Below are 72089 nucleotides of genomic sequence, written 5' to 3' on the forward strand. Positions count from 1 at the left end.
CCTCCAAATCTCCAACAGCCAGTGAAGCAGCCAGAGTTAGCTGGTATACCAGGAGAAATTGTGTCTTAATGAAGTATAGATGAACAAAGTTTCAAGACTAATGAAGCATTGCATAAATATCTATACAAGCAGACCATCTTTCTCCAAACATCATGTGTTCTCCAATAGGTCTTGTCTTAGCAAAACATCATATGAGTCTGCATCATCTAAGATATATAGAAACTTCGACTTCAGGGGGATTTATGAGCTGCATGCTCTTCTTATCAAGTTGCTTTCATAGCTTTTCCCCCCTTGGGTACTATAAAATGAAAATAAAAACTGGGTAATATAAGAACGTAAGCTTGTCATTGATGTTGCCTACCTTGGCTCTACTTGGGAGACACCCATTCTTTGGTACATTGAGGCTTTCCTGAAATACTATTTTACTTCTTTATTTATGGATACTACTATTACTAAGGATCAAATACTTATTTCTCTAAGTTGATCTTTAAGAGTCTTCATTAAAATATGTCAATAACATTTATTGCTTCTTGATATTTCTTTCTTGATTAATGGAATGCTAAACATTAGGCTGTGAAAAGTAAAAGAATGGTCACTATTTGTGCTAAAACTTATGTGAGATTTGACTAATAGTGTCAAGTATTGCATTTACTTAATTTTTGTTTCATTTCCCAACTTTTAATACAAATCAGAATGTACTTGACTCCATCAAACTTTAAAAACTTAGTCAGGGGTATTTTAAGGGTTAATTGAGCCATATTTTCCCTACTTTCTGTGGTTACTACCAGGTGTAATTCACGGTCTTATTATTGGTATAATAATAACAAATCATTCCTCAGCAGAAAGAAAACACCCATGTTAACAAGGCACTCAAGAGCCAAAATGCAAAATTGGCAGCTCTGATGTTGAGGCTGGAGCTAAGTTTAATCAGTGACCAACGATCTTTGATGATCTGCTCAAAAATCAACCACATCTATTTGAAAAACAAAGTGACACTTCTGTTACACACAAACTATCAATCACCTGTGTTTAAGGAATATTCATGAAGGGAATTTTTTTGAGGGAGGGTTGACGTAACATGTAAATACAAATTTGAGAAGTCTCTTTCATTGTTTTGACTTTCAAAGGTGCACAATTAGAGAAGAAATTTTATAATGAAGTCAATGGTGTGAAAAAATGAACCAGTTTTAAGATAGGAAGAGTGACTTTAATTTTCAATGGGTGTAGTGGAGGTGCATGGTAACTGTGGCAAAAGATATAATGGCAGAAAAGCAATCAACTCTCAAAGAAGTCTTTTTTCTTTCCCTGCCTTTTTAGACTCTGTTATTCATATGATAACAATCCCCCAGGTGGTTCTTATATCACTGCAGATTGAAGCATTGTGGGAAACATTTCCACTGGAAACTTGAGAACTTCATTTGGAAAGATAAACCACTAAGGCATTGTTCCTCATGTACTAATTGGGCATAATACAAGGTTTGTACTTATCTGAGATATAAGAGTGAGCTGATGGTGAAGATCTTCAAGTGCAAGTTGAAACTAACATAGAAGTTCACCACCAGTGTGCTGTTTCTAATGTATTATTCATGAGAGCAATTCGGTTCAATTTAACAAATGCTGAAACCCTCGCTGAGCTGGGAATGCATTGCATTTTAATAATAGGAACTGATTAATCAAGTGTAATGCCAAACAAAAGCTAACTGCATGAATAATAACTTGGGATAACAACAGAATTTTTATATTGTTGACAAACTGCAAATTATCAAATATTTATTGATTAGTTTGAACAGCAAGCAATCAGAAGAATGTTTCTTAAATAATATGACCAGGTAGGTTGAAATAAGAGTTTTATTATTTTACTATACAAGTCCATAATATATAAAACCCAAGACAGAAAGAATAACTACCCATATGTCTTCACAGCAGCTTACACAACTACAAAAAACAAATCAAATCAAAACAAACAAACACACAAGTTCTTCGGGTGGCTTTTGCATCTGTATGACCGAACATGTCAGAAAACCCAATCCGAGTGTGAATTCTTTGTTGGAAAATATTTCCTGTACGGCAGTTTCTCCTCATCTGACTCTGCTACTCTCTCATGAATCTGCTACTTTTGAAACCGCTAGAGACCTAAAGGCTAGGTGTCTGTCATATGTCTCAGCCTTTATAGTGGTAATGTAAAAGGATAAATTCTAATAGTAGGTACAACCTCACATACTGTGCACATATACAATGTCAAATACTCAGAGAGAGGATTGGCTGTGGGTTGCAATATTTGCCATCCCTCAAATGAAGCTTATTATACAGGTAGTCTTTGGTTAGAAAAATTGTTATAATTAATTGTAATGTTTTAAAACCTGTCTTCCTCTATTTTTGTATGATTTTTAAACACATATTTTTATTTTCAGCTAAGAAAACATTTAATCCATAATTCATTTCATCCATAATTATTATTACATTTGTCTGTCAATGTAGATTAATATTTCAAAGATTTGATTATAATTTACTCATTAGTAATTGCCATCTTTCTTCAAGAATAAAACTATAAAGTCCTTCTTTTAAACTTCATTAACAAAAATCTTAGATCTTTCACAATTTGAAAATAAATATTCATTTAAAATTAATTAAATGCTTTTACTTTGGCAAGTTACTAAATGTATTGGAATGGTGTTATCAAAAAACACTTAAAATATCTGATTGACATTTATTTCTTATTTAAACAGAGTTAGATAATATAAAAAAAAGGAATCCTTACCAGAATATATCTGCTAAAATTATCCAATCTTCTATATTCTCTCAATTAAGGAAATGCACCATTCATATTCTATCTTTAAGAGTAGAATGTAAAACACTAAACCAGATCTGTTTGTTATACAATGTTTTTTTACTACATTTATTTATTTATTTATTTATTTATTTATTTATTTATTTATTTATTTATTTATGTGTTTATGTATTGTATTGGGTTCCTATGTGCCATGGAGTGTGTGTGGACATCAAGAGACAACTTGTAAGGGTTGATTCTCTTTGTTCTGTATGTGGGCCCCAGGGATTAAGCTCAATTTGTGAGCTTGGAGGAAATTGGCTTTACTCACCGAGCTGTCTCAGGGGTTCCTTTACATACAAAATTCTTTAATTCTTTCATTCTAATACATATTTTTCAATTTTCAATATAAAAACGCAGTGTCAGGTTTAAATGCCTTTTAACTTGCCCTTGTATTTGTTGCCTTGGTTACTAGATTAGATGATCTGAATTAATAGTTGAGTCATATAATACCATATCACTGTGTACTAGTATATGGTCAGTTTTCATTGTTCTTGGTGTGTGTGTGTGTGTGTGTGTGTGTGTGTGTGTGTGTGTGTAATAGGTCAAAATTTGAAGTCATATGTCATCTTTGATCTTTCAACTCTATTCACTAATGGCTCTGGCTCCATGCAGAGCTCACTGATTTGGCTAGTTTGATCAGTCTACCTAGCCAGCTTGACTCTTATAGTCATAATTTTGGTTAAACAACTGGCCAAAGGGTGTCTTTGCTGTTTTAAGCTCAGTGAAACTGTGCTCATCATTTTCCTCAGACTCACCTCTTGCCTCTAATTCTACCCTCTGGGGAAGAGCTATTTTCCTAGCGAGCTGAGCCAGAAGCTTCACAGTAACTGTTGGAGTATCCTCCTTTCTCTCCCATCAACAAATTTCCACTCTCTTCACTGGAAGAGCTCTTCAGGATTGCAGATTGAGTCAATTTTCTACTGTTAGTCATATTCTAAATTAAGCCACCATTACGTCTACTTAGGGAACCTGCTACGTTTGTCCAGCAATTGGTCTCTCATCCGGTTTACACATGCCAGCCACTGCAATTTCTCTTCTTGTGGAAAGAGAACAAGGCAAATGTAAACTAAAAAGCAAACAAGACAAAAAGATTTCCAACATAAGATGTCGTCATACTGACAAACAAACAAACAACTGTATGCTTAGATTTTTCATAACCTATTTGAGTAAGGATACTTAAAGACTTCAAGGTCTCTTTTAGCCCAACCATCAAAGGTCAAGGAGAAGGAAGATAATAGGAAATGGGGGCTGTGGATGCGTTTAGAAGTAGTTCTTTGGAGTGAATTCAAACATGAGTCAGTAGAGCCAGTCCAGTGTAATAATAGGCAAACACCAAACACAATCAGGAAGACAAAGCAAGGCTTGGCTAAAAGGGCAGAAGGCTCCACCAAATCTGCAAGCTCTACCAAATTTGCAGGAGTCCAAAAAGGTAGCAAGAAGCATCCAGAATACCATGGGAATTTCTTTGGCATTTTTCTGTCTGTGAAGTCATGACACACAAAGATCAGCGAAGGCCAGCAAAGCTTTGCAAGACATACCAATGCAAGAGCATCATCAGTGAAGACCAACAAGGCATTGGAAGGCACAACAATGTGAGTGGACACTGTCCACTGTCTGCTGGGTTATAGTTATACTCTTTCCAAAGATCGCCCATCCTCTCAAGTGTCTGTCTCATCAAAACATTCTCTCATGTGTCTTCTTCAGCTAAACATCCTCTCATATGCCTGTTTCAGCAAAGCATCATCTCACATGCCTGCTTCAGCAAAGCATCCTGTATGTAGTAAGACAGCTTCCCCGTGATCAGTTCAATGGTTGGCTGAGAGAATCTGCCTCAATATGTGTCAGGATCTGGCAGAGCCTCTCAGGAGACAGTTATATCAGGCTTCTGTCAGCATCCACACTAGTGTCTGTGTTTGGTATTGTATATGGGATGGATCCCCAGGTAGGGCAGTTTTGTCTCCGTATTTGCTGCCATATTTTGTTACTCCTTCTAAGAAGGACTGAAGGACCCATACTTTGGTCTTCCTTCTCTTTGAGCTTCATAAGGAGTTAGAGAAAGGACTGAAGGAGCTGGAGGGGTTTGCAGCACCATAGGAAGAACAACAATATCAACCAACCAGAGCTCCAAGGGTCTAAACCGCTAAGACCCACAGCTCCAGCTGTATATGTAGCAGAGGATGGCCTTGTTGGGCATCAATGGGAGAAGAGGCTCTTGGTTCTGAGAAGACTCAATGCCCAATTTGAGGGTGGGAAAACAGGAGTTGGTGGGTAAGTGGAGACAGAAGCAGGAGGAAGGGGGGGATAGAATAGGGAGTTTCTGTGGGAGGGGGAATCGGAAAGGGGATAATATTTGAAATGTAAATAAAGTATCCAAAAAAAAAAAGAAAGAAAAAAGAAAACAGATAGTTTCCAGGAAAACATTACATGACACAACTGAGTCTCCAAAATACAAATTTTCATTTTAAACAAACAACTATTTATATTGATGCCCCATATTCTACATCATTTGGATCCAGTAAATCTGGCTTTGTATCACATGATTGAAGTACATTGTGTGCTCCATTTTAGGTTTAATCACCACAGCAGGGCTCATTGGTTACCTACTAAAGGACTTTGTTTTCTCCAAGATTCATCTTTTCTGGTTTCTGGAGTATGAGTCATGGTGTATTCATTTTCTTCTTGCAAAAAGCTAGCTTGGGGTCATTTATGTGACCTTATTGGGTCAATTCGAAATAAAGGAACTATGCTTTAATTTAAAAATGATTTCGCTACATGAGGAGGGGTGGAGGTTCCTAAGTATAAGCCTAATACGTCCTCCATTTTTCTGCTTGCTTTATTATGAGAGAAGTATTGAATACATTGATTCCATCCTGTAATGAGGCAACAGGAGATATGAAGTCCCCAGGCTAAGGAATAAGCAGTAGGAGGTGAAGATGCTGGCACTACCAAAACAACACTAGCATCATTCACCCCCAAGACCTGGTAAAACCCTGTAGAATCCCAGCATGGGTAGGTAAAGGCCTCATGAAGTTCCACCCCTAGCTGTGTAGCTATTGATAACTGATTTGGGAATGAGAACAAGATTGCTTAAGGAATGTGGCCCTTAAAATACTCCCTATGCTAAGTATATTGTTACATACCATTCTCATATGAACAGTACCAAGTGAACTCAGAAGTCTTAGAAACAACAACAAAGAGTACAGGACTTGGAGAGGGAAGTAGCGAAGGACTTGGGAGGGATGGCACAGTGGCACATTTGATTCAAATATATTATGCATGTATTAAAAGTCTCAAACAATAAAAAAGTAACGTGTTTTGAATACAAACAAGTTTAAATGCTTAGATATCTAATTATTTAAGTATAAACATATGTTTTATTTTCATCATGAAATGTGTCCTGCCTGTTCTGAAATGAGATGATTTATGTGGAACTTTAAGGCATCGCCTTCTTACTTCCATCACATTTGCTGATGCTTTTCTTCCATCTACTTTGTTCAATCTTATCAGTGAAACCTAGAACTGTTTTTTTTCCTGCTACATATCATCGAAACCTAAACCTTTCAGTGGCCAACAGAGCTATGTGACTTTTATATGCCTGTTCATTTCTCCTACAGCCTGATGGGTTACATTAAAGGAAGGAGTGTATGTGAGAGCCTTTGTTTTCCTTCAGATCATAGAGAGGAGTCTTTCAGTTTTTACTTAGTATCTCCTGACTTATTATAAAAAAAATTATCTTGAAGCCCATTCCTTTTAAACCTAACAAATGGTCTGTTTGTTTGTTTGTTTATTTATTTTCCTGGAAGGATGTGGAATTCAGAAGAAGATGCCATTTGATCCTTGCCTTTTCTTTGATAGTTATTTTATTTAATTTCAATATTTTTATTTATTGTTTTACAATTTCCTACAAGTAGTCAATGTATTTTGCTCATATTACTCACTACCTTTTTTATCCACTCCAACTCCTGCTCCATGCTGTCTTCCAAGCAGGTAATACGTCTTTTGTGCTTGTATTCTCTTTCTGTGGCTTACTAAGTTGACTATGGGAGCTGGAAATTGCATAAGGGAGTATTCACTGAATCATGGGCAACTAATTTCATTTCTTTTATAATTTTGCTTATGGTTTTGAAGTTAACGTTTTCATTCAGGTCAATGATTTTACAGATAGAAAATGCTAAACACTCCACAAAACTGACATGGAATCTAGCAATGTGCTCAGGAAAGTTTCAGGATTCAAAGCCAAGCAAAAATATCAGTGGCATTGGTATATTCCAGTAGTGGAGTATCTGAAAGGAAGATCAAAGATGAAATTTCATTCATCAAACTATGAAACAGTGGTGAGGGAAATTTTAGAAGAAACACACACAAGAATAAAAGAAAACCAGGAAAATGGAAAGATATCTCATTTTCATAAAATATTTATAATATTCAAGTTAAACTATAGATTTATTGAAATCCCTGTAAAAGTAGAAATGGAATTCTTGCAATAACTAGAAAAGAATATTAAAATTAATATGTAACTATAAAATGTTCTACATCACAAGGATAACTTGTCAAAATAATGAGTTGAATTGTATGTGTTAGCTGGCTTCAAGACATCCTGCAAGGTTGCAGTGATGCAGACTGGTTTTCATATAAATGCAGACACAGAGGAGTTGCAGCCTTTTCAGACATGTGAGGAACAGTGGACACCCATGCACAGAAGTGGAACCAGTCACCTATATATTACCATTTGCAAAAGTCATTTCAAAATAGATTAAAGTCTGAAATATAAGAATTAAAATTAAAAATACCTGCAAAAGCATAGGCGAAGTTTCAATGTTATTAGAATGGGCTTTTTATTTAGAAGACACCAAAAGCACAAATGTATATAGTAAATCAGATGAAAAGTATCACAACAAATCAAAAAGCTTTGTTAAAAGAACAACAACAAAGAGTCAGTGGGGAAATGAAACAACTACCAAATGGGATAAGACATCTGCAAACTGTGCATAAGACAAAAGTTTGATATTCAGGGCATGGAAAGAATCTGAGAGACTTAATAGCAAAAGTACCAATTAACTACTATAATTGTTCATTAGAACTAAATAGCCCTTAAAAGAAGACTTAGAAATGACTCTGAGATGTTTGCTAAGGCTCACATCAATTAATCATGTGAGAAATTTGAATTGAAAGTGTAATCAAAATCATTTGTTCTCTTACCTTTGTAACAAGTATCTATTAGATCCAGAAACTAAGTATATACATAGAAAGTCAGGAACTATTGTGCATTATTGATGAAAAATTAAGTGAGTACAATCAGTAGAAGAATCATTATGGAGCATCTTCAAACAATTAAAATAAATATATGCATATCGTCTAGTAATGCCTTTGCCAGGTATATAGACAAAGGCAATGCAATCAGTGTGTTGAAGAAGCACTGGCATCTATGTGCTCATTGCAACTTTATACACAAAAGCCAAGAAATACCAACAACCTAAGTGCACAGCCACAACTGATGAATGGATGAAGAATGCATGGTTTGTGTACACAATGGAAAGCAATATGCAATATCAAAAAAGTGCTTTAAATAGGTTATTGTATAATGAGATTAGTCAAAATAAGTGCAGCCTATGTCACAGAAGAATGTGTGCTTTGCATTTGTCTCAGGGACTGAGATTAACTCCTGGCACCGAATGCAAATGAATTAAACTGCAAAACACAAAACTAAACCAAATGAAATTTTAAAAAATCAAAACAGCTAAATATTGCAGAATTTGAATGAACAATCAGACTAAGTGTGCAACTGAAACATTAAGTAGAAGAGGTAGGACTCTCACTATAGTCTTAAAATAGGGTTAAATGTTTTAGTTCATAAGTTATAGTTTCAAAATAGAGTAGAGATGAATACAGGTAATTATCATCAGGAGGTTTGGATTAGGAGTTTGACTTCTCTGACTACCATTGAGTTTTGACAGCCTAAGGGCTAAGAAGGTCCATCTAATGCACAGCTGGAATGGAATGCCTGCTATGTTTGCTGCACCTACCTTGATGTATTAACGACTCACTGGTATATGAGGAATCACTTTGAGAGCACAGACTGGTTAATGAAATCGTTCCATCAGACAAGGCTGAAACAGGGAAGAAGGTATAGGAAGGAGAAGAGAAGTAAGAGGGTAGGAAGAAGGCAGGAGAAAAGAGAGATGTTATGTTTGTTGAAGTTTCTGTAGCTGACTAATTCATGGGCTGAGGCACAAGAAGGTCCTCACACCAGACTGCCACAGCCTGCTGTGAGTGGGGTGCATCCAGGTCACTGTCAAATTTAGAGGAAGAGACAATATTCTTTCTGTCACAGAAGGCAGGCTTAAAGTGCTAAATTGACAGTGGAGATTAAAACACTTGCTTTTGCTGGAGTTTTGACTAAGTTATCTTTATAATAAAAAGGAAGAAAATGGCTTGAAGTATTGTAAAGAGACATCTCTAGTGATCCAGAGGGTGATGTGAACAAGGATAAGGAAGGAGAAGGCAGACAGAAGAGGCATGAGTGCCCATCCATCCCTCTGCTGAAGCTTTCAGAGCAAATGATGAAATCTGTATCTCACACCAAGTACACCAGGCTAAGTGAGTCCTCTTTATTCTGTGCTTACCACACATCAAAAAATATGTTTTCATTGTTCATCAAGATATGAATACGTTAGATAATGTACCTTATTCATTGACTATTCAACAACAATTTGTTTTAGTGTCTTAGTGTTTTTTAAATAAATCAAGAATCCATCTGATTAGTATAGGAAATAGAGGATGTCAAATACTGTCGCCCAACCCTCGGGAATTGATTATATTAAATTTGTAATATAGTCAATTAAATTATATTAAATTTCTAAGAATATTTACATTTTATATTTACCTTTAACTTGCCATTAGCATAAGACTTTTGTATGTTATATAAAGATTAACCTCTGATATTCTTGTCACTATAAATCTGATCAGAAGCCAGGTCTGGGTTCAGTCAGTGATATATGTGTGTGTGTGTGTGTGTGTGTGTGTGTGTGTGTGTGTGTGTGTGTGTGTGTTGCTCTTAGTTTAGGTTAGAGAAGCTTCTATTTACATAGGGCAATGACTAATCAGCGACATAAAGAGGTCAAAGTGCTGAATGTAAGTGACTCTGAGTGTTCAGTCTTAAACTGGATACTTACCCCACCTCAAGGTTATGAGGCCTTATTGAAGATATAATGGAAAGAATGTAAGGGTGAAAGGATGACTAGGAGCGCTGTGGTATGCTGTTGTCTTTGCATAGAAGCTATTATATGCATTAACTCACAGCGACTGTGGTTACAAATACTATAGCTGCACGACATTCAGCCAGTTAAAACTTCAGACTCCTCCCTTAGCTTCTGTGCCTACCTCACCTCCTCTGTTCAGTTTCCTGTCTTTTTTAAAAATGACCACTAACTCGGATTTGTGTTGCCCACATATATTCATATGCAGCTGTTCACTGAATATGGTAGACATACGAGGGAACGAACATTAAGGAAAATTGCTTTTTTTTCTGTAGAAGCAACCAACTTTCTCCTTGGTTACTGGTAGGTGTTTGTGAATCTCTCTGAGGTCTACCTTGGAATTTTAGCTGGCTTGATTTTGTGAAGGTCTTAGGCAGGCAACCACAGCTGGTGCTAACTTATGAATGAGCACAGTAGTCCTTTCATACACAGAAGATGCTGTTTCACTTCAGTCCTTCTTACAATTCCTCATTTCCTCCTTCTCTTCTGCCCAGTGTCCTCATTCCTTTCCCCACTTATCACCCTCTGTTATTTCCCTTTCCACAGTCACATTCTCTGTGTTGAACTATATGGTCATACTCCACATTCTGTAGAACTATAGTTCTCTATCCTTTTAAGGTTTTCCTTTTCTGCTAAAACATCCCCCTTTGGATTTCTTGATTCTATAGGTATTTGTATATTTAATTCAATTCTTTTTTGTCATTGCTGTTTTTAAATCATTTATTTATTTATTTATTTAAAACTCCAAATTTTATTCCCCTCTTGGTCCACCCTCCGACTATTCCACATCCCATACCCCGACACTGTCTCTACGAGGATGTCCCCACCACACCACACCCCACCCTACCAGACCTCTAAACACCCTGGGGCCTCCAGTCTCTTGAGGGTTAGGTGCATCTTCACTGACTGAACCCAGACCTGGCAGTCCTCTGTTGTATATGTGTTGGGGGCCTCATATCAGCTGGTGTATTCTGCTTGTTGCTGATACAGTGTCTGAGAAATCTCAGGGGTTCAGGTTAATTTGGACTTCTGGTCCTCCTATAGGGTTACCATCCTCCTCAACTTCTTCCAGACTTTCTCTAACTCAACCACAGGGGTCAACAACTTCTGTCCATTGGTTAGGAGCAAATATCTGCATCTGACTCTTTCAACTGCTTGTTAGGTCTTTTGGAAGGCAGTCATGATAGGTTCCTTTTTGTGAGAGCTCTATAGCTTTAGTAATAGAGTCAGGTCTTGGGGCCTCACCTTGAGCTGGATCCCACTTTGGGCCTGTTGCTGGACCTTCTTTTTCTCAGGCTCCTCTCCATTTCCATCCCTGCAGTTCTTTCAGATGGGAACAATTATGGGTCATAGTTTTGACTGTAGGATGTAAACCCCATCCCTCACTTGATGCCCTGTTGTTTTGCTGAAGGTGGTCTCCATGAGTTCCCTCTTCCCAATGTAGGGCATTTCATCTAAGGTCCCTCCCTTTGAGTTCTGAGAGTCTCTCATCTCCCACGTCTCTGGTGCATTCTGGAGGGTTTCCCCAACCTCCTACCTCCCAAGGTTGCCTATTTCCATTCTTTCTGGTGGCCCTCAGGGCTTCAGTCCTTTTCCCCCACCCAATACCAGATCATGTTCCCCTCTTCCCACAAGTCCATCCCCTTTTTCTCCTAAGTCCTTCTCTCCCTCCCTTCTTATTTCTCTCAAGTGGGAATAAGGCATCCTCTCTTGGGCCCTTCAGTTTGTTGACCTTTTTGAGTTCTGTGGACTGTATCTTGGGTATTGACAAAGAAGCCAAACATATACAATGGAAAAATGAAAGCATCTTCAATAAATGGTGCTGGTTTAACTGGCTGTTGATATGTAGAAAAATGAAAATAGACCCATATTTGTCACCTTGCACAAAGCTCAAGTCCAAATGGATCAAGAACCTCAACATAAAATCAGATACACTGAATCTAATAGAAGAGAAAGTGAGAAAGAGCCTTGAACTCATTGACTCTAAGATCAAGAAATGATAAATGGGACCCTGTGAAACTGGAAAGCTTCTGTAAGGCAAAAGACATAGTCAATAAGATGAATCAGCAACCTATAGATTGGGAAAATTTTTTTTTCACTAACCCCACATTTGATAGAGGGATAATATCTTAAATATATAAAGAACTCAAGAAGCTAACCACCAAAAGAAAAGACAAAAAAAAAAAAAAACAAACAAACAACCCAATCAAAAAATGGGTTATAGAACTAAACTGAGAATTCACAACAGAGGAATCTCGAATGGCTGAGAAACACCTAAAGAAATGTTCAAAGTCCTTAGTGATCAGAGAAACACAAATCAAAACAACTCTGAGATTCCACCTTACACCAATCAGAATGGCTAAGATCAAAACTTCAGGCAACAACACATGTTGGAGAGGATGTGGAGACAGAGGAACACTCCTCCATTACTGGTGGGATTGCAAACTGGTACAACTACTCTGGAAATCAATCTGGAGGTTCCTCAGAAAATTGGAAATAGATCTACTTGAAGACCCAGCAATAGCAATCTTGGGAATATACCCAAAAGATGCCCCACCATGCCACATGTTCCACTATGTTCACAGTGGCCTTTTTTGTGATAGCCAGAAGCTGGAAACAACCCAGATGTCCCATGACAAAAGAATGGATACAAAAAATGTGGTTCATTTACACAATGGAACACTACTCACCTCTTAAGAACGAGGACATCCTGAGATTAGCAGGCAAAAGGATGGAACTAGGAAATATCATCCTGAGTTAGATATTTTAGACCCAAAAGGACATGCATGTTATGTACTCACTAATAAGTGGATATTAACAAAAAAATACAGAATATCCAAGATACAGTCCACAGAACTCAAAAAGGTTAACTCAATCTTAAAGAACCAAAACCCCCACTTTTTAAAAGCTAAAACCATTCTTCAAATAAAATAGTTTATTATGTTATATATATTATTAGGATATTTTCCTAAAATCATTTAAAATTGTAATTTAAAATTTGTTACAATCATCCCAATGTTCAGCAATGTATTCAATAAGTGTTTTATTGTGGACAATCTCCATTGCATCCTATTTGCCATTTACATGCAAAGTATTGCAGTCTTTATTTGTATTTATTTACAAATACTATGTTTATATTTATTTATATGATATTTACATTTTTATAAAATACTTTCTTTCCACATATTATCTTTTAGTGTTTCTATATAGTGATTTTCCATAATTTTTTTAAAAACTAAATTTGTTTTAACCCTTTTAAACTTTATTTTTACTTTTATTTATAAACATGTCTCTATGCCACATGTATGCTGGTACTCTGGTGGGCCAAAAGAGGACATTGGAGCCCCTGGAGATAGAGTTGCAAGTAATTGTAGTCAGTACAACATGGGTCATGGGAGCGAGTCACCAGTCTTCTTGAAGAACAGAAAAACTCTTCACCACTGAGCCACCCTCCTCCCTCCAAACTCACAATTTGAAAACTGGATTCTTATAATTAACATGCTTTCTATTGTAATTACCATTTGGTGTAGCTACCATGTAGAAGTCAAGTGAATATTTTTATATTTGTATGTAATGATTTTTCTGAATATAAATTAAGTAGATATAACTGCCATCAGACTTTTAGGATCAGAAAAAACTTGTGAAGGTGTTCACATTTTTTTTCACATATACTTTTCACATTTTCTAAGTTGGATTGTGAGATTTACCTCAGCAAAAAAGTAGACTACACCAGAGGATAGAAAATAGTTACCCCAGCTAAAGAGCACAAGTTGTTTACAAGTCTTACCTCTTTTTTCTGTGATCATGTATATCTCCTTTAATAGTATGAGTAATTAACAGGTATCACATTTATTTTTGTGCTAAAGAGCAATGGTAAATGTCTTTTTCTATGAAAATAACCTCAGCTCTAAAAGAAGAAAAGCAATGTATTTGTCCAAAGTTGCTTCTGCTAAGCAGAGCTCAGGGTTGAATGCAAGACAGATCCTGAAAGGACAGTTGATGGCTCAGTTAAAATGTTTCAGCAAATAAAACAAGTCTATCCTTTCCAAGGACACCGTCTGAACCTTTATAGTTACTGTAGACAGTTACGTAACTAAACACATACCTTTGGAGCCACTGCATTGGTTCACAGTTTCCTAAACTCAAAATATTTGGGGTGGTTTGTGCAAAATTCTAATGTTAAAATAAAATGCCTAATTTGCACAAAGGCAGCAGGAAATTTCCTGTTTTCCCCATTAGTTTTGTGCCACTGGACATTGTAGTATTGCTAACAATTTGATGAGGGCAATGGAGTGAATTAGTCCTCCAGACTTTAAAGGCTTGTGGAGTTAACGCCCGTTTGGAAGCATTTGGGTTTTTTTGTCTGAGGAATGTCAACGCTGGCAATTTTGTGATGGCAATTTGCTTTTCCATCTGTCCCATACATTTAGACTGTTGTAAAGCAAGAAGATTATACTGTGCAGGCAGACACAATATAATATGTGTTGCCAATGTGATTTTTTTCCATCCAAGGAGAATCCACCTGTATGCTGGACTTCTGTGATTGCCCACATGGAACCACTAAATCCTGTGAGAAATCAGAAAGAAGTTCAAAAGTGACAAGAACAAATATTAGCTCAAGCCTGAAGGCTGTGTTAGGGTAGATTACACAGTTCTTTGGTAACAAACACAACTCTCACATACAGTGACATCACACAGGCAAGCATACATTTGTACAGTCATAAAGCTCCACTGAGCATTCAAAAGCAGGAAAGCAAAAGTTGATAGAACAACCAAATCTTGGTGAGCATGGGAGATCTCCACTCTAGCTGCCAACTTGTCTGTGTTTAAACTCTTGTTCTTTCAGTATCTGATGCTTGTTGAAATTGCATAATCTGATTTATCACTCAGATGAGTAATGGAGATTTGGGTTGTTTTGTAACTTACTTTGAAATAGGAACAAGATTTGCAGCTTTTGGGGGAATTCACTTGTCCAAATCTTTGCCTGTTGTGCTCAGAAAATTTATTAATGTGATATTGTAATCTGAAGAATTAACGTTGCATCATTTTCTCAATCAAGATAGAAGGGAGTTTTAGAGAAAATTAGGAGATTTGAGACAAAAGTAGAAAAATCATTTCTAATTCTTTCTTTTTTTAATGGTTATTTTATTTATTTACATTTCAAATGCTGTCTCCCTTCCTGGTTTCCCCTCCACAAACCTCCTATCCCCTTCCCTTCCCCCCTGCTTCTATGAGGGTGCTCCATGACCCACCCACCCACTCTCACTTCACCACCCTAGTATTCCCCTACACTGGGGCATCAAGACTCCACAAGATCAAAGGTCCCCTCTCATTGATAACAGACAATACCATCCTCTGCTACATATGCAGCTTGAGCCATGGCTCCCTCCATGTGTACTCTCTGGTTGGTGGCTTAGTCCTTGGAAGCTCTGGGGCATCTGGTTGGTTGATGTTGTTCTTCCTATGGGGTTGCAAACCACTTCAGCTCCTTCAGTCCTCACCCTAACTTCTCCATTGTGATTCCTCTGGTTAATCTGTTGGCTGTGAGCATTCATATCTGTATTGGTCAGGCTCTGAGAGAGCCTAAAGCAATGTTAACTCTATCATTTGATAATATTTTGGTTTTATGGACCACCAACTAAACTGTGTGGCTTTACTAAGCTATTCAACTAAGGGATTCAATCAATCCTCACTGCCTCAGTGTCATTGTTTGCAGAATGGTTTTAAGAAAGAAAATCTATTCAAAGGTGGAGAACTCAAGTGTTATGATGACCAATGAAAAAGTAGTGGTCACATGTACATCCTATTTAAGCATGTCCAAGGCTTTCATTATTATTGCATGCCATTTCTTACAGTCTGGAATGTAATTAAAGGTTTTCTATAAGCTAATATTAATAAGCCACTGGAAACCATTAAATGTAAACTAACATTAAGATACTTTATCTGAGGAGTTTGTTTTCGAAGTTTGTGTTCCTTTTCTATAGTGCTAGTATTTAACATTCTTTCTGTGCATTTAATATTTTTACACACATATATACAAAACTCTAAATTACAGTATACTATTAGCAAGGTCTATGCTCATTATAAATTACTAAGCATTTCAACTAAATACAGTTTATATGTGCCTACTAATTTTGTAGTAATAATGGTTACAACATTTTTAAGATTAATTTATTTTACTTTATGGTTGTATTTTTATTGAATGTGTGTATATGTGAAATGTGTAGGTGTGATGCTTTCAGAGGTCAGAAGAAGGCACTGGATCTACGGAACTGGATTATTGATGATTGTAAGCTGGTATATGGGAGTTTGGATTCAAATATGGGTTTTTTTAAACATGTGGAATTATGCCTTCCACAGCCATACCTCAAATCAATATATTGAAGTCCTATCTTTTAGTATGTCAGACTATAATCTGCACTGCTTATCTCATTGTGGTAGTTAGTTAATTAGTCCAGATGGGAATAATGTGGAATACTACTCAAACGTAAATGGGATTCTCATAAGAAAAGGAAATTAAAACAGAAGAATGTGCAGGCAGAAAGGATGATGTCATATACATATTTAAGCCTCATTAAATTAGTATTTATTCACCTCTCTAGTAATTTAGGAAAAATTGTGCAGCATTATGTTTAAGGCATAGTATTATGTCTTGAATATAAGAAGATAATAGATAATTTAAATAGAAAACATTAAGCAGATAATAATTTTTTAAACTTTTATTGCATAATGATGAAAAAAGTTACATGATTTCAATTTATCTGAATTTGTTAACATTTAAAAACATATTTTAAGCAAATAGAATTAAATCACATTCTTATTTCCCTTTTGTACCCCTACTCATCCCAGAGACTCCCCTTCAATACCCCCAATACTTTTTTTGTCATATTCCTTAAAATTTATAAAGTATCATAACAATAAAAATAAGTATTATAAAAATTGTTTGATATAAAACTACAATCAATTTAACAGTCTTATGTAGATGCTCATCTATAGCAATAGTGAAAATACATTTTTCTCAATATAAATTTTAAATAACCCCAAACATATTAACTGTATACTTCAAAATAATGGTATTTTCACTACTAGTATTTTCTTAAATGAACATAAACATATAAAGTCTTTTTGTTTGTTTTGTATTTAGTAGAGTTTAAAATCTTGGCTCTTACTGTGATACAAGCCCAAAATAAGAACAATTTTTAGACATTGGATTTCATTGTAATAAGGCTGTACTTCAATGACCCTCACATCACCAAAGGATTTTACCTCCATTGTAGCTAAGCTGAGAGTTGATAGTTCTGCTGCACCAAGAAATGAATTGTAGGCTCCACTTTTGGATACAGACTTCCTGCTATGGTCAAAGCTATTTGGCTTGAGTGAGTGACTTCATTCTCAGCCCACCGAGAACAGGTTACAGTCACTTAAGAAATGGTGTAGGTATTAAGATGGTCTATCCATAAAGTCATTCACCAACTGTTTCAATTAAGCAGATAATATTAAAATGTGTATTTCATAAGAAAACTTAAGTGACTTGAATATAAAAGTATAGAAGAGTTTCTTATCTCTGAATGCATAAAACATGTTTTACAAACCAGTCTATGCAATGTTATTCTTAATGTATTCATGTGGAGATCTGCATATCTTTGTGCTCTTGGATTATATGTTAATTGCTCACCCTCAAAGCAGTTGGAAATGTCATGGATAAAATGAATTTTGTAAAATGAATAGATATTCACACAATTGTATTTGGTAAGTCTGAGAACTAAATCTAGGATTAATATAAGGGGAAAAGACACTGCGATTGGAAATTTATTTTCTTGGAAATATAATAATAATTGAGACCCTTGAATATCAGTATCCACAACCATGGTATAGAAGACTTTTCTTCTCATTTTACAGAAGTGACTCATGTTAACTAGAAATAACTCAATTTTTGCAAATTGTGGGATTTTCATGTCAAGTCCTCTAGTTATTCTCCTAACAAAAGCATCATTTTTTTTAAAAAAAAAATTAGATATTAAGTCTCTACACTTGAACTTTAAACATAAACAAAATTCTCCTTTTAGTTTGTTTCTTCCTTCACACTTCCCTTTTCTCCCACTTACATTGCTGCAGTACATTCTTGATGTCATATAATACCCTCACAGGAACAATTGAGTAAGCATCTAATGGGAAGGAGAATGTGTGGACGCTAAATCAAGGTCTGTTATTGTACCCAAGAGATGCTACTGAAATGTCTGCAAGGCCAGAGTACACAGAGCAGGGATCAAGTGTGAGAGCAGACCTTGAAGCCTCAGCTTTGCAGCAGCCAGTTTGCATCTCTTGCTTTCTCTTTGAGGCTGGACATTAATTCTCCCAGTTTTGTAACCTTAGGTGGAAACCTATGAATATAAAATTTCTTCTATTTATACAGCGCACAGCTATAAAACAAAAGCTGGATGATACTTATTGTGCCTGACAGCAAGACCAGTAACCTTTGACATTTCTTGCCAGTCAGTTAATGTCTTCGGTATTATGTCCTAAAAACAATTACCTATTCAGTCTAGTGATTAATTAAAAGTCACATCTTATTTAATTTATGATATCTTAGTTGACTTTTGACATCAAGAATAGAATTGATTCTATCATGTTTCTTTAATGCGTTGGAGCTTTGATGAGTGAACTGGCAATGTTTTAAATTAATAGCTCTTCTCCTTTGTTGCTAAAGTGTGAAGAGACACTTCTGCACGATGGTTGTGTATTGAGGTTGACCAGGTACCCATTCAATCTAAACAATTGTAATTCTACCTTCTTTTGTGATTATTAAACCTTAAGAAAAGATTGATTTTTATGTTTATTTTATAAGCCCATTTTAGCTCATGATCAGGGAAATCATAGCCATGATGGCTACTTTCTAACATAATTCTATACTTAAAAAACAAACAAACAAACAAACAAACAAACAAAAACCATGGAAAACCCTGTCAGATTTTAGACAGTGGAGCCTGGCTTTGAATTCTGATATAGTCTCCTAGCCACAGCATAACTGATATTTTGTTTCCCACATTTGCTAGAGGTGGGATTACTCTGTTATTAAATACGTTCCATAGACTAGTTATCACAACTGTGTGTATTCAGACTACACTTTCGGAGTCCTGTCTGAAAGAACTGCAGGGATGGCAATGAGGAGTAGCCTGAAGAAAAGAAGGTCCAGCAACAGGCCCAAAGTGGAATCCTGATCAAGGGGGAGGTCCAAGGCCTGACACTATTACTGATGCTATGAAGAACTCACAAAAAGGGACCTATCGTGACCACCCTCCCGAAGACCCAACAAGCAGTTGAAAGAGTCAGATTCAGATATTTTCACCCAATCAATGGACAGAAGTTGAATTATGGAAAGGCTGGAGGAGGGCAACCCTGTAGGAGGACCAGCAGTCTTAGTTAACTTGAACCCCTGAGATCTCTCAGACATTGGATCACCAACCAGGCAGCATACACTAGCTGATATGAGGCTCCCAACACATGTACTGCCAGGACTGTGTTCAGTCAGAGAAGATACACCTTACCCTCAAGAGATTGGAGGACCCAGGGAATTTTGAGGTCCTGTAGTGTGTGTGTGTGTGTGTGTGTGTGTGTGTGTGTGTGCGTGTGCGTGTGCGTGTGCGTGTGTGTGTGTGTGTGTGTGTGTGTGTGTGTGTGTGGTGGGGACATCCTCATGGAGATAGAGATGTGGGGAGAAGGCATGGGTTGTGGAAGAGTTGGAGGGTAGACTGGGAAGGTAATAAAATCTGGAGTGTAAAAAAGTAAATTAAAAAAAGATAAAAAAGAACAAATAGAGCACATATGAATATTTATAAGTTTAAAAATTGATAAATTTATGTGTTTATTAATAATTTGGCCAAATATAAATAAGATATTCTACATACTTAAAGATAGATTTCTTAGCATATAATCTGATTAAAGTTTTATCATTGTTCTCTTTTGCACTTCAGATATCTAAATTATTAAAGCATACAAAGAAATGAAATTTGTACTTAACAATCAAGCATACATTATTCTCCTTAATTTTATAACTGAGTTTTTCTTTCATCCAACTAATTAAAACAAAGCTAATACATTTTAAACATCCAGTTTGCTATTTCTACTATTCTTTCTATTTTAGGTTATTGGTGCAGAATCTGCATTGAGTGACATCATCACATATGAGATACCTAAGCCTTTTCATGCCATTCACTTTGTTTTCATTAATTAATTAGTTAATTAATTAATTTACATCTCAATCGGAGTTTCCCCTCCCTCCTCTCTTCCCAGTCCTTTCCTCTCACCTCACTTCTCCCTATACCCCAACCCTTTCTCCTCAGAGAAGGGGAGACCCTTCACGGCTATAACCCCGCCTTGGCATATCAAGTTGTAGAACTTCGTACCTTCTTCTTTTATTGAAGCTAAACAAGGCAGCCCAGTTAGGGGAAAGGAATCCAAAGACAGCCAACAGAGAGACAGCCCCTAATCCTGCTGTTAGATGTCTAACATGAGGACTAAGCTGTATGTACACCTGTTACATACTGGTTCACAGAGACTGAAACATCACCCAGAGAGCATCTGGTTGCTCTAGGATGGATCATGCCATTCATTTTAAACAAATAATCCCATAAACTTATTGTTATAATTTTCATATGGGAATGAGGACATATAGCATGCAGAGTCTTTTTGGTTTTGTTTTTGTTTTATTATTCTCCAGATTTTATTCCCCCAACCCAGTCCACCCTCTAACTATTCCACATCCCATATCACTTCCCTAAACCCCTGTCTCCATGAAGATGTCTCCACCACACACCACCCATCCAATCAGACCTCTAAACTCCCTGGGACCTTCAGTCTCTTGAGATTTAGGTGCATCTTCTCTGACTGAATCCAGACCCCACAGCTCTCTGTTGTATATGTGTTGGGGGCCTCATATCAGCTGGTATATACTGCCTGGTTAGTGATCCAGTGTCTGAGAGATCTCAGGGTTCAGGTTAATTGAGACTGCTGGTCCATCTACAGGACTGCCCTCCTCCTCAGCTTCTTCCAGCTTTCCCCTAATTCAATGACATGGGTCAGCAGCTTCTGTCCATTGGTTGGGTGCAAAAAGCAAATATCTGCAACTCACTCTTTCAGCTGCTTGTTGGGTCTTTTAGAGGGCAGTCATGATAGGTGCCATTTTGTGAGTGCTCCATAGCCTCAGTAATAGTGTGAGGCCTTGGGACCTCCCCTTGAGCTAGATTCCAGTTTGGGCCTGTTGCTGAACCTTCTTTTCCTCAGGCTCCTTTCCATTTCCATCCCTGCAGTCCTTTCAGATGGGAACAAATATAGGTCAGAATTTTGACTGTGGGATGTCAACCTCCTCCCTCACTTGATGCCCTGTCTTTCTGTTGGGGGTGGTCTCTACAAGTTCTCTCTCCCCCCTGTAGGGCATTTCCCTCCATATGTTAATTTCAAGTACAGCCCTTTTATAAAAAAATTTCAAAGGAGACCTGACCACTATAGCTTAGGCTGTCCCCATGCTTTTAATGGCTTGAGCTTCCTCTTCCTCCTCCTCTAATTCATTTTCTTTTCCTCCTTTCTCATCCCCCCCTTTTTTAGTACTTACTATAATGTATGAGCTCAACTTGTTATTTAATAAGGAGTCATGCCTGCCTTCAATAACACCATGACAGTGAACATTGACCATGAGATTTCTAGAAACACTGACCATTTGAAATAGAAAATCAAAGAGATTATCTAGACTCTTTTGAGCACAGATAAACTTTTGAGGACCTTAAAAAGTCTGTGAACCCCAGCTTGTGCTAAGAATAATACAGTCAAAGTTGAAGGTATTTATTTGAACAGACATTTGAATGTTTCTAAATCTTTCTAAGCCTATCTAAATTCTGAGTTACCCTTGATCGTGAACTCCTTTGTTCTGAATAATATATTTGTGCCAATGTGTGTTTTGTGTCATCTTTGACCACCTTTGTGAATAGTTATGTTTAAAGTTCAATAATGACAAATATGTAGATTTAGTTAAGTTTTAGATTTGAAGATTTTAGCTGCTTTTTAACCTTTATCCCTCTTTAACTTTAAATTCTCTACAACTTAAATTATAGGAACATAAAATTTCTATTTTCCCATGTCTCATGGATTCCTAGACTTCATGTCTCTAGATTTCATTCTAAATAGCATCTATAGTTCTACCTCTCAGCTTTCTTCAACTAGTGATCTAATCTGTGCATTTTTAATTTCATAGATTATATTTTTATCTCTAGAAGTTTAATTTGAAAATATATTTCCAAATTTCTTTAAATTTAAAATCATATGTATTATATGTGCAATAGATGCTTCGATATCCTTATCGATTGGGACTGACTTTGTTTATACTGCATTGGAAATTTATACATTTTCCTAGTTGTTTACTCATGGTAATTAGATGTGAATTCTGAATTTGGCTTTGGTGTTAATTCTTTCTTTATTGCTATGAATGGACTTGAGCATTATTTGCTACATGATGTATGTCTTCATATATACCATATCTCATATTTATCTGGCTCAATTTATTTTAGACAACCTTGTTTCTCAAAAAAGACAAAAAGAGGAAGTTCAAGACGTCTAACTTGACAAATCATTTGCAGTCTAAATATTCCTGAACAGAATGAAAGTATATATTAAACAACACAGAAAAAGGATAGGAGTTTTTATTTACTGAGGAAAGGAGAAAAATGGATTTTTTCTTAGAAACCTTGAATATAATTGTAGTTTCATATTCTTGGCATAAAAGAAAACAGGGTGGAGCCAATGAGAGTTGAGCAACAGTCTAATGATGAAAATCATAATATATTTAGTCTGGTTTTCCCCTTTGTCTGGTTTTCATGCTAATCTACTTGGTGGAGAGGCACTTATGCTCTTTTAAAATTCTCAACATGAATGATATTCAGTGAAGGTATGTGTATGTACAAAATACCACCTGGTGGGTGTGAAAGTGGCATTTAAAGCTGTAATCAAATTTCAAGGGTGATTTATGGATTTAGATGAAAATATTTTATATTACAGGGTGAATTACTTATAAAACCAGTATGCATCAAACAGAAAAGAAGATTGAGTGGATCCATTTACTCTACCTTCATGGAATTGGAAGTAGTTGGCTGATGATCTGACACTGGGAGAAGATTGCCGTGAATGGTTCTGTGATGATACAATAAATAAACTGGAAAAATAAATTAATCACCATACTGGTTCCATTGAAGAACGTTTTGAATTTGCCTTTTTCTACAGAACCACATTGAACCAAAATAATCATCCATAGTTGTATAAGAGAGTGTTATCATTCATCTTTTCATCCTATAGAATGTGTTTTACTACCTGATTTTTGCTCTATTTGTCTGAGTTCTGTGCAAGTAGATTTATGAATTCTCTTCGTTAGTTTAATTATTCAGTTTTTAGTCATGACATTTGAACTTAGTTATATTTGCATGCCTAGGTCAAAATGGACCTTTAATCCCTAACACTAACCTTCGAGACTTTCAGGAAGGAACACTATGACATGTCACCTCTGATGCTGGACAACACAGGGCAGCCTGCTGTGAGTGTGGCAATCCAGATTTATCCCTCCTGCTGAATCTGTGTTTTGAATTATTTTTCCCTTCGATGTGTTAGGTTTTTTTTCCAACTTGAGTCTTACTTTATTTTCCTTGCTAGGGCCCATTTTATTATTCCAGCATTTCCCACTTTAGTATCATCTGCAAAATGCATTAAGACCCTGTTTACTCCTTTGCTGAGGTCTCTGAGATACAGGCTCATAGACGTGGGGTCACTATGTGCATTTGCTTTTCTCTCTTGCACCGTGTACTGCACTGACTTGTATAAAGCAGTGCTCAGCCTACTACTCAGGATTTCTATGGGCAAGGGAGTCGTTTTTAAAATCCATATTCATAACCCCTAACGTAAAGGGAAAATAAGGTAGTTGTAATAAAGTTCTCCTTTCAAATTTGGACTAAAGTAATCTAAAATATTTATTAATTATCCCTCATTGCATGTACAGACAAGGCTAAGCGAAATGCAGGATAAAATAGAAAGAAATCTTTGATGTCTTATCTTGAGTGATTTACAATCTAAATAAGAAAGTTGTTCATATTCTCTCTCTCTCTCTCTATCTATCTATCTATCTATCTATCTATCTATCTATCTATGTATACCATATAATATATTATATGTATGTGTGTGTAAAAGTATGTGTATAAATATAAATATGAAAATCCTGGAGGATATACAATCAGCTGGTGCTCTGTGTGTGGCAGAGGGCATCTGTGTGTTAGCAAACTAGCTTAGGTGAATCCTGAGGTCGTTAACATAGCAAAGATGTGCTTTTCCAATGAATTTACACACACATGCACATACACACACACTTTTTATAAATTGATGATAAAGTTATTTGAGATCATACAAGAGAAACTATCTACCTTGTACTACACAAAAACATACACACTTCCACACACACATTTTTTTAAATTCAAGACAAAATTACAGTTCTAAGTTCAGAGTTATTATTTAAGGATCTAAGTTGCTGAGAGGAAAAGTATAGAGTTTCAACCTCTCCAGGAAATAGAGACGTATATAGGACACTTCCACATCTGAGTCTGCAAATGTCAACATTTCCTTTTTTCCTGGCAACTTTTCTTGGAGGTTCAGGTTTCAGATTTTCTTAGAGATGAGAAATGAGAAATAACTACTGAGAAATACTTCATGCTCATTAAATTATATAAAACATGAAATATTTTTCAAATTCATTGCCAGAGTAAAATATACTTTTCTCTTCAAACATAGTCTTATTTTCATGGAACTACACATTTTCCTTGCTGAAAGTTAATATAACCCTTTAAAAGATGTCAATTAATTTATTCTAGTGACTGCCAGGATTTTACATCCCACACCAATGCTTTTCTTTGATAATTGAACTTGGTTAATGAAGTATTTTTAACCAGCTAAATTTGATGACTTCTCTGCTCTCTAAGTTTCATACCACAAACTTCATAAACAGATACAAATGAAGAGTGCATCATACATTCTAGCAAGCAAAAGTAGTAAGGAACTTTTTTGTGGCTGGTAAAGAATAGGTTTATTAATTAGAAAGTGACCACTTGAGCACAGTAACAAATGGAGTCATTTCCTCACCTACATTGTGTATATGACTGACTTATTTAATACACTAAGTTCACAGTCTTTAAGCCTCTAAATTTTGTTTCTACTTTGCCAGAGATCTTTATCTAACCTCTTAATTTTTTCAGTGAGTTGAGCTGCCTACTTCCCATTTCTAAGCAAAAATGACTATTGGAAAAAATGGAGAAAAGAGTTGAATGAGTAATTTTAGCAGTAAAGTTTGATTAATTATAGATTATAAGACAGTAACAAGGTTGTAAGAGACTACTATGAACAATTATGTACCCAAATTGGGTAACCTAGAAGAAACAAAGAAATTTCCAGACATAGTTAACCATTAAGACTGCATCAGGATCTGAGAGTCTAAACAGATTGCAAGCCAGTATAATAATGATCAGTAACTGAAAGTTTTTCATGAAAGAAGTCCCAGAGCCTTATACGTTTGCTGAAGGCAACACATCCAGATCTCATTGAACACGGAGAGGTTGAATTGGTACCAAATGGACCCTTCACCCCTATATAATTATGCTAACAAAGGAGAAATGTAAAACCAAATATTACTACTCTAAATAACATACCTCCTAATGACAGCTACACTGATACATAAACTACCTAAAGACTCAATGAGGAAACAGAATTAAAGGTTAATTTCCCTATGAACATAGAGTCCAAAATTTTCAATAACATACTTGCAAACTGAATCTAAGAACACATCAAAAAGATCATCCACCATAATCAAGTAGGCTCCATCATAGTAACCCAAAAGAAAGAGAAAAAAGACATGATCATCTCATTAGATGCAGAAAAGGCTTTTGATAAAAACCTAACAGCCCTTCATGATAAAAGTTCTGGAGAAAGTAGAGATACTTGGAACATATCTCAACATAATAAAGGTAGTTTACAGGAATCCCATAGCTAACATCAACTTAAATTGGGATACTCTCAAGGAATTTTCACAAAAGTCAGGATCAAGACAAGATTGTGAAATTTGAAGTCTTATCTAAATAAATAAAAACACTAAAGGTGGATAAATAAATAAAACACACAAGGGGGATAGAAATAGAAAAGAAAGAAGTGGGAGTATCATTATTTGTAACTCAGATGATAGCATATATAAATGACCCCTAAACTTTCACCAGGGAACTCTGATAGTTGATAAATATTTTCAGCAAAGTAGCAGGACACAAAATTAACATACAAAATCAATAGCCTTTCTATACACAAATGACATGTGGAAAAAGAAAGAAATCATAGAACAACACCTTTCACAACAGCATCAAAAATAAATATAATATTTATATATAATATAATATAATATAATATAATATAATATAATATAAATCTTGGAGTAACTCTAACCAGTAAAGTGAATGATTTGTAAGAAAATTAGACCTTGAAGAAAAAAAAAACTGAACAAGATATCAGAAGACAGAAACATCTCCCATGCTCATGGATTAACATAGTAAAAATGGCCACCCTACAAAAATCTCTCTAAAGATTCAGTGCAATCACCACCAAAATTCCAACAATGTTCTTCACAGATCTTAGACGGAAAATTTTCAGCTTCACACACACACACACACACACACACACACACACACACACACACACACCTTTGATATATAAAGCACTTCTGAAAGAAAACAGAAAAGCTGGAGGTATATCACTTCTGATTTCATATTGTTTTATAGTTATAGGAATAAAAAACAGCACAGTATTGGTACAAAAATGTTACATTGATCAATGTAACAGAATTGAAAACTAAGACAATTCTGCATACTTATGAACACCTGATTTTTGAGAAACAACCAGCCATACATACTGTAAAAAGACTGCATCTTCAGAAAATGTTGCTACTCATATTGGATGGCTGCATGTAAAGGATTCAAATATATTCAATCTTGTCTCCCTGTACAGAACTCAATTCCAAGGAGATAAGAAAACCTCAACACAAGGCTGAACTTGATAAAATTGAAAATGGGGAGTAAGCTTGAATTGATTGGTGCCAGAAAAGACATTCTGAACAGAAAATTGCTAAGAAACAAAAGTTAGTGAAAGAAACCTCCTGAAACTGAAAAGACATTCTGAACAGACAATAGATAAGAAACAAAGAATAATAGTTAGTGAAAGAAATCTCCTGAAACTGAAAGGTTTCTTTCATAAAGGACAATATCATTCAGAGAAGACAACAGCCCAAAGAATGGGAATACATTTTTTACCAAATACATGAGCAACAGAGGGACAATATCTAAAATATATAAAGAACTCAAAAACTTAGACATGAAGGAAACAAATAGCCCAATTAAAAATTAGGTAGAATTTTAAAGAAAGAATTCTCAAAAGAGGAAACTCAAGTGGCTGAGAAACACTTAAAGAAATATTCAATATCCTTAGCTATCAGGAAAGTGCAAATCAAAATGACTTTGAAATTTCATCTACATCAGTTAGAATAATGACCAATATCAATAAAACAAATGACAGCTCATGCTGGCAAGGATGAAGGAAAGGGCAAAACTCATCCATTGCTGGTGGGACTTGTTCAGCCATTATGGAAATCAGTATGGTGGTTTCTCAGATTGGAATTGATTTACTTCAAGATCCAGCTATGCCACTTTTGGGCATCTACTCAAAGGATGCTTCATCGTACCAGGACACTTGCTCAATCATGTTCATTACTGCTGTATTCACAATAGCCAGAATTTGGAAACAAATTTGATGTTCTTCAGTAGACAGTCCCACCCTCTTAAAAGTCTCCCCCAACTGTCCCTCCCCTTCTCTTCAAAGAAGGGAAAGTTGCCAGCTCTAATTGAGTGTCATGCCACCCTGGAACATTAAGTCACAGCAGGACTAGACACACCCTCTCCTACTGAAGCCCAACAAGTCAATCCAGCTAGGGGGAAGCAGATCCATGACAGGCAACCGTGTCAAAGAAAATCCCTGTGTGAGTTGTTAGGGGACTCACATGAAGACCAAAATGCACATCTGCTACAAATATGTAGAGTCTAGCTCCAGCCCCTCAATGCTCTTTGGTTGGTGCTTCAGTCTTTCTGAGCACCCATGGTCCCAGTTTATTTGATTCTGTAGGCCTTCTCATGGTGTCCTGGACCTCTCCAGCTTGCTATCCCCAACTCTTCTGCAAGACTCCCCAAACCCTGCCTGATGTTTGGCTGTAGATCTCTGCATCTGTTTCCATCAGCTGCTGGATGAAGTTTCTCAGTAGACAGTTACGTTCTTGTTTGCAGGCATAACAGAGTATCATTCTTTGTATGAGGGGTTCATCCTCTCCCATGGGATGAGTCTCAAGTTAGGACAGTCATTGTTGGGTGTTCTTACAATCTCTGCTCCATTTTTATCCCTGTGCATCTCAGGTAAGACACATTTGGGGCCAAATGTTTTTTGGGTGTGTTGATATCCCCTTCCTTCCACTGGAAGTCCTGCCTGGCTACAGATGGTGGTCACTTCAGTCTCTATATCCCCATATGCTAGGTGTGTCAGCTAGAGTCACCTCCATAAACTCCCTGGAGCTTTCCTTGTGCCAGGTCTCTGGTTAGTCCCAGAGATGTCCTTCACCAGTTTATGTTCTCTCTCCCAGCCCTTTCCTGCCCTACCTCTCCATACCTGATCACTATCCTGTTACTCTCCTCATCCTCTTTACCATTCATTTCCCTCCTTTCATCCACCTCCAATATCTATTTGAGCTCCCTTTCTGGGGGAGATTCACACATCCTCCTTTAGGCCCTCCTTATTACCCAGTTACTTTGTGTCTGTAGACTGTAGCATGGTTATTTTGTACTTTATGGCTAATGGCCACTTAAATAGGTTAGTACATACCATGTATATCTTTCTTGGTCCAGCTTACCTTACTCAGGACAATATTCTTAAGTTTCATCCATTTGCCTGCAAATTTCACAATGTCTTTGTTCTTAATAGCTGTTCTTAATAGAATAGTATTCTGTTGTTTAAATGTACCAGGTTTTCTTTATCCTTTCTTCAGTTAAGGGACATCTAGGACTTTTTTCCAGTTTTTTGCTATTATGAACAAAGCTGCCATGAAAAAGTAAAGCAAATGTCCCTGTGTTATAGTGGGGCATCATTTGATGTATGCTCAAGGGTGATATAGCCATATCTTGGGGTGGAACATTTCCAAACTTTCTGGGAAAGTGCCAAACCATTTTCCAAAGTGGTTGTACAAGTTTGCATTCCCATCAGCAATGAAGGAGTGTTCCCCTTGTTCCACATCCTCACCAATATGTGTTGTCACTTGAGTTTTTTAATTAGATATTTTCTTTATTTACATGCCATATGATTTCTCTTTTCCCAGTTCCCCTCCGAAAACAAAACAAAACAAAACAAAATAAAACAAAGCAAAAAAACCCTGTTCCTTCCCCCAACCCTACTCACCATCCCACCCCCTCCTGCTTACTGGCCCCAGCATTCCCCCATACCAGGGCATAGAACCTTCACAAGGCCAAGGTCCTCTCCTCCCATTGATGACTGGCTTGAGATAGCTGTCTCCTGAGAGGCTCTGGCAGTACCTGACTAATACAGAAAAAGAGGTTCACAGCCATCCATTGGACTGAGTACAGGGTCCCCAGTGAAGGAGCTAGAGAAAGGACCCAAGGAGCTGAAGGGTTTGCAGCACCTTAGGAGGAACAACAATATGAACTAACTAGTACCCTCAGAGCTCCCAGGGACTAGAACTCCAACCAAAGAGTACACATTGGGGGACTCATGGCTCCAACAGCATGCGTGTAGCAGAAAAAAATTTTAAAAGGAAAAAAAGGCATTGTTTGAATGAATAAATGAAACTCACTAAAAACAAGCATGATATACTGTAGGCCTATATAAATCTCTTATGAAGATAAAAAACATGATATGTACAAAGGAACTAAGAAAAGACTATTCCACAATATAGGATGGTACCAAACATATATGACATTTATATATGGCAATTATATTTCCCCTAGTTTGTATGTTGACTTGATTGCCTCACTATATTGCTCTGGTTGGCCTAGAACTCTCGTATGTATAATCCCCTAGACTAGGTAAAGCTATGTATCACTGAGATCCACCTGACTCTGGCTCTTCCAAGTGCTCAGTTGCAGGCATGAACCATTATACTTGGTGAGATGATTCTTAATGAAAATTATTTTTCTGACCTGTGACTGTCACCCCACAATAGATCTCTAATTATTTCCAAATGGGGAAATAACTTATATATGTACGAATACTAATAATCAGCATCTTTAAGAGGTCTGAGTTAATTTCAATGATATGATAAGATGTGAAAAATCTAGACCTATTTCCAACTTGGAAAATTGGAAGTATAAATAAATGCAGTAAGGCTGGGGAAGAACTAAAGTTGGAATTTTACTTTTCAGATAGTTTTATTTTTCAGGCTTCAGTGACTTAGTTGCAGAATTCATTAAGCTTCCATTGAATCTTACATTCCTGAAAATGTTCCCAGAGACATGAGTCCAGATCCTACTCTAACACTAGCCTTCACAAAATTTACAAGAGTTCATGAAATAGCGTTTGGCTATTTTTGTGTTTCTGACCTTTAGCTCACACGGGCATGCATCCCTAGTAAATTAATGGAGTGCATCTGGAAAAGGTCTGGGAGGTTATCTTACGGGAATCCCTCCTCCAAGGAGATGTTTTTCCAGCCTTAGCCTAAGCACTTCCAGGGACTTGGCTTTCTCTATTTTCTCAGGGAACTCTTTGCAAGTTGACGATATTTTTCTTGTATTATTTTAAATCATGCCCCTCTGCTAACAACATTGACCTGCTGGTTTTAGGAGTTTTCTCTCACAAAAACTGATTGCTCATAAGACAAACTTCTACACTTCCACATTAATTTTTATTTAAATTAAAATTTACTTTAAATAAATTAAATTTAAATATCTTTGGCATTTTTTTACAATTTTCTTTACCTAAAGAATTTTGAAATTAAAACAAATGATTTAGATACTTGATTCTATAACTGTATACATTTTTCCTGCAAGATAACACAATGAAGTATCATGTACTATTTTAATTTCGTTTTGTTTTCATTAATACCCTCTACTTTGGTTTTTGTTTTATCAGACCCAGGCCCTTTCATATAGTAGGTATGGTGGCTTAAATATGCTTGTCCCAGGGAGTAGCACTATTAGGAGGTGTGGCCTTGTTGGAGGAAGTGTGTCACTGTGATGGGTGGCTTTGAGACTCCTCCTTCTAGCTTCCTAAAACAGTATGCTCCTTACTTCTTTTCAATGAAGATATAGAACTCTTGGCTCTTCCAGAACCACATCTGCTTGGATGTGCCATATTCCTGCCTTGATGATAATGGACTAGAACTCTGAACTTGTAAGCCAGCCCCAATTAAATGTTGTCATTTGTGGGGAGCGGTGAAGCTGGAGAGGCATTCGCCATGGCAAGATGGCGCCTACTTCCGCTGTTGACTCCTAGTAAACAACTGTTTGCGCATGTGCGTAGAGGACTGTTTGCGCATGTGCATAGAGTGAAAAAGACGCCATGTCACGGCCCATCCCGGGGCGTTATGTAGGGTAATGAGCGAACAGCCAATCATGGGCAGACACGCCATGCTGTGGGCAGATATGCCGCACTGTGGTGTATATAAGCAGTGTGGAATTTGGGCTCGACCCTTTTTCCCTATGGATGAGGACAATAAACGTTGCTGCAGAAGGAACCTAGTGTCTGCGTGTCTTCTTGCTGGTGAGAGGACTGCGCAGGCTACAGTCCTTTATAAGAATTGCCTTGGTCATAGTGTCTCTTCACAGCAATGGAAATCCTAACTAAGACAGTTAGGCAAGTGCTTTACTATTGACCTACTCACCCAGTTCCAGAAAATGTCTCTGAAATAAACCTTTGAGGAAACTGTTAAAAGAAAAAAATTCAAACAGTGTTGCGTATGGGGAGGAATGATAAAGAGAGGAGCAAGAGGTTGATTTGAGTTGGGAACTATGGGAAGACTTCATCATGAAAGTGATAGGACACTCCTTAGATGGTTACAGGCTAATCTTCTGTGAAGCATCACCATCCTCACCCTTCTGTGAGAAATGTGAAGCATGGGGTTGGAGGAAAAATGAAAGAAAAGGGTTGGAAGGTTTCCTTTCTAGCAACAGCATACTAGTGCGGTGTATAGATGTTGTTGCCTGGCAAGTTATTTTAGGTTAGCAGTCCTTAGTTCTCGATAGAGCTCATTGAGTTCATTTTGGTATTTTTGTTATGTCCTCTATATTGCTTTTAAAATCTCCTCTTATTCTCCAGTATCTATTCCAAAGAGCTTTTGAACATCGAATTAAACCCATTGTTCTAAAGATATAACGGCAATAGCAAAACTCGGTTTTTAGTTCTTCTGATTTGATACAATTCCATGTCTTCCTCTCTACCTTCCAACTACTGAATCCTCCTCCTGGACTCATAGCACCACTGCTGAGTTTAACTTTCTTGATGAAGCTGGGCTCCAATTTTAAACGTGGGTTCAAATAAACTACTTGTAAATGACAGTTAAAAAAAAACAAAAACAAAAACAAAAAGCAAAACAAAACAAAATAAAAACTGGTTCCTGTGGTTGTCTAAATATGACATGTTATCAGATTCACAGGTTAAAATCTTGATCTGAGATTTGGGGTCTCATCCGGAAGTGCTAGGAACTTTAATGGGTAGGGCTTAGCTAGAATTCAGCAAAGGCAGGATTTATCTTGCTCTGGCCCTTTCAAATCTCTCACCTCCTTGCTTTCTACCTCCAGGCTTCTTTTGCCATCTTTCTTCCTTGTTGCTTTTGTTTGTCATGGGCCTGAAGGTCTTCAGTCAACCAACAAAACATGTAGAGAAACCTCTGAAGTTGTGAGCTAATATATATGTTGTTTCTGTCAGCTATTTGTTATAGAGATGACATATGTCCCCTTATTCTCTGAGTCTAAAAGAGAAATACAATTATGTTCAATCTTCTAAATTTTTTAATAAAACTAGCTGGTATGATTCTGATTTGTAATACCAATCCAAATAATACATAAATCAGGAGGGATTAGGGTTTTTTGTTGATATAGTAGATACTCTTTATAAGAGGTTTTAGTTTGAGACAAGATCTCAATTGGTGATCCGCAATGGCCTAGAACTTGAGAGAATCCTCCTACCACAGCTTTCTATCTGTGAAGATAACAAGAAAAATCTGCCATAGCCAGGTAAGTTACTAATAATCAATCTCAGTATAATATAAAGTTTTAGAAGCTAAATAAATCTAACAATTATTTCATAATTTTACCACCTTAAACAAATTTCTTTTTAAAATTTGCAATTGGCCAAATATAGCATTTATTATCTTAATGAGGTACTAATGTGTACTACTATAATTTTAATAAATTATGAACTATCATTCATTTTCCTTCTAAATATACCACACTCGGTAATTTCTTCATATTGTCCCTTCTTTATCTTACTGTCCACCAGTTTGTTACTACTTACACATTCCATTATATTATTTTTCTTTTATTTGCATATCTTGAATTATTCTGAGCCCCATTTGTGGCTCTGCTCTTACTGATACATGATATTCTTAATTTTTCATTCACTTCTGGAAGTGTTCTTCATCCATCTATGGTTCATATGGTTTGAAAGATTCATTTTGGTTAACTTGATATACTTTAAATACCTATATTAATATATATTAGGTAGAAAGCAATATTCATCTTCTAGAAAATGGGTGCATCCTCAGAACATATCACTATCATTTCAAACGATGTCTGTGTTCATTTTTAATATCTCATTTATCCTCTACAGATTGGCGAAATATGTAAAAAAATATTTCTCTTTATTTATTTCTTTGCTTTAGGAAAGGATGAACCAAGGTATATTTATATTATTTCTTTGCTTCAGGAAAGGAAACACCAAACTAGGAATGAGGAACTTTGTATAAATTTTACTTTATATGTATTTACTTAATACATACCCTAACTCCTGAGTCTGAAAGGGATTCCTTTACTTCTTAATATTTTAAAGATTTCCTAAGGAAAAGAAATAGCTCTGAGTTATATTCTTTTAAATGGAAACATCTAAATAAACACTGAAGATATTTTAAAAATGTCCAAATATCCCTTACTATTCAGTCATGCATCTTTGAATTCAAGCTTTCTTTCCACTGAAATTCCTAGCCTTACAGAAATATGAAAGCATTCATTCCCTCTCACCAATCATGAATTACCTAATCCTTATATACAAATGTTCCAATTAAGAGAAAACATCCCTATCCCTTAAGAAGAAGAAATAGAAAGTAATAAAGAGGAAGAAGTATATTATTTATGTGTGGAAAGAATTTTAAAAAATATATAATTGTTTTGGTGGCCCAAATCTACTCTTGATTTGTGAATTTTAAATAAGGTACATTTTGAGATCTTAGGTCCTAAGATGCTCATTTCCTAAATTTCTTAGAATGATTATTCTGGTTGATCCCACTATTTAGCCAGATATATTGGCTGTCTCTAAATCACGTAAAGCACAATATCAAGTTGAAATCTCTCCCCTTCAATATTTTTCATATCAGTTTATGTTTTTCTAGAATCCCTGGCTTAATAGATCCATAAAATACTGAACATATAAGGCCAGACTATTAACTCTCCATGACACCCATATAGTCAATGTATCAAAAATGCAGAATACAATAAAGAAGCTACAGGAATGTTTCTTCTATAAGGATGGTCAATAAAAGTACTACAATTTCTATGGACAGAGACTGTCATGCATATTGTAGTCTTCTATATTTGTTATATTGCTTTTCTTGTTACTTTTGTAAATGGGTTCTGAGGGCTGAATCCTTGTTGTATGAGATATTACATTAAAAAATCCATTTCTGGTCTTGACGGAGAAGGCTTCATATTGCCTGTATCTTTTGGAGTTCTTGTTAAATATGATGATTGGATTAGACTTTGAATCCTCTCCCTAGGGCTTGAATAAGATGTATTTGTTAGTGAAGCGGGTAGAGTACAGACTTGGGTAACTGCCACCCAAACATACATGCTTCTCCATGTGATGTAGAGTTTTTATTAAGAACCACAATTTCTCATATCTTCATGGATGAGGATTCCATGACCTGTACTACTTAATGGGATATGAGTAGAAATGACTTGGGCTACTTCCTAAACTCACATGACAAATGTCCCTCTACTCCCCCATTTTTTTCTTAGTGGTCAGCTTGAATGGAGACAATGCCTAGTGTGATTTTAAAAACCACATACTAAATAAAATATGGAATGGAGAATGGATTGCTTTGCCATCAGGCTTGATTATCAATTCAATCTCTGAAATCTACAGGAAAGAAATAAAAAATTGAGTTCTAGAAGTTTCTACTCATTTCTCCACATATAATGTGGCATCTGTTAACCCCTCAAAATTAATAAACAGCTGTCAAATATGCTTTAAAATTGATTTCAGCATGAGACAGTGACAGTATTGTTTACTTGTTTGGTACTGAGGTGTGAACTTAGAATCTTTTGCATACTAAGGAAAACACCACAGTTGTACATAGTCTGGATCTACTATAATCTTTCACCTAGCATATAACTTTAAGAAATGCTGTGAGAATTGTGACTTTCAAAGTAATATTTTCTTTTTCAATATTTTATTAGTTAAAATAGGATGACCATCCACATCCACCAGATCTTCTCTGTATGCTAACTGCCATTTGTTATTTTCTCTCAATTCCTAAATTATGAATCTCACTTTTGATTTTTCAATTCATTTTTTTGTTATTCTCAATTCTTTTCAATATTCTTGTGGTCACAAACTCATATATACACAGGACTCAGAATTCCCAGAATTAGCAGGAAGAAATATCCTCCTGGAATTGTCAACTCATTATTTTACTCAGTATGGACAACTAACGCAATCTTCAGCTGCTGCTGCTGTGACATTCCTTCTCTGGTTATGGCACCCATAGAGGATTGTTGACCTCATGATGACTGTAAGGATTTATTATTTGTTTCTTCACTAAAATCTTGATTTTTTTTCATTTTCACTTTGCTTGGCTCAAGTTGACAATGAATTGGCCACAGCGAATGGAAAGGGCTTTTCCTTTTAGTCTCTCACATTGAGTTTACTAGAATTTCTAGAATTTAACTTCTTAGCCATATGACCCTACAGCCTGCCCAAGAACACACACACTCACTCACATACACATACACACACACACACACACACACACACACACACACACACACACACACACACTAACAATACAATGAGACAATAAGTAATGACCAATTTCAGCTTGCCAATTATTTTTTACTACAACTGAAGTTTTCTTTCAACAGATACTAAAAGCAGTTTTCAAATGATTATATCCTGATCACAAGAGTTGATTATATCCTGATCACAAGAGTCCAAGTTCATATGGGATATTCTTGTAATTCAGATTTTCAGAAGAACTTAATTTCAGAGTTGTGGTTTTACTTTGTGTCTCATTTATGTTGAGAAAATGGAATGTGTGACTAAATTAAAGGCCTCTGTGGGACAACAGATATGCTCACAACACAGCACACAATTCATGGAACTTAGGCTCAACCTTTGAACAAATCCTGCAGTAATGTTAAAAATAGCCACCAAATGAGAGACATTGATTTTAGAATAACAGATGAAAAGATCCTCAAAACTGTCCTGCAAAACTGTTCTATAAGAACAGAAATTATACTTGTGACTTCTGTCACCACCACCTTGCTCCCAATTCCTGTTGAGTAGCTGTGGGCAGTTGAAGGCTTTCAGTCAGTTTCCTTTAAGAATGTGGCCACTGAAAGGCTGCTCAGTTTCCAATAGACAGACAAGGACACAGGCCCACACAAATAGAACTAAGTAGAGTCAATGGGCTAAATGGATTGACGAACTAGGAGGGGGAAATGGGGGTCCAGGAGGAAGGAAAGAGAAGGTTCTAATATTTTAATTAAAAAATAACCTTAAAATAAACAAACCTGCTTTTATACTATTTGGTATTATTGACTACAAAATAAAATTGATAATATTTTGGAAAATAAAATATCATCTGAAGTTGGAATAGAATAGTGGTAAGGGAGATAGGGTGGAAAAGAAAAGGAAGAAATAGAGGATATATTTAATTGAAATATACTATGTAAATGAACATATATTCATTTATATAATATGTTTTAATATTTATTCAACATATATTGCTTATGAATATCCCACATATCAAGTATATATTTTTATGAATATTCCTGGAATCCTCTAATATCTAGTGGTGGCCTAATTCTTCACAGATTGTTTGAGACTAAGCTTGGTGGCCTGAGAATCTTCATCAGTATGTCTTATATAATTAGGATCTTATATAGCATTCCTGACCTTCCTTTTAGGTAAACTTCTTTGGATTTTTTCCCCATTATACATCTTTTTTTCTGTAATTAAAAAAAATACTATAATTTTGCTTTAACATCTTTGCAGTTTCATAATCCAAGAATACCATTGTAAAGGACCTATAACCTTCCCTCTCCTATGTAATCTAGAAAGACAGTACCTTTATATCAGTTCTGTGGACATTTGAAACTCAACTTAAAAATAAAAGTCAGTAGGTTCCTGATACATACTACTCAAGCTATTTCTTAGCATCCTATAGGACTTTTTTATTACCTCATCTAGAACTTAAAATCCCAGGTGATTTCACTATTAGTAGATTTAAAAGAAGGGGACCCCATGAAAGAGGGAGAAGAAGAATTGGAGAAGTCAAAGTACACCAGGAGAACACAGGCCACAGCATCAACTAAGCAGGGCTCATAGGGGTTCACAAATGCTAAAGCAACAATACTGGAGCTTGGATGGGTCTGAGCTAGGTCCTCTACAAATGTTATAGTTGTCTGCTTGGTATTTTTGTGGGACTCCTCCACTGGAAATTTAAATTCTCCAATTGGGATTTAAGTTCTGAGAGTCCCCTTAATCACAAACATGCAGAGATATATATGTATAAGTGTGTATGTATGTGTATGAAAGTATTTGCATATATATACATATATATATATATATATATGTAACACAGGTGTAGAAAATTGCACACAAACAAGTAAACAAAGCCAAAGAAAAGTTATACAATAATACACATTATATAATAGCTATTATATGTGTTTGTTTGTATATAAATGCCTGCCTATTAATATGATGGTTCTCCAGGCTACTGACTTTTTAGAGGACCAGTCATTGGCAGAGAGCATATTATTATGCATGATGGTTTGCACATTATTTATTCTTTCTCTTAGATGAGATCACAGTTTCTAAACACTTGTTATAAAAATAGAACACAAGATTGCATAGGGATATTATTGAATATTTATTCTCAAGCAGAATTTGCTATTCTTTTGGGTCAATATACTTGTTTACTTATGTATTAGTTGTTTATTTTTATTCATTAATTTATACATTCAACAAATAAGAAATCCTTATTTTTAATGGCATCCATACTAAAGGACAAAACAGCTGTGAATTATAAGAAGCAACAGCACTATTACACATGACCAAATAAACAATTTTAGACTGGAAATTCTTGTGCATAAATGTTAAGGTGTGTTATCAGAATATTCAAGATTGATCCTTATTATAATTTTATATTTTTACTCTTTATCATATTGCAAATATAATAAAACATTTTTATTATTAAATTATTTTATTTATATTCTAAATGTTGCCTCCCTTCCAAGTCCCCCCTCCCAGAGTTCTTCTCCTCATCCCCCTCCCTTTTGCTTCTGAGAGGGTGCTTCTTTCCACCCTACCTCACCCTTCCCAGCATACCCCTTCCCTGGGGCATCAAGTCTCTACAGGATTAGGTGCATCCTCTCCCACTGAGGCCAAACAAGGCAGTCCTCAAGTACATATGTGCAGAGAGCCATGGACCTTGCCATGTATGCTCTTTGGTTGGTGGCTTAGTCTCTGGGAGCTCCCAGTGGTCTAGGTTAGTTAATACTGTTGTTCTTCCTATGGGGTTGCCACCCATTTCAGCACCCTCAATTGTTCTCCTAACTCTTCCATAGGTGTCCTAGACCTCAGTCAAATGGTTGACTGTGAGTATCTCCATCTATTTCAGTTATCTGCTGGTAGAGCATCTCAGAGGAGAGCCATGCTAGGCTCCTGTCTGCAAGTACTGAACATGGCATCACTAATAATGAAAGGGTTTGGTACATGTCCAGCGAATGGATCCCAAGTTGGAGATCACTGGAGGACCTTTCCTTCAGTCTGTGCTCCAATTTTGTACCTGTATTTCTTAGAAAGGTACAATTCTCGGTTGAAATTTTGGAAAGTAGGTGCCATAAAACATTCTAAAAGAGTAAATATTAGCCTCTTATCATGTTTACAAAAGGTTGTGAATATCATCAGGTGATTCAATTTATTTTTGTCAATATCAAATTGTTGAGAGGAAAGAACACGAGAGTTTATGGGGCCTTGACTCTGCCTACTTAAGAGACATTATGGCATATGTTTAAAAAAAAAAAACACTTAACAAAGAAAGAAACCATACTTGATTATTCAAATCTTAAAGAAATAATTTAGAACTTTCAATAGTAAATTTCTAAATTATGTTTTAAAATATGAATATAAGTCCTTTGAGAGAGATTATCTTGTGAGCTAATGGACCTCACATAGCCAAACAGATGGAAATTTTGCTACTGACATCATCTTTTCCTAACATTCTGGGAGAGAAATGTGATTTTTCTTCCAAATAACACTGAAGGAGGTATAATTTGACCATGAGTGTCTGTGATTTATGCATGAATATTGAGTAAAACACAGTCATTTATATGTCCTTCCTTGGTGGCATGGTACCACATATGCACAAACAAACATGCACTTGTGACATATTAGGTGCAGTTACAGAGCCTATGTCTGCTTGCTGTGACTGTCAATTTAACATTGAAGATGCTAACCAGGACTGATTTGACTCGTGGGTTCTCATAAACCACTATTAATTCCTTTAGCTGTCAACCTTACTGAAGACCTTATGGGTTTGCCAGATTACATTAGATTTCAAATTTGTAACATGACTCATCAGAGATGTTTCTTAAGAATTTAAAAATCTTATGTATGAAATCTTACTAGGTAAGATTTTTTAAAGTTAATTATTTTATTAACATTCCAGATGTTGCCCCCTCCCAGTCCTCCCCTCATAGTTCTTGATTCTATCCCCTCTTCCCTTTGCCTCCAAAAGGATGCTCCCCACCCTTAGCAATCCCATTTCCTGGGGCATCAAGTCTCTAGAGGATTAGGTGCATCCTCTCCAACTGAGGCCAGACAAGGCAGTCCTCTGCTATATACATGCCTGGGGCCACAAACCAGCCCATGAATGTTCTTAGGTTGGTGGCTTAGTCTATGGGAGCTCCCAAAGGTCCAAGTTAGTTGAGACTTTTGGTCATCCTATAGGGTTACCATCCCCTTCAGCTCCTTAAATTCTTCCTCTAACTCTTCCATAGGAGTCCACAACCTCAATCTAGTAGTTGGCTATAATTACTTACATCTGTCTCAGTCCACTGCTGGTCAAGTCTCTCAGAGGATAGCCATACTAGGCTCCTGTCTGCAACCACAACATGGTATCAGTAATAGTGTCCTGGTTTGTTCCTTGCCCATGAGATGATCCCAAGTTGAGACTGGACAGCCTTTCTTTCAGTCTCTGCTCCATTTTTGTCCCTTTGTTTCTTTTAGACAGGAACAATTCTGGGTCAGAAATTTTGAAGGTGGATTGATAACCACATCCCTCTGCTTGGGACCCTGTCTATCTACTGGGGTGGTCTAGGTAACCTGATGAGACTAGTTAAGATTTTTAAGTATAGAAATTCATATATATACACATATATGTATATATTGTATATATATGTATATGTGTGTGTGTATTATATATATATGACTAGTCAAAGTTAAATCAAAATGAAATAAATCATTTAAATAGATCCATAACTCTTAGAAACACTAATTGAAAATGTCTTATCCCCCGACAACAAAAAAACCTGAACCTGATGGAATCAGCATAGAATTCTACCAAATCTTCAATGAATAACTATCACCAGTATTCCTCAAAGAAAGAACACTTCCTAATTCTTTTTGGGTAGAGGAGCATCCTCTTGGAGACAAAGAGTAGGGGTGGGTGGGATGAGATGTTTGTGAAGGGGAGACCATGATGAAGGACAACATTTGAAATATAAAGAAAGAAAATAACCAATAAAACAATATTATCCTAATATCAAAACCACATAGAGATCCAACAAACTATAGAGGACCAATATCCCTCATGAACATAGATAAAAAGAATCTCAATAAAATACTAAAAATTTGCCTTCTAGAACACATAAAAAAACATGATTGAGTAGGTTTCAACTCAGAGATAAATAGTTCAACATACCTAAACAATAAATATAATCCAATCCATAAACAGACCAAAAGATAAAAGCCACATGATCACTTCATTAGATATAATAGTCTTAGATCAACTCCAATACCCCTGCATGATAGAAGCCTCTGTTGACAGTATGGATACAAGAACTTGTCTCAACAATCTGAAGAAAATATATGGTAAACTCACAGTCAATGCTGTCTCAAATAGAGAGAAACACAATGCAGTTCCACTAAAACCAAGAACAGTACAAAGGTATTCCCTCTCTCCATGCCTATTCAATATAATACTTAAAGTCTTAGCTAGAGCAATAATACAACTGAAGGAGATCAAGAGCATACAGGCAGAAAAGAAAGAAGCCATTCATTTTTATTCATAAAGGATATGATTTTATATATAAAATATTCTAAAGACTCCACCAGGAAACATCTACATTTGACAAACATCTTCAGCAAAGTAATAGAATACAAATTTAACAGCAGAAACCTTTCTTTATAAAAATGATAAACATACTGAGAAAAATCAGAGAGTCAACACCATTTACAATAGCTTCAAACCTTTTGGGGGGCAGTGGATGGATCTAAGCAAGAAAGTAAAGTACTTTTATGAGAAAAACTTTAAGATGTTGAAGGAAGTAACAGAACATCAGAAGAGGCAATGTTACTTCATGCTCCTTGATAGGTATAATTAATAATGTGAAATTTTTTATCTTGTCAAAAGCTATCTACAGATTTACTGCATTCCTCCATTAAAATTTTAATATAGATCTTCACAGAAATGGGAAAATTCAACTTCATGTAGAAACAAACAGCAAACCCCAGGATAGCAAAGCAACCTCAAATAATAAGGAAATATGTAGGAAAGATTATAAGCACAAATATTAAATTATATTACAGAAATATATTAATAAAAAACATGGTATTGATATAGAAACATAGACACTGATCAATCAAACAGAATTGAAGACCCAGACCCAGACATAATTCCATATTTCTACAGATACTTGAATTTTGACAAGGAAACCAAAAATGTGCATGTGAGAAAAGATTGCATCTTTATCCAAAGGTCCTGGTCAAACTAGATACTTACATGTAAAAGAATGAAAATAGATTCATATTCATTTACTCTGCACAAAATAACTTCAACTAGATCCAAACTTTAATGTAAGACCAAGTATTCTGAATTTTGTAAAGAGAAGGTAGAAAATAATCTTGAACTCACTGACCCAAGAAAGGACTTTCTCGACAGAACACTAGTAGCATAGGCCTCAAAACCAGCATTGAGTAATTAATAATAATTAATAATCTTAAAGCAGTGGTTTTCAACATTCATAATGTTATGACCCTTTAATACAGTTCCTTAGGTTGTAGTGACCCACAACTACAAAATTATTTTCATTTCTATTTCAAAATTATAATTTTGCCACTTTATGAATTATATTATAAATATCTATATTAATGATGGTCTTAGGTGACCCCTGTGAAAGCATCATTCCAGACCCTCAAAGGAGTCATGCCTAACAGGTTGAGAACTACTGTGTTGAGTTAAAAGCTTCTGTACAGCAAAATAAAGCATGCCAGCAAACTGGCAGCCTACAGGTTAGGAAAAACAAAACTACCAGTCACGCATCTGATAGAGGGTTAATGTCTAGAGTACAATGATAATAATAAATGCCATGAACATCATGAAAACAAATAACTTAATTTTAAAAATAGGATAGAGTTCTAAACAGACAGTTCTCAAAAGATATAACAGAAACGACTGAGAGGTACTTGAACAAATCTTCTTCATCCTTCGCAGTCAGGGAAATGCAAATCAAAACTACATTGAGATTTCATCCTACCCCCGTTAGAATGGCCAAGATCAATAATACAAATGGCAGCACATACTAAAAAAGATGCATATAAAGGGAATCATTTATTCATTGATATTGAGATTGCAAACTGATACATACTAAAAAATTACTATAAAAGTCTGTAGAGGTTATACAGGAAGCTGAGAATCAACCTAGTGCAATATCCAGTTGAAAAAATTATTGGACATAGACCTGAAAGAGTCTTCTTATTACAAAGATATTGGCTCTTTTATGTTCATTGTTTGTCCATATATAGTAGTCAGGAATTGGAATCAGCCTAAATGTCAATTAATTGATGAATATTTACATCTATGCAATTTTAGATATGAAATAATATTCAGCTCTTAGGAGAACTGAAATTATAAATTTGCAGGTAAATGGATGGAACAAAAAAAATCATTCTGAGTGAAAGAAAAGACATAAAATAACAAAATTTTGTTTTCTATCATATATAAATGTAAACTTTTAAGTTTTAGATTTGTGTGTTTTTAATATAAATACCCAAAGAATTTAAGTAGCTATTAAGAAACCACAAGGGAAGACTCTGCCAAGTAGGGCAAAAATAGAACATAATATTATAAAAGCAGTAAAACTAGGATAGGAAGATTAAATGGGAAGGGAGGTAGAAAGACCAGGTTAAAAGAAGAAACAGGAAGAACAACAGTAAAGGTATTTATAAAGCCATCTGACAATATATTCTGTCGAAGTTTCTAAAATATAGACACATATGAAAGTAATTTAATCCTGGTGAATGATCTTTTTGATATGTTCTGGAATTCGGTTTGTGAGAATTGTATTGATTATTTAATTGGTATTCATAAGGGAAATTGGTCTGAAGTTCTTTTTATTTGTTGTGTCTTTGTGTGGTTTAGAATTTAAAATAAGCATAACTATGGCTTCATAGAACAAATTAGGTAGTGTTCTTCTGTTTCTATTTTGTGGAATAATTTGAAGAGTATTGGTATTAGATCTTCTTTGAAGGTCTTATAGAATTCTGCATTAAAACCATCTGGTCCTGGGCTTATTTTCATTGGGAGACTTTTAATGACTGCTTCTATTTCCTTAGGAGTTATGGGACTGTTTGGATGGTTTATATGATCCTGATTTAACTTTGGTACTTGGTATCTGTCTAGAAAATTATGCATTTCATCCAGATTTTCCAATATTGTTATGTATAGGCTTTTGTAGAAGTATCTGATAATTTTTTAATTTTTTTCAATTTCTGTTGTTATGTCTTTCTTTGATTTTTCATTTTGTTAATTTGGATACTGTCTCTGTGCCCTCTGGTTAGTCTAGCTAAGGGTTGATCTATCTTGTTGATTTCCTTAAAGAATCAGTTCCTGGTTTTATTGATTTTTGTATTGTTTTCTTTGTTTCTACTTGGTTGGTTTCAGCCCCAAGTTTGATTATTTCCTGATTACTCCACTTGGGTGTATTTGCTTCTTTTGTTCCAGAGCTTTCATATGTGCTATTAAGCTGCTAAGTGTATGCTTTCTCCAGTTTTGTTCTGGAGTTACTGGGAGCTATGAGTTTTTTTCTTAGCACTGTTTTCATTGTTTCCCATAAGTTTTGGTATGCTGTGCCTTCATTTTCATTAAATTCTAAGAAGTCTTTAATTTCTTTATTTTGTCCCTGATCAAGTTATCATTGAGTAGAGTTTTTCAGCTTCCATGTATATGTGGGCTTTCTGTGGTTTTTGTTGTTATTGAAGACCAGCCTTAGTCTGTGGTGATCTGATAGGGTGCATGGGATAATGTCAACTTCTTGTATCTGTTGAGGCTTATTTTGTGGCTGATTGAGTACACATGTAGTGGACCTTTGGCTCCAGCTGCATATGTAGCAGGGGATAGCCTTATCTGACATCAATGGGAGGAGAGGCCCTTGGTCCTGTGGATGCTTGATGCCCCACTGTAGACGAATGCTAGGGAGGTGAGGCAGAAGTGGGTGGGTGGGGGAGCACGCTCATAGAAGTGGGGGAGGGGGATGAGATAGGGGATTTGTGGAGGGCAAACCCGGAAAGGGGATAACATTTGAAATGTAAATAAATAAAATAAACAATAAAAAGAAAATAACTTAATAGAATTCAACATATATTAGGGAGACCATACAACTACTAGACATCTTTTGCCACCCAATGAAACTTTCAGTACCATAAATAGATGATACTTTATTCAGTCTTTCGTCAAATGTGTCTTTCTCACCCCCACATATCACAGGCTTATTTCCAACTCTACTGCTATATCTCCATAACCTGGTAGTAATGTACCTATGCTGAAGACACAACTTACATACACAGATCATCAAACATGGAACAACAGAACTTGGGTCCAACGTAAAGCATATCCATGCAACTGGAAGGTACTCTGTACACTACCAAAGAAAAAAAAGTAATTACCAATATCACCCAGCTAGAAAAACTATGACCTATAACAGCATCCTGCCTTCAAAACATACTGCTGTAACAATAACACAAATATTATGGGAGGAGATAACCACTGTATTTAAGGCCAATTTTACTGTATTTAAGGCCAATTCTGAGAGAAAAATCTATAAATGATATTGCCAAAGTGACCAAGAAACTGAGCTTGATAGGTCTCAGCCCTGGAGGAAAACCTACTATTAGTTTGCTAAAATAACATAACAATAAATTACTTTTAATATCATATTGCTCTATTTATAGAATGGAGCATTGTTCAATCCTAATGGGAAAAGTTTCTTCTTGGAATCCATGGCAATTAATACAGAGACACACACCTAGACGATGTACTGAAAGTGAGACGTTGGAGCCCTCAGTCCTAAATGAGTTGTTTTAATCAAATTCTTTTTCCTAAAAGTGCAGGAATCTCTGAGGAAGAGGTGGCAGAAAGATTATATGAATCAAAGGCAATAGATTAAAGAAAACAGAAGCTTTCAGACACACCAGGACTGATGCATACATGAACTCATAAAGACTGTGATAGCATGCAGAAGATTGGCATACATTCAATCCAGAGAAAATCCTAGCACAAAAGGGAAAGTAGACATACAGTCCTACCCTTAATCAAAAAGCTATTTGGAATTGATACCTATCAGAAGACTGAATATCAGTTTCTTCAATTGGGTATCATTGAGTACATCGACCACACTCTAGGTCAGGTGCCATATACAGGAGACATTGGGCAACACAAAATGAACTGAATATTATTTTGTAGCCCCCACCTTTTTTGAATTTTGAGATGTATTGCTTTATTGTTTTTTCTTAAGTTGTTATTTAATTACTTTATGTGCACATGAGGAGTCAGAGACACAGAAAAACACACATATAAACACATAGACACAGATACAGAGAGTGAGTGAATTTGAAATTGGGTATATAGGGATGTAGGTAAAAGATCTAAGAGGAATTAGGTGATTAAAAGAATACGATCAAAATATATTGCATTAAAATAGTAAAGATTAATTAATTAAAACAAGGAATCATTCTGAGTGAGGTAACCCAATCACAAAAGAACACACATGGTATGCACTTACTGATGAGTGGATATTAGCCCAGAAGCTCTGAATACCTAAGATACAATTCACAGACCACATAAAGCTCAAGAAGAAGGAAGACCAAAGTGTGGGTGTCTCGGTCCTTCTTAGAAAGGGGAGCAAAATACACATAGGAGCAAATAGGGAGACAATATGTAGAGCAGAGACTAAAAGAAGGTCATCCAGAGACTGCCCCACCTGGGGATCCATCTGGTAAACAGTCACTAAACATAGACACTGTTGTGGATGTCAAGAAGTGCATGCTGATAGGAGCCTGATATAGCTGTCTCCTGAGAGGCTCTGCCAGAGCTTGACAAATGCAGAGTCTGATGCTCACAGCCTACCATTGAACTGAGTACAGGGCTTCCAATGGAGAAGTTAGAGAAAGTAACAGAGGAGCTGAAAGGGTTTGCAACCTCATAGGAAGAACAACAATATCAGCAACCAGAACCCCCAGAGCTCCCAGGGACTAAGCCACCTACCAAGGAATATACTTGGAGGGACTCATGGCTCCATATGCATATGTAGCACAGGATGGCCGGCTGTATTGGGCATCAATGGGAGGAGAGGCCCTTGGTCCTGTGAAGGCTTCATGGATACCCCAGAGAAGGGGAATTCGAGGGTGGGGACTTTGGAGTGAGTGGGTGGGTGGGGGTAAACCCTCATAAAAGCAGGGGGAGGGGGTTGTGGGGTGGGAGGAACTGGGGAAGGGGACAAAATTTGAAATGTAAATAAAGAAAATATTCATTTTTTTTTTAAAAAGCAGGAATACCTGTAGTGCTTACATTCTTTGTGACCTGTGCTTTCTTTATATCCTGCACAAGATAAAACCTTTGCACGTATGAATTCACAGTAGCTATGGCTGGCTGTACAAGACCCGTGCATTGCTTAAGAGTGACACATAACCCTCCATCCCTTTCTGGGAAGCCATTGACAGTAGATGGCTGTTAGAGAAAGGTGAGTTCATCTTCATTAGGAGTGTTCCCTCATAAGTTGATAATACTTCACTGAATGACCCCACATACATAATTAGATTAAGTTACTAATTTAAAATAAAAATAGGAGATAACGTTAGGAATGGCATTGGCTGCTACGTTTTGGAGGATGGTGGTAAACATAAGTGTACATTTCAATGAAGAAAGTTCAGAACTACTGCATGCATGATGTCTAATTCTGGTATTCCTCCAAGGAAAGTGGTACACAGAGACAGGAGACTTTTCTTGAATCTTTCAATAAAGCTTGTCTGGAGTAAACAGCATAGTAGAAACATTGCAAGACCCTGCTTCAAACAACTCAGTAATTGAAAAGCAAATATTGACATCATAAATTCATCTTCTGCATACAGTGGGATACATTAGTTTGTTTGTGGTGTGTGTATGTATTTGTGCATATGTGCATAGATGCAAACATATATCCATACATATCATATTTATATGTAGGGATCTAAAAACAGCTCAGAGAATGAATTAGTTCTGCTATTCTACTCTGTGGGACTTTGTGATCAAACTCAGGTTCTCAGTCTTGGTGGCAAGGGAAATTACCTGCTAAGCTTTATTGCCAGCCCTGGATTCTTTATGATGACTATAATCTATACATGATTTAACTTTATTAATTCATACAAATAAAAAAAAAACCCTTGTTTCAGTAGGTCATAAATGGAATTACAGTAGGAGTCAGCATTATCTAACAATGCAATGTTGATAAAGTAAAGTGCTTGGAGCCCATCTATCTACTCAAGCTCACCCACAAAGCACAGTTAGCACCTTATGTAGAGCAACATCCTCTCTCTTCAAAGAAAAGAAGTCTGGTTCCTTTTCATTGTTACATTTTCCTCCCAATTAGCATTTCTCTCTTTCTGATTAGTGTATGACATGATAGGCTTCTTTGTGACATTTTGCATCTCATGCACTTCACCTGTATTCAGCCCTTAACATTATACTCTAAAGTGTGTAGAGCTCTACCAAAAGTCCCTTAGAGTTCAAGGAAAGAATAAGACATGGAATAATCCTTTCTGACTATATCATTCTTTTAATTCTCTTTCTATTTTTTATATTCTTATTGCACTGAAGAAAGAATGTCAAAATTGTTTTCTTAGATTTTCCCTTGTCCCTGTTCATTTTTTCCCCTTTAAGTCTCTAACTGTTTAGTCCCTACCAATTTTTCAGCGCACATAGAAACTAATTTCTCTTATTGGCCCCGTAGCAGTATTTCATGGTCTGTCAGTGATCCATTACAACTGGACACCATATTATTATCTAAAGAAAATTACTTTATTTCATTTAGACTATCTTAATTGTCTAGTCTTTTCTTGCTGGGAGGTAGGAAGATTACTTTCTTCTAGTCCTGGAAAACACTCCCTTTTCATCAGAATGAGCTGAGTTAATATTTAAAATGATAAAGGCAATATTAATCTGAATTGCACTATTACTAAATTATAGTTTGCTGAGGAGAAGCTCACAGAGCAGAAAGGTTGTGACTTATAAATCCACGCTCACTCTAAGTCATTAGTTTCTTATCTTTAGATAAGTTAATGAAGAGGTAAAATGTCAGTAATAATATACAACACACAGTATCCACTATGGGTCAGCAAATGTTTCAACATGTTGTGATTTGGTTTACTTCTCTCAATGGCTCTGTGGCATGGGTAATACTTTTATGTACATTTTAAAGTTAATACAACCATATCACCAAGAAATTAAAATGTACATCTAAGACATGGCCAGTTTGTCTTTGTTACTGAATGTTTATTAACCTACACTTTCTAAAATTATGGCCTTTATCCCTATTTTTAAAAACTACTTTTTAGTTATTCTTCGAAGATTTCATACATGTATATAATGTATCTTGATCATGTACATTCCTGACTCACCCTCTCAAATTCCCCTCTTGGAAATTCTCAACACATGCACTCTTTACTTTTGGATTTCTTATTGTAACTCACTGATTCTGATTAGGTGCTAGAGCATCATCTGGAGCATGGATAACCTACCAGCATCCACCACCTACCAAAGGAAAGTGACTACCCCTTCTCCATCTATCTATCAAATGCCATATGCTCCCCATAGAATTGGGTATAGGTAGCTCCTACTCTATTAATGGTTGAAGTTATAACTGGCTTGATGTTTTGTGCATCTCCTGCAGGTAACCACAGTTGGTATGAGTTCCAACTGTGCAAAAGTTATGCTATGTCTAGAAGAAAGTATTTCAGAGCTTCCCTACAATTTTCTGGATTTTACATTAGGCCCCCTTTGGTAATATTCCTTGAGCCTTGGGAAAAAGAGATGTTTGATATACATGTCCTATCATTGCCTGATCTCTCTCAGTCACTTATTTTCAGCCCTTTAAACAGATAAAGAGTTTCTTCCCTAATTACTACTATTCACTGTCATAAGAAGGTTATTTGTCAATGCTGAGAGCTGAGCATATCTATTTATATAAACATAAGTCTTTAGAAGGCAATTTGACATAACTCTAACAGAATAGTAGGTTCCCATATAGGCCAATGTACTTTCTATCAATGTTTTTTTTTTAACCACTTTAATCTACCAGATATGAATTTCTTCGTGTGAAGCAAGCCTTAAATCCAATAGAAAGCAATTTGTTACCACAATAAATCAGATCTACCACTATATGCACCAATAGGCTTATCTTATCTGGAAGGCTGATAGTATAGCAAGTAGTGTCTAGCATTCAGTAAAACAATTCATTTCTTCTCCATCATATGCATGTGTAGCACCTCAAGTGTGACGAAAGTTTGCCAAAGGGAAAAAGTATCTCAACTAAGCTATATAATCATTTTTATTATTCTAATGATATTTGAGCAGGGATACTTAGCTTAAGTTATATACAAGGCACAGTACCAGGCATTGATTCCTTTTGGTGGAGCTGGCTTCAAATCTGTTTAGAGAGCAATGTGTTGCTCCTATAACTCTGGTGCTACTACTGAACAAGTGGGTACAAGTAAGCATCTTATCTGGCATGTTGATCACATAGTTTATCGGGCTCATAGCTTTATGGATTAGGTCCTAGTATCTAGTTTTGGTAGTCAACAAAGAGGAATGGCAGAGACCTCTTTTGTTTTAGAGTCTTCTAGTGTCTCCTTGAATAATAAATGACTCTTTAGGATCCATACCCCCCTTGATTGATTGTAGGGTTCTGTTTAATCACCTACAGCTTCTAGGAGTATCTATTTTTACCATCACAGGGCATCTCTTTTCAAACTCCATTGTCAAGTAAATTATATACTTTTAAATTTGTTAATACAAAAATATATTTCCATATGACTTTTCTTAGACTCTTTGCTTTCACCAACCCTCACATGCTCTCTCCTCACACTGCCCCATCCCTCAATGTCACCCCCATTGCTTAAACTATTCCACACTGGGTATTGTTCTTCACTCTCATAGTCCCTGCATCTATTTCTCCTCCCCTCTTAAGGTACTCTCTTACGAATTTCTTCTTTCTCATTTCTTGTCTTCTACAGGTAATTCATACTGAATGTACAAAATTCAAGATTTGAAGTTAGGATACTCGTATTGGGGGTTTGGCAGAGTTTATTTCTTTGTGTGTTGGTTATTTCTCTCATTTTTTTCCTTTCAGTTTTTCTACTTACCTAAATTTCTCATAACTTTTTTTTATAGCTGAATGCAATTTCTGCATCTCTGACTCAAGGAACATCTCAAAACAGGGGACAGAAAGAATGTAGAAAGCAGAATACCATGGATGTCTGCCATAAAACAATCTTTCACAGAAATGGCTGTATAAACAAGACCTAAACATGATAGTATTAATAGGCATGCTGATTGGGGGGGGATCTCATGCAACTAATGATTGCTGAAATGAGAATTAACCTCCCCCAATGATAAGCCCTTTAACTGGGTATCCTGTGCAAATGAATCAGTCTAGAAATCATATACATGCAAAGAACAAAAGCAGTCTCAATAGGTTGTATTAATGTATTTATGCATACATTCTTATGTAATATTAGTAATGAAAAGAAAGGAAGCTATTAATGTAAGAGTTGGGGTACATGCAACAAGTTGAAGGGATAGACCTATGAAAGAGCAGGAGGGAGGAAGGAAGGATATAGGCAATATAATCATATTTAATTAAAATGTATAAAATAGAAAATAAGTTGGGTATAAGTGCCATTAATTTTCCTTCAAGTCTTCTATCCCATTGATACTCTTGTCTGCTTTGTGCCAATATCATGCTGTTTTTATTTACTATGGCTGTGTAGTAGAAACTGAAATCAGGTATGAAAATACCTTCAGCACTGCTAGTTTTGCCTCAGATCACTTTGGCTCTCTGGTGTCTTGCTTACGTTTATATGATGCTCCTCCCCCATTTCTTCAAGAATGTAATGGGACATTTATTGTTATTCCATTGAATCTGTAGATTTGTGTGGCTAAGGTGGCCATTTTCATGGTATTCAGTCTTACAACTTAAAAAGATTTCATTCTGTCTTGTAGCATCTTCTGTTTCTTTCCTCAGAATTGGAATTCAGTTTCATATTCACCATTAAAAGTGAAAAAGGAGGAGTTTCAGAACAATGCCTTATTAGGATGTGTTGGTTTATAGGCTGAAACTCTATTTTGTTGCTTAATTATATGACTTAAATATGGAGAGGATTATCTTATAAATACAATAATACTAAATAGCAATCTCACTGGACTATAAGACATTTCAATGAGATAGACATATTAAATTATCATGCACATTTCTTGATAAATTACAAGTAAAATTTAAACTTTCCATCAGTACTTAGTTCTTTACTTATCATGATTAGCCTGAATAATTTCTAATGACATTCATAGTATAATATAATTAGTTATGCCCATTTCATGAACATAAAGGGGAAATTCAGTGAATATATTTCATTAATATTTTATAGCATGAGTTTTAGTGATTTTCAGTTCTGATTATTGTACAAGTGTCTTTTGGTTTATCTCCTAAATAGTACTTGAAGCAGACAAGTTAAGAGGGTAAAATTGGTTACACTCTTTCATAGCATGCAATAGAGAACTGGTACGTAATTTTTATTTTCTTATGCAACTTCTATTTAATAAAGAATGCCATTTCATTGCATCAGAGATTCAAAGAGCAAATTTTCATTTCTAGCCCCATCAGTGAGACCCAGTGAGCCATTAGGAAAAGTACTTTTCTGCTCTGCATATCACATGTCCCATCTTTTAAGTAAAGAAACCTTTGGTGAGTTGGAAAATGATGTTGGACTTGTAAGAATAAACAGGTGTTCTTAATATTCTGGATAATTTGAATTAATAAAACCTATGTTGTGTTCATGATATAAATAAACAAATGAATGTCTACACACATATAAGTAACAATGATGGTAGGAATAACAAAATGTCGTCACATGAGTTCTAACCATATTTATGCAGTATGCTATGCTGTGATAAAAGACTGAAGGAGAGAGGAACTTAGAGAAAATGGTTACCTACCTAAATTAATATTCTCTGGGGAGTCCATGTTGTGGAGGGTGGCATCATTCGGTGTTGCTATGTTTGTGTACTTACAGTTTCACATAAATATATTTATGCTGAGACGATAATAGATATCTAAAATGTATCCCCCAGATGCATATATGAATTAATATAGGAGAGAGATCCACTGCAGGTCAAAGAATGGGTTGAAGCAAAGCAAAAGGAGAAATGATTTCTCTACCAAAAATTAAGTGATTCCAAGTCTTTCTTCACCTCTATACTTAAGAAAGTATAGTGAGAACCACAAAGATGCTTCAGAGGCTATAGAAGAAGAGACATCAGGGAGGATGAGACTCTTCCTTTTGTTTCTGCATACTAATTCAATATAACTGACTGGAGACTTAAGACTTGGATGAGCTCCTCATACTCCTGAAGGAATAAAGAACTTGTAGCAAGGTCCACTTTATCAGTCAGTTGTAAATGTAATCAAGGTAAGGCTGTAGCTAATTTTAATGTGTTGGCAGTTACAGAAAGGGTCATAACAAATGCTAGTTACTAGTAAATACAGCAAGATTTACAGTTGTTAGTGTTCAGGTATCCTATAAGGAAGAATTTGTATTATTTTGATACATTAGGTAGAGATATACTTAAGGACATATTTGTTATTAACTAAATACATAGCACTAAAAGGGCAATTATCAAAATGAAATGTAGAGGTGACAATGAGCAGTCACCACTCCAATGGAATAAAGTTCATGTTAGAAGAGGGAACAACACAGTAGCAAAAGCTAGAAAACGACTTTTCTTTTTTAAATAAAGGTAGAAATAATTGGATACATTTTCTCAAAAGATAAGAATGGTTCATTTTAATCATGAGCAAAATAATGAAGCACAAAAATCAGGAAAAAAAAGAAGTCGTGCATAACAATATTAAACATCCATATCATATTATTGAGATCCCACTATATGCCTGTGTCTTTGTCAGTAGTATAACAAGGAAAACATAGATACAGGTACAATTTCCCTAGACACAGTAGAGAAAGGCCAGGGAGAGCAAAATAACATAAAATAAATTGAAAGTCAATTTACAAATCAATACAAACCAAGCATAGTACAGCAAGAAATAGTTCTGTTTGGAAATATTTTACTAAATTGAACACTTGAGAAAACATTAATGAATGTAATTACTGTGCTTTTACAAAGTAAATATAAAGAAGGATTCAGGGAAGGTAAATGCATGCTCACTCACTCCTGAATTCTCCCTACCACTTCCAGGAACTATAGATTAATGTACTGGTTGGGGACACAAGACCCCATGCCGAAGCCTCAACCACTCAAGTACCCACTCCATTCCAGCATTCCAGAAAGGAGAAACACAACTGCTCTGATCATTTTTGATGCTCAGAGAGGATTAAGAGATCAGATACTCACAAGAAAACTGACATTGGCGTTCCTCTTCTTGAAAGGGCATGTCTGTGGAGAATAACTAGTTGCTGTTGTATCTGGGAGTTATCTCTTTGAATTGAACTAAAACTCTAGCACATTTTATGCACCATTGTTTCTGCACTGTGTGTTCCAATGTCAACTCAGTGCTTGCAGCAAGGTTCAGAAACCAATGAGATCCAACAATGTCTCAAGATTGCATATTAGTGCCTTTGGTACTTCCTGCCAAACATTCACATAAAACACAATCTTAGTGTTGGCCTATTGGTGCTGATAACAGAGGAAAGCGATCAAATGAGCCAGCCCAAGTACAGCTGTAGAGCCAGCAATTTCAAAGACAAAAAATGGGTTCTGTAGCTGAGATGCTATCTTGCTCTTTATGTGACAAGAGTATAACCTGGGTACAGCCACTACAGAAAACAGTCTGGGAAAGTCTCAAAAATTGGAGGTAGAATGACCAGATGATACAGCTCTACTACTCCTGAGCATGATCACAGAAGAATTTTATCCCAGTGGAGATACTTGCCCTTTCATGTTTATTGTTGCTGTATTTACAATAGCAATACAATAAGATTAGTATAGATGTCTTCAATAAGATAAAAGACTGATGAAAATAATTGTATTGGGCTAGGGAGAAGGTTTAGTTAGTAAATTATGTACAAGTTTGAGGACCTAAGTTTAATCACCAATACCCGTAAGAATCGGGACACAGCAATAAGCACTTGTAATCATATGTAGGCAAAACAAACAGATTACCAGCCTTCAAAGAGTGACTCTGCCTTGTAAATTAAGGTAGATGAATACTGAGGAATGATAAATTGAGGTCGAACTCTGGGCTTCACATGTGCACACAACCACATGTAGCCTCATATACATGAATGTGTATATACACATGCAAAGAAAATGGGATATGCACACATCATAGGGTTTTGTCCAGATGTTAAGAAAAAATGATGTTATAAGATTTCCAGGACAATGGATGGAATTTAAAAATATTATGGAAAATAAATTGGAGGTGTGGGGAGATGGGCATGTGGAACAGATTATGCAAAACTAAGATTATCTGAAAAGGCCATATGAAAACCTGTTGCTTCGTATGCTAGTTCAAAAGTAAAAAAATAAGGAAAACAGAAAAGTGTCAAAACATTTGTAAATAAACATTTTTAATGTGTGTCTCTTCTAACTATCCACATATTAAAAAAATAATAGTATAACATACAAAAATGATGATGAGTTTTGCTGACTTCATACAAGAAGATAAAGTAATGGCCTATGAAAATATTTTGACTCCACTATCTTCAAGAAAATTATGTAAATGTGAACTCTGCATACTCTATTATATGTACATTTAAATGTCTGAAATTGGTACCACTAAGAGGACCAAATATTTGTGAAAATGAAGAAGAGTTCTTGTACATTGGTGGAACTCTAAAGTAAAGGTAACCAGTTTGGAAAAGTAATTTGAGATCTTATCATTTTAAATATATAACTGACCTAATATGTCATTCTAAACTTAAGTATTTAACTTGGAATAATGGAAATACTCATCTGAAAAGTTTGTACAGAAATCTGCATAGTAGACTTAATCACAATAAATCAAATTGAGAAATAACCCTGATGTTCATCAAGAGATGTCCGGAGTAAAAACAAAACCATTACCACTTGGAATGAAGAATCAGACCAGACATGAAAGAGGATGTACTGTGTGATCTGTTTGCACAAATACACACTCCTTTATGTTGACAGAAAACAGACCAATAATTTTCTGGAGTAGAAACAGAGGAAACAGAGTCACTGCAGGTATCCACCAAAGGTGAAGGAAACGTCCTGCCCTTGGATTACATTGGTGGTTTCACGGGTGTGTGCAGTTGTCAGAACATATAATTGTATAATTCAAAAGCATTTACTTTGCTATACATTAAGTGTTCTTTAATGAACTTGATAACATACAGTGTAATGATGTTCAGGGTAGAAATTGCCTTAGAGATCACATTGATCTGTATGTAAAGAGGAAAGAGACATAGGTTAGAGTCTGGGTTAATCGTTTTAACTCTATTTTTTAACTAATATGCACAAATATATGGATATATAGATGCATATACATGTCTGTATACAAATATCCAAGTTTAAGTGAAAATTAAGAATTCCATGAGATTCTATAAAGCTTTTTCTCATCTTGTCTTTTAAGTTCTGGAGCTGACTTATTTTTGAACATGAGATGCCTAAACTGTCTGCTTTGTCGCTCATGCTAGAAAGGGAATTGGGTTCTTAGAACATCTTGGTTTGACTGGCTTTTCCAGAAATGATAGGAATTCTTATTAGGATGTATTTCCAAGGCCTGGAAATGTTTTCAATAAGCCATCAGGAGTTTTGGCTCAAACTTCTGTTCAGTTCATGCTTTCTGGGCTTCACAGAACACTCAATCTACAACATGTGCTAGAAACCTGGTGCAAGCTAAGATTGAAAACGTCTGCTCTCTGTCAACTTCCCCTTCGCTTTCTCTTTCATTCAGTGGTACATTTCCACCTGCTTGGGAAAATAAACCACTGAGCAACAGAAGAAATGGGCGATGAAGCTTAGCTTATCCATAGCGCCATGTTGGGTGCTCACTACCTTTCTTGTAACCAGTATATTAATCCCAAAATTGCCATCCTGTCTTTGCCATACCACTCAGTAGGAAAAGTGTTTGAGTGCTACTTTATTTGGAACCCTTTAGATATGACTAGAACAAAGTAAAGTTCAGTCGAGTTCAAGCATGCAACAGGAGCAGAGGAAGGTGCCAAACCCTGGTGAAATTAGCAGGGGTGAGAAGCACAGATGTTGGAGTTGACCGTTTTCACTGTGTGAATCAAGATATTAACACATGTTGAATATTTATAAAGTAGATTCTTATCTCTCACTGTCAGAGTTAATGCTAAACAACAGAGGGATTTTGGCAAAGAAAGTTTGAAGATTCATCTTGAGAAAAAAATAAAGAAAAGAGTTCAAAGTATGACTTGTTTGGTTGTATCTTTATTTGTCAAGTGTTTGGATAACCCTAGAAACAATGCCTAGCATTCTCTGTCTGCTCAATCAGAAGATGGAATGAATAGGTCACCTCCGAAGGTCAAATCTTGAAATTGATTCCACCTTTACAAGCCCTACATCTTTCCATCCCTCATGAGGTCTCCAGGACCTAACAAGGGCACTTGGCTCCCCAAAGTAGGTCTTTCTATGTTCATGTGCATGGCAGTGTCCTTTCACAAACGTTTGGTTCATCTTGCCAGGTCTACTACAAAGATGCAGATGTTTCTTGCAAGTGGCAAAAAGATCAAAGAGACTGTTTGTGCCTGATGTGCTGGAACCAGCTTGAATTCTGCTAAATCTCATTTGGACATATTAAATAAATCCAGAAACCAGTGCTTTGCAAAAATGTTGCTGAGGAAGTATGGAGCTTCATGGATAAAATTTCATCAAAAAGTGCCAGATTTAATGACAAAAAATCTTATCTAGAAATAAAATAGTGAATAGGTGCTTCTACACATGACTAGACTCATTCAGAACTTACTACCTCTGCATTTAACTAGCAGAGGTCAATGAACAGGTGTTTGCTCTTTTTTTTTTTAACTTTAAGCATGGACATGTAGTCTAGTTATTAAGTGTAATGATGGCTCTAGCAAAATTTCATACATAAACACAGAGTGGGCATTTGTCTCACTAAACACATATTGAACAAGAAACAAGGACACAAATAAGTATGTATTAACAACATGATACTTGTTAAAGGAGGGTTTTTTTTTAATTAGATATTTTCTTTATTTACATGTAAATGTCTCCATTCCCAGTTTCCCCTCTAAAAAACAAAGAAATAAACAAAAACAACAAAAACAAAAAGGAGGGTTTTAACAACTAGGTTGAGTGCAATGTAAGTAAGCTTGGCTATTCTGTAAACAGAGTTATGGAATCTCAAGTAAGAGCTCATGTGCAATCACCTTTGTTTTGCTTAGACTGTCTCTAGCGATCAGTGACCTGCCTATGTATTTTCTGTGTTTTTGGTACCAAGCTCTCAGGTTGGAGTCAACAGAGGATTAGTGATCATGACAAAGTCTCACATGGTCATTCATGTACTTGCATGTAGGAATTTTTATTTTAAAGCTTGTAGAAGTAATTGTAGGAATGAAAACTCAGTGCAGCTGGCAAAGACTGACATATTTGCTAAAGGTTCTTGTTTGTCACGGTGACATCTCTTTAAATAGATCACAGCAACTCAAGATGACATCAGTATACTAAGTTAGGTAGCTTTCTGATATGTACACTAGTCCTCTATTTCAAGACCTCCAGAATTAGTTGCTACCTGGGATGTAAATACTTGGCCTATATTTTCACATTTCTATTGCTTTGGAGTTGTAATTTCCTTCATCTGGGATACTAAGATTTGCATTAGGTATAGAAACAAAGAAAAGAAAGCAGTCCATTAGTATAGGATGTCATTTCATGGACATTATGATTTCCCTTACCATAGGTGAGTACTTGTGGGTACCAGCAGCAATGTCCAGTAAGCAGACAGTAGTATCCTTTCAACAGGAATAGAAAAAAGTCTGAATTTAAAATCTTTCAGAAAAAAATATATAACTGAAAAAGGAATGCAATTATGAGAGGTGTGAATTTAGATTCTTTTTCAGTATATTTTGCTTCTAATCCTAAAATTACAGTAGTCACCAAAAGAGGAATGTTATAAATCTATTTGGACAAAATTTACACATGTTTTGCCTCTACATTCAAGTAAAGCAAGGTATTTGAGAGAAAAGGATTTTAACATTCATTTGATTTAACAGACATTTATGGAGACATCTCTACGCTGAAGATGGAGATAAAGACACCGGGAGTGAGTGCCTGGCTTTCAGCAGTTTGTTTTCCTCATGCTCTGGTTGCTTTAAGCATGTATTCAAAAACACCAGAAAATACACTGTAGATGACACACACTTAATAGATACTGAAGTGTTATTTTCCCAACAATTTTAATCTCTTTTCATTGCTTAGAATTAAAATGTTATTCGGGATTTGAGTTTGTATTCATTTCTTATAGGAGAAAACATTTTTTGAACTATGGAAACAAATTATTCATATACCAATGTAATATATTTCTTTTTAAAGAATGTCATTAGTTTGTTTGATTGATTTTTTTGAGGGTATCTTACTAAGTAATTCTTAGCTGGCACTGTGGAGACCAGGCTTGCTTTGAACTCATGGAAATCTTCCTGACAGTGTCCTGAGTGCTGTGATTAAAGGTGTGATGGGGGGGAGAGAGAGAAAGAGAGAGAGAGAGAGAGAGAGAGAGAGAGAGAGAGAGAGAGAGAGAGAGAGAGAGAGAGAGAGAATGAGGAAGGAAAGGAAGGAAGGAGGGAGAAAGAGGTGTTGTTGGGTATTAATAACTCTTTTAATAAACTGTTTTATTCAGTAAAGGTTTTCATAGGTTTAGATGTGAACTATTCAACAATAAAGAGGAGGGTTAAGAACAACATCACCTCACCTCTTACCAGGAGCTTCAGAGAGACCAGGAAGCTAGGAAAAAAGGGTTGTGTTAGATGATCCTGAGCAGAAGGTTGCATTTCTACAGGACTCCTGACATTAGCTACCATACATCTCTTTAAAGAATGTTCTAATTTTGAGGTTGAGAGGGAGCCATAGGAAGGTAGGAGGAATTCAAGAGGGTGAAAATATAATTGAAACATATTGTGTATATATATATATATATATATATATATATATATATATATATATATATGAGATTCTAAAAATATGACTTAAAAAAAACAATTAAAACTCCACAGAGTCTACTCATGTGACTTTCCAACATTCCTAGCCATAGCTCAAGGGGTTGTGTTAAGTAGTTGTTGTTTAATTAGTGGTATGGTAACATTTATGATTAAAGTTTTAAAGTTACCTAATTTTTGTCTAAGTTTGTCTTAAGAAAATAAAAAGTCTAGAGCCTGGTACAGTGGCACTTGCTTAAAATCTTAGCACCTAGAAGGTAGAGACAGGAGAAAGTTTTTTTTTTTTAATTAAAATATAATTACATAACATTCTCCTTCTATGTCCTTCTCCAACCCTTCCCATGTCCTTCCTTCAATCTCTTCCAGTGTACCACCCTCACTACTTCTCAAACTGATGGCTTCCTTTTGATTTTATATATATTCTATGCATCTGATTTTAAATTAAAAATTTGTATACCCACATATTTCTGAATTTGGGTATTACTGAATTTCACAATGTTGGTATTGAGAAGTACTGACAGAAGAAGGTCGAAAGCCGATCCTAACCATAATATTTGTTAGCTATATGTGTTTAAAAAAATAATGCTGCTTTATTCTTCCAATTCTTCATCAATAACTGATGAAGTGACTGAAGATATCACTCATGTCTTTTGATCATTAACAAAGGAAAATTGAAAAAATATTTTAAAGTATAACTGTATGTTTTAATACACACTCATGAATTTTCCTCTATTATTATGTTTAATATTTTTCTGCTAAGTATTTTATTTATATCAAACAAGACAGATAGGCCTGGATCCTTCTACATTTCTTATTTCTCTTTAACTTTTGTAGTTTGTCTGCTTCAATAAATTCTTTGTTTTTTTTCCCTTTTTATTTTTATTATTTTTAGCTTTGTGAGACAGGGGTCTCATGATGCACAGGGTAATCTCAAACTGACTATGTGGTCCAGGCTACTTTTGAAGTCCTGTTTTCATTGCCTCCACCATTGTCCTGGGTTATCAGCTCAGCACAGGTTCAGTAAAGTTGCCTCCCCCTTCTATTCCTCCTCCTTGTTCTTGTCCTCCTTCTCCTCCTTCATCTTAGAAGAATTGTAATCCAGCAATATGGCTGCTCTGGCAATGTATTATTCAGGTACTATCAGAGCTTCTCAGGAGACAGCTATATCAGGCTCCTGTCAGCCAGCACATCCACAATAGTGTCATGATTTGATGATTGAATATGGGAAGGATTCCCAGGTGGAGCAGTCTGGTACATCTACATAATGGAGTACTACTCAGCTATTAAAAACAATGAATTTATGAAATTCTTAGGGAAATGGATGGATCTGGAGAATATCATCCTGAGTGAGGTAACCCAATCACAAAAGGACACACATGGTATGCACTCTCTGATAAGTGGATATTAGCCCAAGAGATCGGAATACACAAAGTACAATCCACAAACCACAAGAAACTCAAGAAGAAGAAAGACCAGAGTGTGGATGCTTCATTCCTTCTTAAAAGGGGGAACAAAATACCCATGGAAGGAGTTGCATCTTCATTTCTTATTGTTCTTGTTCTCCTCCTCTTTCTTCCATCTTTCTCTAAATTGTAGAGACTTTTTTCTATCATTATGAACTCAATATACAATCCCATCAGTGAAAAGCAAGAACTTCTGTACATGGGTGTGTCAGGACACATCAACCTTTCACACAATAGCTGAAAGAACAGTGTTTTGACATTTGGAATGCATTCATCTCCTTGTGATGCTTGTTTCACATAAGCAACTCATATTTCACAGACATTTCTGGAATAAGGTGCTTTTCATATGTTTAAACTTTGGTCAGTATGTGAATTCAAACCATGGTGTTTTGAGGTGAGACTATCAAAATCAGCAAGACTAGTTTCTCAATGAGATAACAATGGGTCTTAATAAAAAAATCTTTGCTTTGCTGAATAACTGCTGGACGTGGTTATGCATTAATATTGGATTAGAGAGTTTACATGCCTTGCGGCACACTCACAGCTGAAGAAAAATAAATGTCTTTCCTGTTGCAGATTTTATTTTCTTTCAAAATGTCTCCAAAATAGAAGGGGACAAAGACCTCTGTTTAAAGGTTTATTTGCTCCTGTGTTCATCAGATGATCAGGTTCTGATAAAAATGGAGAAGAGAAAACAACCAAATATAAATTGCTAAGTTTTATAATGAAATGAATCAAATATAACTTGCCTATTCTGGCTACAATAATGAAAAAATGAATAAGTCACATGAACTGCCAAGACATTCTTAGTTTTATGCTTTTGGATAAAAAGCATATAATACATTAAAATATGACAGAGCCATAAATAAAGGGTAAAAAAGTTAGGTTAACTGTTTAGGCCATGAATTTGTAAGCACATTTTTATTTTCTCTACTTGTCTTCTCTTTCAATTAGTTGTTTTCTATCCATTAAGAGAGATACAGTGCATGCATACTTCAGAGGAATTCTATTGTGTATTTATGTTATAAATGCTATCACATGGAAAATAGAGACATTCTAGTCCTTACAGCCCTCCTAGCTTAATTTTGAAGAGTAGTTACCAAAATAGTACTTTGAGAGTGTTGGGGGTAAAAAAATAAATGTTATTTTCTAGGTTTTTCACTCACAATGCCATGAGTGTTGTCCCATGGAACATAGGATCACTCAAACAGTTGCACAGACAGCAGCTAAGAATAGTGTATTATGATAGCTTCTGTTCATAAACATGCTGGCCATTGTGCTAGAGTCATGCTCACTGCTGCCTCCCCCATCTCTCTCCTCTTTTAATCTCTTGTGCAGTAGATTTGAGCACACACACACACACACACACACACACACACACAGAGAGAGAGAGAAAGAGAGAGAGAGAGAGAGAGAGAGAGAGAGAGAGAGAGAGAGAGAGAGATGGATGATGGATGGAGGGAGGGAGACAGACATGCAGACATGACAGACAGAGGGGGAGTGGTATATATCTTTGTTTTTAAAAACATATTTTATTCTAAGTTGTGACTACCCTACATTCAAGTATTGTAACTTTAATTAGAGTCTTAATTCTAAGTGTACTCCTTTTTAAAAAGTGGAATAAATGACTCTATGGATTAGAACAATTTAATGGCACAGTTTCATTTGGAGTTTTGTATTTTATCAATAATTGAATTCATTCACTTTCTCTCAAATTTAAACTTTTTTGAGATTTCATTTTTATGTGTGTCTGAATGTATCGTGTACTCTTTCATGTAGTACTTACAGTGGCCAGAAGAGGGCATTTGATCTCCTGGGACTATTTACCAGCAGTTGTTATCTGCTAAGTGGATGGTGGAAATTAAACTCAAGCCCTCTGGGAGAGCAGAGAATACTCCTGACTGCTGAGCCATTTCTCCAACCCCTCTCTCAAATTTTCATGCACCACGTTTCAATAACTAAGAATACAGCTCTAATTCCAGAAAGCTAGCAGTATTTGCCTCCCTGAGAGAAGGACATGCAATGAGTTGTGGTTTTATTATTATTTTTGACTTCTAATAGTTAGATGAATATTATAAAGCTATGAGTGAATAATGTCTAGATAGCTGGACTCCAAGGATCTTTAAAATCTTTGATGATAATCAAAGCCAAAGTTCAGCACAGTTTCCCGAGTGTCTATTTGTATTAATCATTCTGATGTACATTTCATACATATTTTTATTGAATATGTGAAATACTTGTAACTTTCTCTTTATATTACATAAAATATATGCTTAGCTGTTTTCTCTGTGCCATGAAAAACTTTACAGTGGCAATAGATGAGGATTTGCACTGAGGTGGTGACACAGTGAATACTCTAGTTTGTCCTGGGTCTTTGAAATATCTATAGAATTATACGCATTTGTCCATGCAAAGTGAATAGTCACTGACAACTAGCAGCTACTTTCGGGTTTACTCGTGCAGTTGTATTCAATAAACATTCACCATTGAGAATTCTGCTGATACCATCTCCTACAGAGCTTGCTGACCAGGCTAAGGCGTGGCATGTCAAGCTTGCTTTAAATTAAATGCAGAGATCCCCTATCTAGGGATAACTAAGTCCTCTTCTCCTTCAAGTAAGCTTTGGACTTAAACCCCTCTTTAGTCTGTCTGTATTTTTAGTTAAAATAAGGATGTTATCTGTTGCGGGACTATTAAAAATGAATCCATTCTGCAAACTCTCTTTCCTGCTGGACCACATTCTAGTGCCGGTATAGTCCAGCTACAACACTATGTCCCAGTGGGCTCTTGCTATTTTCTCCCAGCTAGCAGCAATATCTCGCTCACATACAATGCTATACACATCCTCACAATCATTCATCTATCACCTAGTACCCGGTAAAGCATGACTCTTAAGGCTTAATTTTCTAATCAGATTTATATAATAATAAGATCACAATTACAAGATGCCAATACAATAATTTCAGTGCCAAATGATAAAGACAATGTTTTGACCCAATTAATCTAACCTTGTAAAAACTTTAGCCTGCTTGTTATAACCACAGGGGGTCTGAATCGTTATCTTCCTCTGCCTCCATGATGAAGATCGTCCTCTACCATCCTCCTCTCTACCCTTTTCCTTCCTCCACTTCTAGCTACACCTCTCTGTTCCTGCTTAATCACAGGCCTGTCATTGCCCTAATGTGATTGGACAGAGAAAATGCTGCAACAGATACCAATATTCTCAATGAAGCTAGCTTGAATCTATCAGACTAAGAGCCAAATGAAGGTTGTAGCAACAAAACTCATTGTGATGGATTCAGACTTCCCTACTGTGTGAGTCCATGAGAGGAGACCTTGTTGGATGTAGTTTGAGCTGATGGGCTGCAGTTATCTATTCTGACCTGTGGCTCATGTGGCTGTACCTATCACCGACCCGCGGGATCTAGTTATTCCGTGGGTTTCGAGGGGAACTAGACCTGGAAAAGAAATGGGCGAGAAAGGAGAGGAAGGCTAAGCAAGTCTTTTGTCAAAGCCTTGTTTTAATAATGCTAATGGCCAGTATATATACCTTACAGAAAAAGGAAATGAGGAGGGGGTGAGGGGAATCCGGCTGGAACAAAGGAGGAGAAGGGAACATCTGGGCGGATGTTCGATGGGGAGTTGTCTCTGAAGATTGGCTCCAGGCGCCTCTTAGCAAAGGTCACATAGGCTGGCTGTGTTACAGCAAGAAGCACAAGACTGAGGTCACGTAGGCAAGTGACCCCGCAGCTTCAAGGTCAGCAGCGTCTGGTAGATAGGTATGAAGCAGGCAGAAGAGCAGTAGAGCCCTCCCTGTTGAGGTATTTTGGTATTTCCTGTTAATTTTCTGGGTCTTGCTGGAGGCAGGCACTGGTTAGGTCCTAGCTAATGTCCTGGAGTGAGGGAAACCTTTTCTAACTATTGTGGACTGTCCTAAGCAATGTGTTTGACCTTTATTGCTGGTTCTGAGGAAAACCGGTCTAGCAAGGCAGAATTCCTGAGAGAAATACCAAGCTAAGGACAGTTTGGTATTAGGATCCTGGTTCTCAAGCCTCTTGGCTCCGGGGTGCCAAGCCAGAGAGTGCTCAGAGAGTGCTTTTGGTTTCCATCATGTACCTGTCAGTCTACAGAGCCAACGCAAACACACAATATCTGAGTTTAACTAGGACTACACACTGAATATTGCTTTAACTTGTCTTATTTCTTTTTGTTAAAGAATAATTTGAAGGTACATATTATGAGACTCAAAGTATAGCTGTGTCTTTGGGGTAATGTACTTGATTTCACAACACTTTTAAATTAAGTGCTTGTAAACTGTAGTGACTTGGCAATGATTACATCAATTCCTTCATGTGCAAAGTCTACAAGTATTAGTCAAGAATCTCCAGAGAAACAAATATAACAGAGTGAATAGATGATGTAGAAAGGGATTTATTAGATGGGCTTATTCAATATAGCTGACTAGTGTAGCAATAGTTGCCTACACATTGAAAAGTCTGAAACCCCCATAGCTGCTCAGTCCACAAAGCTGGATGCATGAGCAGTCCCAATCCACAATATTGGGTGTCTGAGCAGTCCCAAGCTGATGCTGAAGGCCTGAAGGCTGACTGGAGATCTGCTGTCCTTTAGTACACATTGGAAACCTGAAGAAGGTAGTCTCTGTTTTCAGCAAATGCTAAGAGTACTACCAAAAATAAGTTGATACACTCAACAAGAAGGGAAGATGGGCAGGCAACCAGCATAGCTTTTCCTCAGATGTCTTAATCTCTTGGTTACAGAAGGTGCTGCCCATTTTAATGGGGGATTCTCTGTGCTCTGCTCTACTAATCCTCCTAGGAATTTCCTTCACAGACTCACCAAGAGGCTAGACTCTTAGTTGATTCACAATGGAAATGATCAATATTAACAACATGCTAAGTACTGCAGCTAAAATTGACACCTGTATGTCAGATGCATGCTAAGTTGCATTTCTAAGCATTTTCAACATTTTCATCTCCTCTACAAATTTTGCTTTCTGATTTTTTTTTCCTTTCGAGTCCTTGACAACCCTGGTGCTGGCTATTGGATAAAGGATATATATATATATATATATCCCAGGCAAGGGACGTGTTTCACAAGGGAATGACAGGCACATTTGATTGACAAGGCCGAAGACAGAAATTTTCATTAAATATGTAGCAATAATCAATTGTGTTGTCTCGAATGATTCATGAGGTTTTCAAACTGTAGAGTTCCCATCTAAAATAAAAATGGGAGGATCACATAATTGACTGAACTGACAGATGCCAGTACTGACAAATGGGGAGGAAATGCCTATGATTAATTCTCAAAGCCAGAGAGTAGAGATACTAGTCAGATCTAATTTGGGAATGAAAGCCCAACCAAAAGGAATAAACCCTTAAACAGGATGTCCTGAATTGGCCTCTGAAGAACTAGCAGTGAGTGAACAGGGCATCTGTCCTCTGTCCTCATGATTCATCACTTCCATCCTCATCCTTTGACCTTCCAATCTGTTACCTAGGCCGCCCTTCCTGCCTCTTCTTCAAGCACAATGAGCTCTGCTGCAAGATTTTTTTTTTCTCACCCACTCATTGAGAATGAGTCTTAGCTGTGCAGCTTGTATCTACAGTTCAGTCTTTTCCAATGTGGTATAGTCTGTAACTTTCATTTAGGTCTAGGAACAATGAAGCACGACCCATCTGTTTCATTCCTCTATAAAAGTCAACCTGAGTAGGATGTTGGGCAAACACCTACTGAAAGTAGAGATCTTCAACTTAGACCACTTGCCTTCACAATTTAACACAAATATTAGTATCTAAAAATGACTTCTGCTGGCTATTTATAAACATTACTTCTGGGAAAACTGTCTCTGTGAAGCTTCATACATGATATATTGGTGAGAGTATTTCTATCAGGGAATGTTTCTAGGGTCATCTTTGAACTACATCTTCTGCAAATCTTCATCTACTATATTCCATTGTATCCTTAATTTAAATACCAGATACCTTCCTCAGGGGTCTCCTCTGGAACTGTTCTTTGTGTAAATATGCCCAGAAATCTAATTATACTTATGTTTCAAATTGTTATGTTGAAAATTTCTAATCTTTATTTATTTACTTTACAACCTATTCATGCTCCTGCTTTCTGGTGGTTACACCCTTCCACAATCCTGTCCCTCTCTAATAACCCTTCCCCATATTCTCTGCAAGACATCAAGTCTCTATAGAGCCAGGTGTATCCTCTCCTATTGAGGCAGCCCATCTAGAAGAGCGTAGTCCATAGACAGGCAACAGCTTTTGAGATAGCCCCCATTCCAGTTATTTGGGACCCACATGAAGTCCAAGCTGCACATCTGCTACATGTGTCTGTGTGTGTGTGTGTGTGTGTGTGTGTGGGTTGGGTGCTAGGTCCAGCCTGTATATGCTTTTTGGTTGTTGTTTCAGTCTCTGACTGCACCGAGGGTCCAGGTTAGTTGATTCTGTTGGTCTTCTTGTGGAGCTCCTATCTCTTTCCTGGCCTGCAATCCTTCGGTCAACTCTTCCGTAAGAGTCCCCAAGCTCCATCAACTATTTGGCTGTGGGTCTCTGCATCCTTCTGAGTCATCTTCTAGGTGGAACCTCTTAGAGGACAGCCATGCTATACTCCTGTATGCAAGCATAATAGAGTATCATTAATATTGTCAAGGATTGGTACTTGCCCATGGGATGGGCCCCAAGTTGGGCTGGCTATTGTTTGTCCATTCCTTCAGTCTCTGCTCTATGACCACTCCCTGCATTTCTGATAGACAGTATAAATTTGGGGGCAAAAGTTTTGTCAGTGTGTTGGTGTCCCTATTTCTCTACTGGTGTTGCTACCTGCTACAGGAGGTGGCCTCTTTAAGCTCCATATTACCAATGCTGTGAGTCACAGCTTTGGTCACCCTTGTTGACTTGGGCACCTCTCCTATCCCAGGTTTCTGTCACATCCTTGAGATGCCTCCTACCTCCCTAACCCTGGCAGTTGCAGATTTCTGTTTATCCTATCCCTCCCCAAATCTGATCCTAACCCTCACATTCCTCTCTCTTTTCTCCCTTCTACCCAGTTCCCTCTTTCCATCTGCCTCTTATGACTATTTTATTCCCCCTTCTAAGTGAGATTCAAGAATCCTTGCTTGGGCCGGGCAGTGGTGGCACATGCCTTTAATTCCAGGAGTTGGGAGGCAGAGGCAGGCAGTTTTGTAAGTTCTAGATCTACAGAGTGAGTTTCGGGACAGCCAGGGCTACACAGAGAAACCCTGTCTTAGAAAAACCAAAAAGAAAAAAAAAAGAAAAAAAAGAAAAATCCTTGCTTGGGTCTTCCTTCTTGTTTAGCTTCTTTGGTTCTGTGGAGTATAGCGAGTGCATTCTGTATCTTATGGCTAATATCTACTTACAAATGAGTATATACCATCCATGCCCTTTTGTGTCTGGGTTGAAGTGGGAGTTTTTGTTTGTGTCATGTAATATAGACTCATATGGTATCTTGGTGAGGCTAACTCATGTAGTGTTTTGCTGAGACAAGACCTGTGGGAAGACACAGGATTTTTGGAGAGTATATAAGTAGGACTCAACAGACAGCACTTGCATAGCTAGCCTTGCAATGTTTCCTTAGTTTTCTGTCTTTGCTGATCCTCACTTCATTGAGAGAGGCCTGGCAGAGAACTTTGACCTTCCAGCTGGTTCCGGTAGATACTGCTCACTTATGCCAATTCAACAGAGTCCTAGGTGTTTCTGTTGGATTGTGTTGCAGCTGCCGATTTTCTGTTTGGTGACACGTTTGAACTGTACTGCTAAAATTTTAACAAACAACTACTTCTAAACAGGTCCACATCTCCTTGTCCTATTTACCATCTTTTCTCCCCTTCCTTTAGATGGTAGGGTAGAAGCATAGTCAAAGTGTTTGAGAATCCTTATGAAAAGTAAGGTTTTGAAAAATCTTGGTCTACATGGGTCACCTCAGTCAGAATGATATTCTCAAGTTCTATTCATTCGCCTGAAAAGCTCATGATGTTTTTGTTTTTCATAGCTGAATAGTATTGCTCATGTAGATGTACCACATTTTCTTTATTCATCCTTTAGTTCAGGTACATCTGAACAGGACTCTTCATTCTTATATATTGCTTTAATTGTCTTTGCTGAATATATATGTAACAAACAGATAGACAGGGGTGATCTATTTATTCATACCCTACTGTGATTCTAAATTCACTAGGAAGTGAAAGTCTTGAGGAATATATGAGAATAGTTGGAGATTTTAAATAGCATGTTTTAACTTGCCATTGTTTTGACGTGTTATGAACAAGAGAGTCAACTAAGAAACTCAACTAGTCAGTTAGAAATTAAAGAAAAAATTTGTTGGATTTATGCAAATAGTTTGTGGCCTTAGAAATTAAATAGAATTTGTTTTCAGATATGAAGCAGGAATATATGAACACAAATGCCTCTTTTGTGAAGATAGTCACCTGATCCAAAGCTACATAGCATTTCATTCTGCCTTGGAGTCTTTTTCTATTTCTGTAATTATAGTAGCTTTTCCTTATCCATGGTTTTACTCTTTGTGGTTTTCGTTGCCCTCATTCAACCACAACCCAAAAAATATTAAATGGAAAGTTCCAGAAATACATAATTCATAAATTTGACATTGTAGACTATTGTGAGTTACTTAATGAAATATTACGTTGGCCACTCTATCTTGCCCAGAACATGAATCATCCTTTTGTCCAAAGAATCCACGCTGTACCCTTCCTGACCATTAATTACTTAATGGTCATTTTGGTTCTCAAATCTACTGCTATGCTGTGACAATGACTCTACTCAAGTCACCGTGTTTTACTTAGTAATTCCCAAGAGTGAGGTTGACCATTTAGTTGTATTAAAAGAAGTTGAAAGTATCTTCTTTAAATGAGATGATATTTATTTTAAAAAGAAATAAAATATCTTTTATAATTTTATTAGAAAACCCTGTTATACTTTTTCAATTTATTATGCTATTGTTATTAGTCTCTTCCCAAACTTGTAAGAGTCATACTTATACAAGAAAAACATAATTACCATAAGCTTTAGTGCTACCTGCAGTTAAGATATTACTAGGGGTCTTGGAATATATCAGCCATGTATAAAAAGAGGCTATTCTATTTTAATATGTTCTTTCTAATATTCCAGAATGTTATGTTTTAATTCCTTTATTTCCCATTACATTTCTTTTTATTTACCTTTTCTACCCACTAGCCTAAAATTCTTTGCACAGAATAATAATATAGTTTTCAGTTTCCTTTATACATGCACATGTATGTGTATATATTATATTATATATATATGTGCATATACATATATTTATGTGTGGTTTATATTCAAATGTTTTGACTGCATGCATGTATGTGCACCATATGAATACCTGGCGCTAATGGAAGCCAGAAGAGGGCACAAGACCCCTTGAGACTAGAGACAAACTGATGTGAATTGTAAGAATTCTGAGAGTTGAACACAGGTCATCTAGAAGAGCAAAATGTCCTCTGAACAGATGATTCATCTTTCCAGCCCCATGCAATATATATATTCGAAGTAGTTTAATTTATTGTTGCCTTGAGACTTTAAGATCCCGTTTAGCTGTTGGAGCTTGAGAACATCCATTTGTTGATGAAAATTCACTTTACCACTTCATTAATTATTTGAAAATTCATTAATTATTTGGTTATCTGCATGGTCTTCAAATAGCTCCTGTGTTTCATTTATGGTATATATTTCTATGTTATAACTTGGTATAACGATTTGATTTTCCAGTCCATATAGCTTATATACAAATGATTACATCCAAGCTCATCTGTTATACTTATGGTCCAATTTAATTTTTCTTTGTTAGGAAATAACAAACTCCACAAGAGGAAACTCTTGTGGAGTTTCAAGATAAAATGGTACAGAATGCACAGATTTTTAAATAATTAACTTGAATTTTAAAAGTTTGTGACCCAGTCTCTTATTTTGGAATACTTCTAAAGATCATTCTTTG

The sequence above is a fragment of the Mastomys coucha genome, unplaced genomic scaffold, assembly GCF_008632895.1.
Source record: "Mastomys coucha isolate ucsf_1 unplaced genomic scaffold, UCSF_Mcou_1 pScaffold23, whole genome shotgun sequence".
NCBI classification, from domain to species: Eukaryota; Metazoa; Chordata; class Mammalia; order Rodentia; family Muridae; genus Mastomys; species Mastomys coucha.